General features: G+C 45.4%; 2 protein-coding genes across 3 annotated transcripts in view; both read right to left on the reverse strand.

The window, feature by feature from the left end:
• Positions 1 to 7969: 7969 nt before the first annotated feature.
• LOC142586891 (uncharacterized) lies at positions 7970 to 40099 on the reverse strand. The gene is made up of 5 exons (XM_075697772.1): positions 40049 to 40099; positions 28970 to 29115; positions 28810 to 28907; positions 9464 to 9544; positions 7970 to 8133 (listed from the first exon to the last, which is right to left on the reverse strand). The coding sequence occupies exons 1-5, from the start codon at positions 40097 to 40099 to the stop codon at positions 7982 to 7984; spliced, it is 528 nt and encodes a 175-aa protein (XP_075553887.1). The 3' UTR covers positions 7970 to 7981.
• Positions 40100 to 71339: 31240 nt separating this feature from the next.
• Positions 71340 to 72089, reverse strand: part of LOC142586892 (uncharacterized) — a 3269-nt gene continuing 2519 nt past the window's right edge. For both annotated transcript variants that reach the window (XM_075697775.1, XM_075697774.1), the window contains exon 2: positions 71340 to 72089. This exon is cut by the window's right edge. The gene's annotated coding sequence lies outside the window, so the exon portion shown is untranslated.

The raw sequence follows: 72089 nt of genomic DNA on the forward strand, positions 1-72089 counted from the left end.
AATTTTTTGACATGACGTCACAATACTGTAATTCGGTCTAACTTTATTCTCGATATGCAAATTTACAAGACGCTGATCGTGATTCTTCCTGCCACTTATTGCAGATAAAGGCGGCTTTTCTGATTTATGGGACAATGGTCGGCCGCCGCGAGCATCATGGGTAATGCAACGCTTGCTGTTCTAGCATAAAACTCCCTCGTTCTCATGTTATTCGTTCTCAAACTAACTCACTCGTTCTCATGTTACTTTTCAGCGGCGTGTACTGTTATACGATGGTGTCTTGTTCAAACAGGGACATGCGCTTTTCTCTTACAATCACTGAAAAAATAATTTTGCTCCTAACGGTGCTATCCCCTTATCAAAATATTGCGCAAATATGGAGTCTGATGTTTCGGATTGTCCGTTATAAAAGTTGGACTCTTTACTTGCCTAGCTTTTAAGCAACGATATTAAGGATAACGCTGCTGCCAAGCCAAAGCTGGCATAAACTTGTTTCGCTGCCTATTGTCAGCTGCAAAAGCTAACATTAACACTAAAAGAAGGACTGTTTCTTGTAGAAGCCGACAGACCGCGAAAAAAGTTTATCCTAGCGTCGTTTGGGTAGGGGGATTGCTTTCCCTATAAATAAGGCAACTTCGGGGCCTTAGTTTAAACCAAGTCAACTCTACAAATCATTACATTATATGATTTGCAATATAAAGCGTCATCTTCCCGCAAAAATTCATAAAAAAACAGAGAGCAGAAGGATCAAAATTATTTTTGTGCGATTTTGAGAAAAAAAAGTATCCTGAATCTATACGGCAGTTGTTTAAGCATAGGTAAGCATACCCTCAAAGGTTAGTTTCACGAAGTTTCGAATTAGCCCCAAATTTCATTTGGGTCTCCTCTAAATCTGAAGTTGCCTCCCCTCTAAACTTCTAGCTGGCCAACCCCCAAACTTGAAGTTGGCTCTCCCCCATATTTCATTTGGCCCAGCCCCAAAATTATACGGCACCCCCTAAAATGTCAAGTTTGATTTTTCAAGCATCATTACTTGAAGAACCGCACACTACTATAACGGCAAATTGAAACAAATATTCAAAGAATTAGCAAAGATTAAATACTTATTTTTGTCAATTAATTATCTTACGGCGCATATTGAAATCTACAAATTGTAGCCAGTGGGCTTGCAAGACGTATCCACTTGAAATTAGGTGCCAGAATATCAGGAAATTTGACATATATTTTTATCATGGTGTGGAACGAAATACATGGGTGTTTCAGAAGTTATTTTGTAGGTTAATTCAGAAAAAAACGTTTTGTTATAAAAGTAAGTGTAGTGGTGCCTTTTAGGGCAAGTTTGATGACGTATATACCCAAACTCGCGTCATTCTCGAAATTCATTACAAGTGGATACGTCTTGCAAACTCACCGATTAGAATTCGTAAATTTCAATATGTACTATAATATAATTATTCGAAAATAATTATCGGATTTTCGTTAATTAGTTGAATATGCGTTTTCATTTCTCGTGTTAATAATGCCTGGCTCTTAGAATAATCCAGCACGAGTAAAACGATTACGTAATTTGCAACAGTCTTGGTTAAAAAATTCCATATAACCTAAAAATGATGACCCAGATATATGTGTGTATCACTTACACCCTTGATAAGCATTAAGAAACATCCTTCGTTCTACTCCCTTATACAAAATTACACCCTTTGCGCCGCATCTTGCCACACAACAATAAGCGTCGTCTGTCTTGTCCGCATTTCCTTTCTTTAACGCTGCGAGCCTGGCAATTCCATGTCACGAACGGCATGCGCGTTATTAGCATGACAGAGCATTCTAGACAAAAAAGTAGCGAGCACAGCGTTTCAAAAAGGAAACACAAGCAAGACAGATGATTATTATTGTTGTGTCGTAAGATACGACCAAAAGGGTGTAAATTTGTTTCAGAGTATAATATGAGGCTGCTAACGAAATAAGCATCCTACCGTGATAGTGTAGTACTGCATTATAATACCGAAAGGGTATGAAAGCATGTAAAGAAGGGCGTAAAAATGCAAATACACCCTTATTACGCTTTTTGTGTGCAGAAACATTTGCTGTGTAGAGCATCAATTATTGAGGTACTGGGGTTGGACAATTAGTTACTCATTATCTCACGGAAGAAAAATCAACTTGAGATGCACGAGCTTCGCTGCAGTGCTTATTGTGGATATACCGCTGTCGAGGCCCTTTTATAATGCGCAGACATGATGGGCTCACTAGAAGGGACATACACAACGACAACTTGTTCTCTGCATTTCTTGTACTTCTGGTTAGGTCATTATCGTTAACTCCAGCCTTTCTTTTATTCAGAGTAAATATGCACAAATTATACATTCAAAGCATTAAAAATCCCTTACCGTGATATTAGTTGCAATCCCTATTGCGAATCCCAGTATACAGTGCACAATGTAAAGACGAGTTATGGGCCCAGTGTCGCACGCTTGATGGGGGTCTGGGGCACTTGGGCAGGCGCGGAATACTGAGAGGCACTGGGTTATTTGCGAATGAGTGAGTGAAAGAAAGAACTTTATTTAGGTGCAGAGAAGACGCGGGGAATACCCCGCGCGACGGGGTTAGTCCCACGTAGAGATCGCCAAGCCGAGCTTGGCGGCCCGATCGCAGGCCCTCTGGACGGCCACGTTTTGGTCGTTGAGTTCAGGGCTGCCCAAGAGCGCAACCCACCTATTCTCGCTGAAGGAGGGGCCGATGGCTTCACACTCCCACAACACATGAATCAATGTTGCCCTTAGTCCACACGCAGGGCAGTCCGCACTGGGATACCTTTCAGGGTATATAGCATGAAGAGCCACAAGGTTAGTATAGGCACGGGCTTGTAAAAGTCAAAGGGTCGCCGCCAGTGCCGCGCATAAGTCGGGGTGCGGGAAGGGGAATACCCGCCTTGATAGATAGAAGTGTTTGGTAACCTAATTTAACGTGAGCAAGGGTTTCCCGCAAGGCAGGGAGATTGCTGAGGCGGCTCGGTCAGTGAGTCATCGAGCGGCCTCGTGCGCGCCCTCGTTAGGGTTAGAAGGAGAGGTCTCAGTCGACCCCAAGTGAGCGGGAAACCAAGTGAGAGAATGCGGAGAGATACCTTTGGCGCTTTGGAGAATGCGGAGGGCCTGAGGGCAGACCATCCCGGTTAGGTAGGCCTTAATGGCTGCCTTGGTGTCGCTATATCTTGCCTCTATTCGACCATCTAGCATAGCCAGAGCGATTGCAACCTGTTCGGCTACCACGGGCCTCGGAGTCAGTACCGTAGCGCAGCAAGTGAGCATGGAATTGGAGTCGACGATGGAGACGGCGAATGCCTCTTGTTGGACATATGCCGCGGAATGCACGAAGCTTGCCTCAATGTGGTTATTGTGGACATGCTCAAGTGGAGCTGTGCCCCTGGCCCGACGTCTGCCGACATTGTTTGCGGGGTGCGTATTCGGGGAAGGGGCGCGATGTGGAGTTGAGACCTGATGTCGCTGGGAATCCGCATGGCGTCGGGGCACTGGTCGACAGGATTGAGGCCCATCTCGTCGAATATCTCGCGGCCTGCCGGAGTGTCGGATAGCCTGAGCCGCTGTGAGCACTCTTGTGCCTCGATAATTTCTCCGAGCGTGTTGTAGACTCTGAGCTTGAGCAGTGCTTGAGCAGGTTTTCGGTGTCTGCTTACCTGTAAGCACCCACACCGAAAACCTGCTCAAGCGCTGGGTACTGGTGCGAAAAGCAGCTCTATAGCGAGAAATACATGGTGCCTGGCTACCGTGCATATTTTTTTTAATACAGAGAGCAGCAGAGAGCGTTTTAGTGCAGTAAAAATAACGAGAAAAAGTACAAACAACACGACCAAGATTCAGTTGTCTGACCGAAAGATCCCGAGCCTGGTAATCCGCCAGTTAGACACACCAGCATACGCTGGCTTGTAAATACTTTGTCATATCAAGACGCAGGAGCTGTTATAGTTTCACACAGACATGGTAGAGGCCCTATAACCCCGCAAGTAAAGTTTTTGAAGAAGCTCTAGCTCGCACCAAACTCCGACGCGGCCAATTCAAATACACGTAAAACACAAAAACGTTTTTCTGAGGTAACTCCTGAGCAGATTTTAATGAAATTTGTTGCATTTGAGAGAGAAAGGTAAATTCTAGTAACTGCTGGTATCGCAATTTCGATTTAGGGCTGCAATTATGTTAAAGAGATTTTCGAAAATTCGAAAGATTGAAAATAATAGAAGTGCCAAATTTATAAATTAATAGCTCTGCATCAGGAACGGATATCGCGGTTCTGTAAATGGCATCCACTAGATCATTGAAAGCGGACAAAGTTGGTATGGCATTTAAAATCTTACAAGAATTTTTTGTTGTGTATAAGGGTTGCGCAAAAGCTGTATAAACATATTACAAATTTTTTTCAGGTTCATGTATAACATATCAATGTTGTTCGCTTTACGTTTACTATTATATACATTTCACATATTTGTTCCATCATTTCTCTTTGTTGAGTTACAGCGTTGTAAACTTGACAGTTCCTTTTTCTGAAAATTTTATATTTTTGCCATTTTTTAATAAAAAATTGTCCAACTAAATGAAAGATTCGGAACTAACAGTCACAATATTTTAGATGTTTCTTTTAAATGCAACAGACATCGCCAAACTAGGTGCAGTGGTTGCCCAGAAAAACGAATTCTCATTTTACGTATATTTAGATAGCAGCACCCGAGCAAAAGCTTCCTCTTATGCCTTAATCAGAAAGAAAAAATTGTTGCTCATATTCAATGCTAGATCTGGAAGTGTCACAACACTGATTTTCTTTTGCAATTGGTATTTTAACATGGTCCTAAAGGAACCGCCAATCCGGAACGCTGTATAGGCTGTTTCCGCCGACTTTGATAGCCCTTTCTTCTACTTCACCTAATGAATATACAATTTCTTAGTTCTCCGATGCGTCTCAATCGACAGGTTTATTTAGTCACATATCTCCGTCAGAGAGGTGTAGGCTAGTGCTGGCAGTATTCCGAGACAGCACATATGCGCATGCTTATAACGCGTCACGTCGGTGCTCGTCGCTTTTGCTGCTGACATTGCAGACACGCAAGAAGTGGTTTATTTAGGCACATCGACGCAAATGCTGAAGAGCGACTTATCCTTATTGCACTTGTTGATTTCTGGGCCCAAACGGGTCGATAGGTTGTAGACGGAAACGGCGCCTACGTTAGGCCTAAGCTTCGGTGGATGGGAGGGATAGCAGCGTGGGTCTCTGGCCTATGCTGAAGTATGTTTATAAACCTCAGCACCTTTTATCTATGATATTCTACTACACTAGGGAAAGTGGAAGTGCTCGAATCTGGCTTTGTTATCGCTGCGATAATATCAATCTGCGGCAATACGCAACCGATGACTGCGAGTTGTCGCCGTTGCTAACTACTCAAAACGAGGCGTTATCTCCGTTTGCGTAGTTTCATTGAAGAATATAGCTATCGGTCCCGTGAAAAGGGAAATGCAGAAACAAAAGTGATCTTCAGTGTCAGATATGCTTGGAAAAGGGGAGCAGCTCACTACTTTTACTCCATGCTCCGACATGAGATATATATTTATGACCCCAAGATATGGCCTTGTTAGGACAAGAGACTAATATCTCCCAATAAATTTGCATAAAACATTTAACATTCAACAATGCCTATACTCCTTGCATACTGTAATAAGTGCGGCCCCGGTGCAATCCGCGCAGTTTCCATTACGAAACAGCTAACTACAGCGAGAACCATCGCGTGTACAGCACAGACCTCTGCGCCCCAGCGTCATAGCAGTGAAAATAGCGCGTGTACAGTGCAGACCTCTGCGCCCCAGCGTCATAGCAGTGAAACCAGCGTCTTCTCCAGTCTAAACCAGCTTTATGCAGCGTCCTCACCGATGTCCCAGCGACTCCCAGCGAGCGCCATCATCCTAGGTGCCATCCAGTGTGAAAAAACATCCTAGTATTACACGGAAGGACACTGAAAGACACTGGTTTTCAAGCATGCAATGCTTTTAGGTGGCGTTGGCGCCGGCCTTTAAGTGACCTTGAGCCCAAAGCCAGAGCAGTTATCCAGGCACTAAAACGAGAAAATCCGGGCAAGCTGGGTGGAGAAAACGAAATTCCCCGAACAAAACGAGATCAAAGGCCATGGTCCCGGGTGCGAGTCACGGACCAGGACGAATTTTTCTTCAACTGTGAGGGTTTTCATCCTGGGAAACCGTATGGCATTCCTTTGTAGCGATTGCTATGATTGGGCGGATTTGTCATTTTTCCTTAATTAATCCGCGTAACGACGCAAAAGCGCATTACATACGTTATTTACTTCCCTGACAAGTTACAGAGAATATTGCTTCCGAGTTTTTCAAAATGTTTGCCGAAAATACCACTCAAGCTGCAACTTCTTGGACGCTGAAGTTTTACTCGTCCTTTCCACTAGCGACGTTCAAAAATCTGATACAGGCCACTATACACTTCACTCTCCTCTTTTGACACAGAGATAGAGTTGCCTGCGCTCTTTTGAATGCCTGTGGTCCGTGAGGAACAGATTGCGTCCGGCGAGTCGGCAGCACTGGTAGCGTCGGGCAGTGTCCAAGCCGGTAACGTCCAGCGCAGGGCGGATGGCTGTTTGACATAGACAAGACTTGCAATGAGGTTCTGTTTGTGACAGCAAACTATTTTGCCTCTGTTGACTGGTGCACAGTATGGCGTGGTGTGGTGTGCTCTGATTGGACGTGCCGTTGCGAACGTGTACTACACACATTTTAATATTGGCGGTATTATAAACCCCTACGGTAGCGTTTCATGCTAACATCTACTCTCGATTACTGGAGAGCTCGATATTTGCGCTCTAGGGAGAGGCTTATCACTAATAATAATCTTGGCGTTAAAGCATAACCTAGAGCGTTTAACCACTTAACTGAGCAAACTTAGCTCAACTGTCAAAGCTAAATGTTTCTACGTAGTTTCTCACCTCGCGTAATACTATAATAGGTGGCTGCGACAACTGTAAGACTACCTACAAATCCTGACAGATTCAGCAAATAAAAGCGAAACACAAAGTTCAAACAGCAGTGACATAAAAATATATTGGCAGCGACACATAAGGTGGCTTAATTGTGAGAATGTGAAAGGGTTATAGTGACTGGCGACATGTTTTTTTTTTTTTCGCGTGTTCCTTGTTCGTGCAATCTTTCGCCTGCCTTCTGACTGCGCCACAGCGTCTGAACGCACTCGCTTGTCTCTGAGGAGTTCAAAACACGAACGATCATTCAGGAGCGTTCAATTGGTGGATAATCTTTTTAAAATTTTATACACTCATTTTGCACACGCAGGATGTGGTGCCACCTGTTCACCACTTGCTTAGCCATCACGTCTCCAATGATGCGCCCACTAGGCCACACATGTAGGCAGCCAGACAGCTGCAACGTTACGTGGCAATCACACATACTGGGCGCACATTCAGCACCATGGAGCTCCCGTGGCCTCGAGGAAGTGTCTTTGTCTCGCATACCAGAGACCCAGGTTGGAATCCCATCTTGACCCAAATCAATCAAATTGTCCCTTTAAGGACACGTTCATTTGTATATTTAGCGTCTTATTACTCTTAGCGCCGTCAGCCATTTTTGGTACCATCGCTCGATATCGACGCCGCCGGATATTTGCTTACTCGGGGCATATAATGCTTTCTCATTACAATGAAACCATGATCAATAGGGTTCACATGTTTATAGTACACGTTTGGTTTGCCAAAGTGTTCCTTGATTGCGGAATTGACCCATGTACCACACAAAAATATTGTAAAGTGGAAAATATAGCAAGCGTTATTTGCGTTGAGAACCAAGACGCATGCGAGCGAGAGTCCATCAATGCGATTTCATGGAATAACATTAATGTTTTCTGCTAACCATTCAGCAACTCTGTGATAGTTCCATAATGACAGTAAACTTTATTGCGGTTGATTGAATATTTTTGGGCATTGTCCATTGTAATATGTCGTGATGTAGTTTCCATGCGGTATGCGGGAAACGTAGTGTCGAAGGCATTCACTGTAGGCGCTCACAGCAGAAGAATTCCAAAGACGGAGTTCATAGAATTTAACTAAAGGGGAAAAAAGATCATCCATTATTGTGGGCAGTTTCAAAAATACTTACATATGGCGCATCAGAAGCACGCCCATATGTTGATTTAGCAATACAAGGTCACCATTAGTTCTCCATAAAACATTCCGAAACTGAGAGTGCAATCGAAATGAAATCTATTATGCGAACTAAAGCGCCTCGTAACTCAAAAGAACTAGAGTTTGACTAAGCTTAAAGGTTATTTTCCGCGTTAAAATCAGTTACGTCGTAATCGCTAATAACAAAAAAAAATATTTTTTTTTCACAAGCAAATCGCGAAATTACCAACCGATAGACTTAATTGTGTCTTTCGCGAGGCAATACCATCTAACTAGAAGGCCAAAATGTTGACAACTGCAGCTTTTCCATTTCTGAGCACACATGCTTTAATATTTATGGTGCTTTAAATCCTGTCGGCTAAATATTTAGTCCATTATTATGAATATTCAATACATCGTGTCCCATAGCTATGTCACCGTGTCCTGTGCATTTGCAACCATAATGTACTTAAAATTAAATGGAAAAAGCTTTACCTAACTACCGTCGAGAGACCGCTCTAAAGGTGTGCTCATTTTAATATGCTCTTGATGTTTTTAAAACACCTTGATGTTCTTTTTGCCAAAATACACAGCACAGTTCTTAGAACTTCCTAGGATAAGAACGAATCATGACACTGTTTCAGTGCATAACGGCAGAGTATAGTAAAAAATTCAATAATAATAAAATTTCAACGCATTCACTGCTATTTTCTGAGGTGATAACTGAAAGATTCGTTTTTGCGAGTCTTCCAGACTGTGATGTTCAGAACAGTACATAATTTTCCCTTTGAGTTTACATTTATCATTGGATTTTCATTGTCAGGAATTTCTTGAAGTTTATTGCAGGCTTGTAAGCTAGCATTACTCTTATTCTGTCGCGTAGTAGGTTACAGAGGTGTAACAGCTTTCCTCCGAATTTATTCAGGTAACGGATGCGTAGAAACTCTTCAACCTATTGAAACTGCTGCATGCTGCCGTAAGACAGTAATTGCTGAAGAAATTTCCAAGAGCTAAAAAAGACAGAACCGAAATACCTATGTTTGATTCAGCAGTACCTAACGGTATCTAGTTTCTGCAATGGCCACTATGTGTGGCAGGAAGCGGCCTAGAGAACGCAAGCCCAATGCCATACACTATTATTCTAGTACTAAGGATATCTCTTGAGCTTACCGAATAGACTTTTGGCAACTCATTCGACCACGGTGGTAAATTATTTCCCTTCCACTAACGTAATTGAAAAAAACACAATTTTTTTGGTATCCTCATACGTACCATTTCCACTTGTAACAAGGAACACACCGCAGCTAGGATTAGAGGTCTCGTGCAGCAGGTACTCAAAGAACGGAGTTTCGCCTTTAATGAAAATATTAAAAAGACACAGTGACCGGTATTTCTGACAATGTTTGACATAGAGAGACTCCTTACCGCTTGATGCAAGGCTGCTAATAAATAAATTTTAATCGCAGCTGTCATTTACACTTTAAAATATATAATGTCTTAAAACGCTCAGTTTTGAAGGTAAACAAACGCTATGGCATGTTTACACGTGCTATCAGAAAAAGGCTTTTCTCACAGAATATTTGTACAACTACTATTTTAAGATACCTCAAATAATGCGAGCATGAATGTCGTTCATGTCTTGCACTTTATAGAAGCCATGATACAACAGCTGAAGTGGACGGTATAGAATCGAACATTCACTTTTTTCGGCATTAGCTGCCGATAAAATACTCTCTAGGACTCTCAACAACTGTCGTTAAAGTCCGTGAAATTTTTCAACAGTTAATGAACATTCAGCAGAAAGAAGAACATGATTATGATCTCGGCGAAGCTACCAACGTTGTATTGCGTTTGAGTAGACGTGTAGCATTTAAACACACATTTGCTGAAACACATACAGTAGAATCTTGTTGATACGTTCTTGAAGAATACAAAACACGAGAAAAACGTACTAACCAATGTCACTAGAAAATTTGCAGACTTAACGGTAGTTGACATCTTGGTTACACGTACTGTTGTGCGAATGGGTGCTGCTCGAAATAAAGTCGCACGCTTAGCTGAAGAAGATAGAGGGACCCGAAACGTACGTTGTTGTTAATGTGGCTTCGGCAAGCGAAGTTTGTGTTTCTCGAATTCGGCCTAGGTCAGCAGCTTCCTCGGGTATGACATTCTTGGCGGGAAGTTCTGACGTGCCCACTCAAGGTGAATTGTTGTAGCACTAGACGGCCGATGCGCGTAAAGCTGCCAATGACCGGGGCCTCCTAGACGGGCTTTGCTTTTTTTTCCCTTCTGCTTAGTGCTTCAGGACGACCAATAGAAAGAAAGGAAATCGAGCTGCTGCGTGAATCCAGAATGCGATGCCGCTATAGAAGCCTCGTATTCTAAGTTTGCCTCATATTTCGTCGGAGTGAAACGTGACGCTAACTTCGCGCCAACTGCATCCGGGTATGGCTGCCGGTTTCGGTTATCACCAAATGAAAGCGTAAAGTACGCTTACCAAGGCACTACACTACATGTGCTGTGCAGCTGATAGGTGGACTCGCCACACAACGCACATAACGAAGGTGCCCATTCTTACCACAATAGGAATGGCCATTACAATACGGTCATAATAATAATGGTCACATCAACAACAATAGTCAATAACACCTGTGCACGTGATGTGCGACATCTTGCGAGGCGATATGCATCTACCAGAAGAGAAAACTGAGTGTGTGCGGGTATTATCATATCTTAAAGCGGAAAATTAGTGTGAAGAAGCTGCCCTGGCGGTCACCTACGGCCTTTGATCACTCATGCCTCGCGTGTTTTATTACTCAAAAAAGAACTAGCGGGCGGAAAGCGTATCCTACGTTGGGAGTGGTGATGCTTTGAACATATGTGCTGCGAAAAATGTGTTTTCTGAGGTCGTAATAACAGGTAAAATGAAGCACAACTGTGTTGGCTCATTTTTTTGTTTGCTTCGCGAACGCTAGAACCGGGAAGTCGCATGAAACAGGATCGTATGAACAAGGTTTCAATTAGATATTTTTGGAAATGGCGTAAAATGCACCTATCATGCAGCAGAAAACCATCACACTTCGGAGCGCGCAGGTCTGCCGAATAAAAATGAATATGGCAGGTAGTAAAGTAATATTTTAGGTATGATGAATAACGCCTTCTATTGCCCTATTGCCTCATGGTTGTCTGAATTTTGTCTCTTTTTTCTCACAATGTTATCTCAAATTTCACAACATCTCTGTCACATATATGGACAATCAGGACAATGCGCCGGAGTTATCCGCAAAATAAAAGAGCACTGAAGCACGGTCGTACTTAGCATTCGCTTGAGAATGCAGCCGAGAAGTAACACTAGCAACCTGCTTTTAAGCTGATATTCACGATAAGTAGTAGTATAGGAGAGACACGAGAATGCGTTTCACAAGCGAACAAAGAACACTTGCATACTGTACAGCGCAGATGTCAGTCGTTCAACTAAGCTGAAGCAGGCAGGAAAAATGTCAACGGATGTGAACAACGAAGGGCAACCATAGCTGGCTGGCATTGCGCTGATACTGCACTTATGCAAGTCGCAAGGTTGAGCTGAGGGCAGCACAACTTGAGAAACGTTGGGCTTAGTGCTACGGTGAACGTTTTCTTATTCGATGGCAGTGAATGAGTGCACCTAGCTTCGGACATATGAGGTTGCGCAGTGTACGCTACAAGTAACACTCAGTCAATCACGCTGCAGAAACTTTTGCATGGTATATCCTGTGCATGGACTGGGGCACGGCACTGTGGTGCGGTTCAGAACGATACGACGTGATCCTTCCAATGAAATCGGCCTATATGAAGTGGGCAATGTATTAAGCATGTTAGATGTTAACACTTGACGGAAAACAGGTGGTGAAGGTTCCTATAGCTGAAGTTAAAGGATAAATGAGCTTTTGTATTCCAGATTTTGCCGTTGTGTAATATCGAGCTATATCTCAACCCGCCTTCGCTGAAAATCGAGTGGGCATAACCACAATTGCATTATTAGAAGAAGGAAAGTCAGTTAATGGGGAAAGGAATGGCGAGTTTCACAGATAGTCGCACTTGACCCTGTCATTCGACACAAGCTGTTCGCGTTTGTTGACGAAGAGCGAGAAAGAGAAGTTGATTGGCAGAGAACAGCAAGGACTGCTGACAGTACCACAACTGTCGAGTTTGCGGCTGACGCCTCACCATCGGTCAACAGTGCGGGGAAGGAGCACTGGAATGGACAGATGATATAGTTAGGAAGGGCGGCAGTGCTCAGATCTGATAGGTGTTCTGCTGTGCGAGCTCTAAACGTGCTTTCCAGGGACGTGGAAAGCGACCATCTTTGCCATGCCCGCTACATTGCAGAAGCGATTCCCGCTACTACACATGCATTACCAACTCCTTGACGGATACCAAAACACTGTTCTGTCGACTGCATGACTTTCAACAGGCCGTCATACGGTGGCATAATAATTGGTCCGACGCCATTGTGGCTGATGAAGACGTGGGTTGCTGTAGGCAGGTTTTCTGCGAAAAATATCACGCAATAAATGGAGCTTTGAAGGAACAGGACGCAGATGGGCCAACAGGAAATGCACTTGCTCGACAGAGCTGTCAGTATCTGGCCTGGCGCAACAAGGTCACGAGAACACTCTGTCCAGCAAGCGAAACTATGTGCCGTAGACGAGCTCCACAGCTGTAAATCCGAGTTCGTCCTTGAAGGAGCAGCACACGCCTAGGAGTACAACAGTAAGATCTTTGATACAAGACATGTAAGTATAGCCGGCTACTAGGATAGCTTTCAGTTGATGACGAAAGAGTTCGCCGATTCCATCGGTCAATAGATGCGCCGCGATCGTAAGACCGTGATGAACAGGAAGCAGGCACGTCGGTTCGGCGGAAAGCTCCCATTCCAACTCGCGGCAGCGATCTGTTGGGGCCACGCGTGGGCATCGCAATAGTTAGGTCCAGTCGCTCAAGAAAGCAAAGGCCACGGTGGAGGCCCCTAAGTTCAATAGCAGCAACGCCTCAGGAATATAAGAGAAAGAACGGGGTGCATCCCTGCGTGGCCGCCTTCTGTGTCACCGCTGCGTACATTTCTGTGTGCTTTACCTACGATAGATGCTCGAGTTGATGCGCTCGTCTACCTGCACGCTTTTATGCATGTCTGCATTGATGGCAGTTGGCACATGAAACCCTAAAAGTATGTTTAGTTATATACATGTGTGTGTGCTTGTCAGCGCTTGCTTTGGTCACATGGACACTCACGCACTTGCTTGAGAGGTTGTGACGTCGCTCAGTACACCGGCACCAAAAAAAAAAAAAAACGGGCGGTTGGTTTTAAGGAATAAATAACTCAGTTCAATGGTTGTAAGTAATTGTGACCCGATGTAGAGGAGTAGAAACAATTACGGGGGAAAACAATCACCGCAGAATCACCACAATCACCGGTTAGAATTGGTGCTCTCTCATTCTTTGTCAGCAAATGGGTCTCCTTTACAAGGCTGAGAGACGGCCACTATGTAATGTTGCACCCTTCTTAAAATGCTTCTTTCTAGTGCACTCCTTTTTAAGGCGAAAGCCTTAGGTGTGATGTTGCAATGGCTCATACACAAAAAAGCAGCGTCTTGTACAGTTAGAAAAAGCGTAGACGAGTGAAACACCAAATGCGTTTGCATAAATAGCTCATACCGGAAAAAAGCTGTGTCTCATCTTGTGATACAAAAAACATTGGAATATAATAATCAGAAATGATTGAATACATGAGCAACCAAAGATGCAATCGTTGAACGTGAATGAAGAAACAAAAGAAAGAACGAAGGAACGAAAGAAGGAACGGAAGAAAGAATGAAAGACCGAAAGAAAAAAAAATGTGCAAATTCTACCCTCTATGGAATCGATGTAAGCGAAGATGGCTGTGCTGTTTCCTTTCATTGACAATAATTACCCGTGACATCGACGGCGATTGTTTATCGACGTTTTGTCCAACACAAGTGCAGTGAGTTGATGTTCAACGTTACCTTGCTTGAACCACTGCGGTTTGTCTGCGTAGTACACAAAACACAAGGGGAGATGTGTTTGCTGGAAGCGTTGCTGCGCGCCATATTTCCTAACCTATGAGAGGATTGAGCACTCTCATTGCCTCACATGGCACATCGCATGGCGTCAGACGCAATAAACTTGAATTAGATTACGGGGCTGTGTGTGCCAAAACCCCAATCGCCGAGATCCTGCGGTGAGCTTTAATTATCGCGGCTCTGCCTCTGCACGCCTTGCGTAAGTTATTCGATAGACATATTTGAGTTGTTTTATTTTTCAGAAATAGCAGAAACACACCGTACCGTACCGTACCTTGAACATAAGTTTATCCAGTGTTTGCTTGCCTTCTGACGTATCCCCCCCCCCCTGTATTCGTATGGGAACTGGGAGCGAAGAGTGCCAAGGCTGTTATTCACTCGTTTCGCGACTGTATCAATTCAACGCATTCTCGGACAACTCTCCTCCCTCCTCTCTTCCATTCTATCTAGCTCCCCTCTGAACATACACGTTGCCACAAAGGTAAGCGCTTGCAGGGGTAACGGATAAGTACAGCTGTGAAGAGGGTAAGGTGGCGAAGATCTGGGAGCTCCAGAGGGCATTGTGCACATTCGACGCGGTGCGGTAGAAAACGAGTTCATCGCGCATCTTTTCTTTTCTTCCATGCTGTCATCCACCCGCCAGCGCGGTGTGCCGGACAGCAGCAGTCACAGCAGCCACAGCAGCAACAGCAGCAGCAGTGGGAAAGCCGAACGAAAAGGCAAAGACAGTTTCTCTTTAAAAAGGGAAGAACGAAAGAAAGACAAGAAAAAATAGAGAATGAAAGAAAGGCCAAGATAATTTTAGGTAGCGAATTTGTTGCTGGCATGTATTGTTGAGGATGTCGTCCGACAGCGCAATACGTTCACTTCACACTGCGGCTTGTTATGGCTTGCAAGAAGTCTGACCCTTCGGTCATCTAACTTAATCCACTACCAAGTGTGCGGCAGGCTTTCGCCTTCACGTATTACGGGAGTGTAAGATGCTGCCGATTCTTTTTATTTCAGGTCTTTTTGTGTGATGTGGAGAAAGAAACAATTGTGGATATACATGGACAGTTCTTAACTTCAAACTCAAAACATGAGAAAAGAAATGTTGCTGATAGAAAGAAGAAACCTTGATGGCTGCGACAGTTGAAGTTCATGTGGGAAGATATACCTGACGAATAGATATAAGTAGGACGAAGCGGGAAATAATTTTGAGGAAAATGTTTTATTCTGTACTCAGCTATTTTAGAAAACTATCCTCAGCATTTGCAACTTTCTTGCATGTAAATAAATGAATTCCACGGCACACTTTGTCGGTACAGGTGAGTCGCGTTGATTATGTGGGCGTCTACTTATCGGAAACAGATACCTCGGATTTTTGAGGAATTATGTTGTAAGTCACAAACTGTACATTATTGCAAAATGCGCGACATTTTTTTTACTAATAAGTACCATTATTATTCTCCTGTTTTTCTCCCAGATACTTTGCTCCGCTTTGCCTCTCAGGTGATATCGCATACCCTATGGATGATGAGGTATGGATGACACATATGTGCAAACCATGAAAGCTTTCAATTTTTGGTTAAATAAAAACACAAATTTAAATGCTACATTTGAAAAAAAACAGTTTACACGCTTTGCAGCATCATTGTCTCACAAAAGTAATCATCATGGGTCTTACTTGCGTTTCCGTTCTTGATAGCTTCACACTGGGTACTTTCTTCTCAGGAATGCTATGTCAAGCTCAAAACGCGCCTGCCATTTCTCACGAGGAGGTATCGGGGGCACGTAGCCTTTAACATTGAAAAGGCTCCCCAAGATACAAGATTATTCTTAAGGGACAAACATACGCTGCAAGCATTGTAAACTGTTTTTAAAGCATAAGGATAAAAAGATGATCTGTTGCGCAAACACGGGCTTTGTATTTTGCTCAGTTGCCCTTTCGGTTAATGTGTATTGATAAGGTTGTCTACCGAAAGACACCATGGTAACTAGAAATAATTGTGCATGCTACAATCATTTAGTTGTAAGCTATCTTATTATTTATTTAGCGATTTATTTCAAGGGAATTTTCCACGTCTCAATAATTTCTGTCATCGTATACGAGTGCTGATTGCCGTGTTATAGTTTGTTAACGAAGCTTCCCCTCAAGTCTAAATATTTTAAGGCAGTTTTCCTAGTCTATAAAGCCGCTCGAGTTCACGCTGCTCCTCTGGCGGCCATTTTTCTAAGAAATTATGCCTTCCAACCACTCAGAATGCCGGTGACAACTTCACGTTTGATCAATTCTGGATATTGTAAATAGTAAACAGCTACTTTTGCTTACATGATCGGCCATGACATTGAAATTGCTGATACAACGGAAGGCATTGCACCGGATGCACGTATATAGAGCTGTGTATGTTGAGTGAGATAAGAGCTGCACTATAGGCATCGCAGGCAGTTTTAATTGGAGGCAAACTTGGCAAGTGCGCCTCGAATGATAAATCGTTTTGTCTAAACCGAAACAGCGCGAATTGGTAGGCTGCATGAAAGAGAGACATTCTTATTGAATGACAGGAAGTTATTCGGCATATATCTGGCGATCACTCCGGAAATGGTTGTTGTGGAACGACGAGTCGGTTCTGATGTACGTCGCTATTAAAACGCGCGAGATGGTGTCGAGCAGCCTATATTGGCTTTTGTGTGTGTATATATATATATCAATTCTAAATATTGTAAGGCAGTTTGTCGTGTGCGTATCATGGACACGCATGCTTATATCGCCTTCCGTTTCCCTACCACGGTTGCGCTTTAAAACCAACAGCGCGCGCATGCGATCCCATAGATGAGATGAATACATATATATAGAAAAGTATCAGTCATAGCTCTCGTAGTATAGCCTTCTGAGCCGTTTCCCTTTTCTTTTTCTTCTCTTTTTTTTTCTTTGAAAGAAGTCCTATTAGGGTTATTATAATTACACGAAGGTATTTCGCCCTCGCCAGCAGCAGTACTTGAGATAGCTATTCCGGCGGCTAGCTTCCCACGCTATGCGTGCCGCCTCCGCACCTGTTTAAGCTCTTTCCTAGACGCTAGAGCTATACAATGTCCGCGCAACCTTGAGCGATCGGAAAGCGCGTTTTCCACCCTGGGCCGGCGGAGAGGGGAGACTTTGTTCCGGCCGCGAGGCTCTCTACATCTCAGTAAGGTGCCTGGCGGTGGTCTCGTGCTGACGATGCCCTCTCGGTGAGCGCATATTTCCCCCCCTCATCTTTTAAGAGATTAAATACATACAAGCATTTGTCTCGCAAACCAGATTTATTTCAAGGGAATTTTCCACGTCTGAATAATTTCTCTCGTCGTATACGAGTGCTGATTGCCGTGTTATAGTTTGTTAACGAAGCTTCCCCTCAAGTCTAAATATTTTAAGGCAGTTTTCCAAGTCTATAAAGCCGCTCGAGTTCACGCTGCTCCTCTGGCGGCCATTTTTCCAAGAAATTATGCCTTCCAACCACTCAGAATGCCGGTGACAACTTCACGTTTGATCAATTCTGGATATTGTAAATAGTAAACAGCTACTTTTGCTTACATGATCGGCCATGACATTGAAATTGCTGATACAACGGAAGGCATTGCACCGGATGCACGTATATAGAGCTGTGTATGTTGAGTGAGATAAGAGCTGCACTATAGGCATCGCAGGCAGTTTTAATTGGAGGCAAACTTGGCAAGTGCGCCTCGAATGATAAATCGTTTTGTCTAAACCGAAACAGCGCGAATTGGTAGGCTGCATGAAAGAGAGACATTCTTATTGAATGACAGGAAGTTATTCGGCATATATCTGGCGATCACTCAGGAAATGGTTGTTGTGGAACGACGAGTCGGTTCTGATGTACGTCGCTATAAAAACGCGCGAGATAGTGTCGAGCAGCCTATATTGGCTTTTGTGTGTGTATATATATATATCAATTCTAAATATTGTAAGGCAGTTTGTCGTGTGCGTATCATGGACACGCATGCTTATATCGCCTTCCTTTTCCCTACCACGGTTGCGCTTTAAAACCAACAGCGCGCGCATGCGATCCCATAGATGAGATGAATACATATATATAGAAAAGTATCAGTCATAGCTCTCGTAGTATAGCCTTCTGAGCCGTTTCCCTTTTCTTTTTCTTCTCTTTTTTTTCTTTGAAAGAAGTCCTATTAGGGTAATTATAATTACACGAAGGTATTTCGCCCTCGCCAGCAGCAGTACTTGAGATAGCTATTCCGGCGGCTAGCTTCCCACGCTATGCGTGCCGCCCCCGCACCTGTTTAAGCTCTTTCCTAGACGCTAGAGCTATACAATGTCCGCGCTACCTTGAGCGATCGGAAAGCGCGTTTTCCACCCTGGGCCGGCGGAGAGGGGAGACTTTGTTCTGGCCGCGAGGCTCTCTACATCTCAGTAAGGTGCCTGGCGGTGGTCTCGTGCTGACGATGCCCTCTCGGTGAGCGCATATTCCCCCCCCCCCTCATCTTTTAGGAGATTCAATACATACAAGCATTTGTCTCGCAAACCAGATTTATTTCAAGGGAATTTTCCACGTCTCAATAATTTCTCTCGTCGTATACGAGTGCTGATTGCCGTGTTATAGTTTGTTAACGAAGCTTCCCCTCAAGTCTAAATATTTTAAGGCAGTTTTCCTAGTCTATAAAGCCGCTCGAGTTCACGCTGCTCCTCTGGCGGCCATTTTTCCAAGAAATTATGCCTTCCAACCACTCAGAATGCCGGTGACAACTTCACGTTTGATCAATTCTGGATATTGTAAATAGTAAACAGCTACTTTTGCTTACATGATCGGCCATGACATTGAAATTGCTGATACAACGGAAAGCATTGCACCGGATGCACGTATATAGAGCTGTGTATGTTGAGTGAGATAAGAGCTGCACTATAGGCATCGCAGGCAGTTTTAATTGGAGGCAAACTTGGCAAGTGCGCCTCGAATGATAAATCGTTTTGTCTAAACCGAAACAGCGCGAATTGGTAGGCTGCATGAAAGAGAGACATTCTTATTGAATGACAGGAAGTTATTCGGCATATATCTGGCGATCACTCAGGAAATGGTTGTTGTGGAACGACGAGTCGGTTCTGATGTACGTCGCTATAAAAACGCGCGAGATAGTGTCGAGCAGCCTATATTGGCTTTTGTGTGTGTATATATATATCAATTCTAAATATTGTAAGGTAGTTTGTCGTGTGCGTATCATGGACACACATGCTTATATCGCCTTCCGTTTCCCTACCACGGTTGCGCTTTAAAACCAACAGCGCGCGCATGCGATCCCATAGATGAGATGAATACATATATATAGAAAAGTATCAGTCATAGCTCTCGTAGTATAGCCTTCTGAGCCGTTTCCCTTTTCTTTTTCTTCTCTTTTTTTTTCTTTGAAAGAAGTCCTATTAGGGTTATTATAATTACACGAAGGTATTTCGCCCTCGCCAGCAGCAGTACTTGAGATAGCTATTCCGGCGGCTAGCTTCCCACGCTATGCGTGCCGCCCCCGCACCTGTTTAAGCTCTTTCCTAGACGCTAGAGCTATACAATGTCCGCGCAACCTTGAGCGATCGGAAACGCGTTTTCCACCCTGGGCCGGCGGAGAGGGGAGACTTTGTTCCGGCCGCGAGGCTCTCTACATCTCAGTAAGGTGCCTGGCGGTGGTCTCGTGCTGACGATGCCCTCTCGGTGAGCGCATATTTCCCCCCCTCATCTTTTAAGAGATTCAATACATACAAGCATTTGTCTCGCAAACCAGATTTATTTCAAGGGGAATTTTCCACGTCTCAATAATTTCTCTCGTCGTATACGAGTGCTGATTGCCGTGTTATAGTTTGTTAACGAAGCTTCCCCTCAAGTCTAAATATTTTAAGGCAGTTTTCCTAGTCTATAAAGCCGCTCGAGTTCACGCTGCTCCTCTGGCGGCCATTTTTCTAAGAAATTATGCCTTCCAACCACTCAGAATGCCGGTGACAACTTCACGTTTGATCAATTCTGGATATTGTAAATAGTAAACAGCTACTTTTGCTTACATGATCGGCCATGACATTGAAATTGCTGATACAACGGAAGGCATTGCACCGGATGCACGTATATAGAGCTGTGTATGTTGAGTGAGATAAGAGCTGCACTATAGGCATCGCAGGCAGTTTTAATTGGAGGCAAACTTGGCAAGTGCGCCTCGAATGATAAATCGTTTTGTCTAAACCGAAACAGCGCGAATTGGTAGGCTGCATGAAAGAGAGACATTCTTATTGAATGACAGGAAGTTATTCGGCATATATCTGGCGATCACTCCGGAAATGGTTGTTGTGGAACGACGAGTCGGTTCTGATGTACGTCGCTATTAAAACGCGCGAGATGGTGTCGAGCAGCCTATATTGGCTTTTGTGTGTGTATATATATATATCAATTCTAAATATTGTAAGGCAGTTTGTCGTGTGCGTATCATGGACACGCATGCTTATATCGCCTTCCGTTTCCCTACCACGGTTGCGCTTTAAAACCAACAGCGCGCGCATGCGATCCCATAGATGAGATGAATACATATATATAGAAAAGTATCAGTCATAGCTCTCGTAGTATAGCCTTCTGAGCCGTTTCCCTTTTCTTTTTCTTCTCTTTTTTTTTCTTTGAAAGAAGTCCTATTAGGGTTATTATAATTACACGAAGGTATTTCGCCCTCGCCAGCAGCAGTACTTGAGATAGCTATTCCGGCGGCTAGCTTCCCACGCTATGCGTGCCGCCTCCGCACCTGTTTAAGCTCTTTCCTAGACGCTAGAGCTATACAATGTCCGCGCAACCTTGAGCGATCGGAAAGCGCGTTTTCCACCCTGGGCCGGCGGAGAGGGGAGACTTTGTTCCGGCCGCGAGGCTCTCTACATCTCAGTAAGGTGCCTGGCGGTGGTCTCGTGCTGACGATGCCCTCTCGGTGAGCGCATATTTCCCCCCCTCATCTTTTAAGAGATTAAATACATACAAGCATTTGTCTCGCAAACCAGATTTATTTCAAGGGAATTTTCCACGTCTGAATAATTTCTCTCGTCGTATACGAGTGCTGATTGCCGTGTTATAGTTTGTTAACGAAGCTTCCCCTCAAGTATAAATATTTTAAGGCAGTTTTCCAAGTCTATAAAGCCGCTCGAGTTCACGCTGCTCCTCTGGCGGCCATTTTTCCAAGAAATTATGCCTTCCAACCACTCAGAATGCCGGTGACAACTTCACGTTTGATCAATTCTGGATATTGTAAATAGTAAACAGCTACTTTTGCTTACATGATCGGCCATGACATTGAAATTGCTGATACAACGGAAGGCATTGCACCGGATGCACGTATATAGAGCTGTGTATGTTGAGTGAGATAAGAGCTGCACTATAGGCATCGCAGGCAGTTTTAATTGGAGGCAAACTTGGCAAGTGCGCCTCGAATGATAAATCGTTTTGTCTAAACCGAAACAGCGCGAATTGGTAGGCTGCATGAAAGAGAGACATTCTTATTGAATGACAGGAAGTTATTCGGCATATATCTGGCGATCACTCAGGAAATGGTTGTTGTGGAACGACGAGTCGGTTCTGATGTACGTCGCTATAAAAACGCGCGAGATAGTGTCGAGCAGCCTATATTGGCTTTTGTGTGTGTATATATATATATCAATTCTAAATATTGTAAGGCAGTTTGTCGTGTGCGTATCATGGACACGCATGCTTATATCGCCTTCCTTTTCCCTACCACGGTTGCGCTTTAAAACCAACAGCGCGCGCATGCGATCCCATAGATGAGATGAATACATATATATAGAAAAGTATCAGTCATAGCTCTCGTAGTATAGCCTTCTGAGCCGTTTCCCTTTTCTTTTTCTTCTCTTTTTTTTCATGAAAGAAGTCCTATTAGGGTAATTATAATTACACGAAGGTATTTCGCCCTCGCCAGCAGCAGTACTTGAGATAGCTATTCCGGCGGCTAGCTTCCCACGCTATGCGTGCCGCCCCCGCACCTGTTTAAGCTCTTTCCTAGACGCTAGAGCTATACAATGTCCGCGCTACCTTGAGCGATCGGAAAGCGCGTTTTCCACCCTGGGCCGGCGGAGAGGGGAGACTTTGTTCTGGCCGCGAGGCTCTCTACATCTCAGTAAGGTGCCTGGCGGTGGTCTCGTGCTGACGATGCCCTCTCGGTGAGCGCATATTCCCCCCCCCTCATCTTTTAGGAGATTCAATACATACAAGCATTTGTCTCGCAAACCAGATTTATTTCAAGGGAATTTTCCACGTCTCAATAATTTCTCTCGTCGTATACGAGTGCTGATTGCCGTGTTATAGTTTGTTAACGAAGCTTCCCCTCAAGTCTAAATATTTTAAGGCAGTTTTCCTAGTCTATAAAGCCGCTCGAGTTCACGCTGCTCCTCTGGCGGCCATTTTTCCAAGAAATTATGCCTTCCAACCACTCAGAATGCCGGTGACAACTTCACGTTTGATCAATTCTGGATATTGTAAATAGTAAACAGCTACTTTTGCTTACATGATCGGCCATGACATTGAAATTGCTGATACAACGGAAAGCATTGCACCGGATGCACGTATATAGAGCTGTGTATGTTGAGTGAGATAAGAGCTGCACTATAGGCATCGCAGGCAGTTTTAATTGGAGGCAAACTTGGCAAGTGCGCCTCGAATGATAAATCGTTTTGTCTAAACCGAAACAGCGCGAATTGGTAGGCTGCATGAAAGAGAGACATTCTTATTGAATGACAGGAAGTTATTCGGCATATATCTGGCGATCACTCAGGAAATGGTTGTTGTGGAACGGCAAAAATCGACTGCCGCGGACAGCACCAGTCCCTTTCCACATAAGTATGAGGCTCGGAGCAGGAGCTTTGGCGCTTGAAAGTAACCGTTGGCTTGACGAACCAACCGACTGAGCTACCTTTCCGGGCAACATTGAAGGATCACGAGTTCAAATCATATGTTATGTTCCTTTTTTTCCCTTTTTTTCTTTCTTTTAATGTATTTTCCTTCCTTTTATCACTGTACGGAAACCCTGCTAAAAAAAAATTATATATCCTCAATTATGTGTGGCCACACATGTGCAGGTCCTAAATACCAGGTTCACCAGCCGAGTGCCATCCATGCGGTATAACCGAGCTCAGATTGGTCCACCTTGACTGATCAAATAGGGCACCACTGTAGGTTAAATGAGGCGTACAACTCCTGCGGGACCCGCCGTGGTTGCTCAGTGGTCATGGTGTTAGACTGCTGAGCACGAGGTCGCGGGATCGGACCCCGGCCACGGCGGCCGCATTTCGGTGGGGGCGAAATGCGAAAACACCCGTGTACTTAGAATTAGGTGCACGTTAAAGAACCCCAGGTGGTCGAAATTTTCGGAGTCCTCCACTACGGCGTGCATAATCAGAAAGTGGTTTTTGTCAAGCAAAACACCATAATTCAATTTTTAATTTAACTCCTACGGGGACGGTAGAGTATCCATCTCCAGTGCAAGAAGACCGTGATTTACATCCCGGTGCCGCGCACTTCTCCACCGAAAAAAAAAAACCGTGTGTTGAGAAAATTGCACAAACTGGCCTGGAGTGCGGCCTGATCCCGGTGACCAGAACCGGTAACGCAGTCTCTCACCAGAGCAGGATTGGCCACCCTGGTGCAGTACTTGGCCACAACCTCCTATATGAATACAACAATCAAACCCCGGCCCTCAGTCCCCAGCAGCCGCGAAGCAACTGACCACGGCGGCGGTCAGATCTGTAACGCTGCAGAGGGTGCTAAGAATACCTGGCTCCGGACAGGCCGCCATTGGAATCTGAACCTGGCAACGTTTAACGTTAGAACGCTATCTAGTGAGGCGAGTCTAGCAGTGTTATTGGAGGAATTAGAGGGTAGTAAATGGGATATAATAGGGCTCAGTGAGGTTAGGAGGACAAAAGAAGCATATACAGTGCTAAAAAGCGGGCATGTACTGTGTTACCGGGGCTTAGCGGAGAGACGAGAACTAGGAGTCGGATTCCTGATTAATAAGAAAATAGCTGGTAACATACAGGAATTCTATAGCATTAACGAGAGGGTCTTGTTGTGAAACTTAATAAGAGGTACAAATTGAAGGTGGTACAAGTCTATGCCCCTACATGCAGTCATGATGACCAGGAAGTCGAAAGCTTATATGAAGACGTGGAATCGGCGATGGGTAAAGTCAAAACAAAATACACTATACTGATGGGCGACTTCAATGCCAGGGTAGGCAAGAAGCTGGCTGGAGACAAGTCAGTGGGGGAATATGGCATAGGCTCTAGGAATAGCAGAGGAGAATTATTAGTAGAGTTTGCAGAACAGAATAATATGCGGATAATGAACACCTTTTTCCGCAAGCGGGTTAGTCGAAAGTGGACATGGAGGAGCCCGAATGGTGAGACTAGAAATGAAATCGACTTCATACTCTGCGCGAACCCTGGCATCATACAAGATGTAGACGTGCTCGGCAAGGTACGCTGCAGTGACCATAGGATGGTAAGAACTCGAATTAGCCTAGACTTGAGGAGGGAACGGAAGAAACTGGTACACAAGAAGCCAATCAATGAGTTAGCGGTGAGAGCTAAACTAGAGGAATTCCGGATCAAGCTACAGAACAGGTATTCGGCTTTAACTCAGGAAGAGCACCTTAGTGTTGAAGCAATGAACGACTATCTCATGGGAACCATTAAGGAGTGCGCAATAGAAGTCGGTGGTAACTCCGTTAGACAGGAAACCAGTAAGCTATCGCAGGAGACGAAAGATCTGATCAAGAAACGCCAATGTATGAAAGCCTCTTACCCTACAGCTAGAATAGAACTGGCAGAACTTTCTAAGTTAATCAACAAGCGTAAGACAGCGGACATCAGGAACTATAATATGGATAGAATTGAACAGGCTCTCAGGAACGGAGGAAGCCTAAAAACACTGAAGAAGAAACTAGGAATAGGCAAGAATCAGATGTGTGCGTTAAGAGACAAAGCCGGCAATATCGTTACTAATATGGATGAGATAGTTCAAGTGGCTGAGGAGTTCTATAGAGATTTATACAGTACCAGTGGCACCCACGACGATAGTGGAAGAGAGAATAGCCTAGAGGAATTCGAAATCCCACAGGTAACGCCAGAAGAAGTAAAGAAAGCCATAGGAGCTATGCAAAGGGGGAAGGCAGCTGGGGAAGATCAGGTAACAGCAGATTTGTTGAAGGATGGTGGTCAGATTGTTCTAGAGAAACTGGCCACCCTGTATACGCAATGCCTCATAACCTCGAGCGTACCGGAATCTTGGAAGAACGCTAACATAATCCTAATCCATAAGAAAGGGGACGCCAAAGACTTGAAAAATTATAGACCGATCAGCTTACTGTCCGTTGCCTACAAAGTATTTACTAAGGTAATCGCAAATAGAATCAGGAACACCCTAGACGTCTGTCAACCAAAGGACCAGGCAGGATTCCGTAAAGGCTACACAACAATAGACCATATTCACACTGTCAATCAAGTGATAGAGAAATGTGCAGAATATAACCAACCCTTATATATAGCTTTCATTGATTACGAGAAAGCGTTTGATTCAGTCGAAACCTCAGCAGTCATGGAGGCATTACGGAATCAGGGTGTAGATGAGCCATATGTAAACATACTGGAAGATATCTATAGCGGCTCCACAGCCACCGTAGTCCTCCACAAAGAAAGTAACAAAATCCCTATAAAGAAAGGCGTCAGACAGGGAGATACGATATCTCCAATGCTATTCACAGCATGTTTACAGGAGGTATTCAGACGTCCGGAGTGGGAAGAATTGGGGATAAAAGTTGATGGAGAATACGTTAGCAACTTGCGATTCGCTGATGATATTGCCTTGCTTAGTAACTCAGGAGACCAATTGCAATGCATGCTCACTGACCTGGAGAGGCAAAGCAGAAGGGTGGGTCTGAAAATTAATCTGCAGAAAACTAAAGTAATGTTTAACAGGCTCGGAAGAGAACAGCAGTTTACGATAGGTAGCGAAGCACTGGAAGGGGTAAGGGAATACATCTACTTAGGGCAGGTAGTGACCACGGATCCGGATCATGAGACTGAAATAACCAGAAGAATAAGAATGGGCTGGGGTGCGTTTGGCAGGCATTCTCAAATCATGAACAGCAGGTTGCCACTATCCCTCAAAAGGAAAGTGTATAACAGCTGTGTGTTACCAGTACTCACATATGGGGCAGAAACCTGGAGGCTTACGAAAAGGGTTCTGCTGAAATTGAGGACGACGCAACGAGCTATGGAAAGGAGAATGATGGGTGTGACGTTAAGGGATAAGAAAAGAGCAGATTGGGTGAGGCAACAAACGCGGGTAAACGACATCTTAGTTGAAATCAAGAAAAAGAAATGGGCCTGGGCCGGACATGTAATGAGGAGGGAAGATAACCGATGGTCACTAAGGGTTACGGACTGGATTCCAAGGGAAGGGATGCGTAGCAGGGGGCGGCAGAAAGTTAGGTGGGCGGATGACATTAAGACGTTTGCAGGGACAACATGGCCACAATTAGTACATGACCGGGGTAGTTGGAGAAGTATGGGAGAGGCCTTTGCCCTGCAGTGGGCGTAACTAGGCTGATGATGATGATGATGATTTTATGCCTGGAATATTATTTCTAACAAAATAAAGTTACCAAGCTCTGCATTTTAATTAGGGCCCATGGAAGCTGTTACCGGTACAGTATGTTTCCTCGTCTGTACTTCCTCAGGGTCCGGAAGCTGCTTGCCTAACATCTTTACTATCGTTGCATTGCAGAAGAAAGGTGTAATTACTGTAGCATGGTCCTGGAAACTCTCGTCAGAAGTGAAACAGTACTTATTTCACTTAGAACAACCTAAAACTATTTTAATAAACGAAGCAACCTTTAGTCGAGTTCGAATGCCTATAAATGTCTTCAAAAAATAGATATTCACTTTAGGAGCGCATAATATTGCATGAAATGAAGTATTACTCTTTTATCTCAAATCTTTAAGGACTCTTGTGAGACAGGGAGTTAACTGAAATTCCGTTAAGATGGAACATAATGTACTGTCTCATTCAGGAATGTGGTACATGACGACATGCTTGCACTCATCTGAGCCTATTTCTATTTATTGTCGAGGTAGATTCCTAACTCATAGTTTTGTAATCGATTACCTTTAGAACGAAAGCTCTTAGGCGCTCGTTCCTATGTTTAGCGTCTCGCTCGGCGTCCCTCGGCGTAACCGAACGAACCAGCCCAGCAATGGTTAAAAGAGCGAATGCGGAGAACTGCGAAGCATGAAATACGGCGATAGCGAAGGGAGCGCGAGGAGGAATGCAGAAGAGGAGGGAGCAGTGGAGGCCCCAGAAGCAAAGCGGAGGAGGAGAGTATAAGACAAGGTTGAGGAGGACATGCTTCGTCTGCCGCTGCTGCTAGACGAGCTGCTCGGACAGAGTTCAGCGCCACCGCTGAGAGGACCCTGAAAAAATCTAAATACCTGAGCTCAAAATTCGCATTACGTAATATCTTAATCAACGGTGAATTTTTACCGCCACCACAGGAAGACTGTAGGAAACGTTCTTAAATTACGTGTGAGGAGGGCTGACTAGAGAAGTCTGGAAAGAAAACAATGCAAAGAATGAAAAGAAAGAGGAAGGATTTGGCCATCAGAGAATAATGGACACCATTAGAGATCAAAGTCCAGAAATTGAATAGGGCGAGCAAGTGAAAGTAAGTCACATTGTAAAATTTATTATAAAGAAGTCTTCACGTGGATGGCGATGGGTACCCCTACAAAATGCCACAGTTCTACAGTAGCACAGCTGCAGAGGTATGTCAGAAAAATCTGTGGGCAAATTTTTCTGGTTTTCGTCTTCTGTTAAATTCCTAGAAGCGGTTTATTTATAATGCATGACTTTAAATCAATATTCCAGTTTCTATAACTATATTAGCTCAATAGCCAAATAACCACTCTTGCCCGCTGTGGTAGCTCAGTGGCTATGGTGTTGGACTGTTGAGCACGAGGTCGCGGGATCGAATCACGGCCACGGTGACCGCACTCCGATGGGGGCGAGATGCGAAAACACCCGTGTACTTAGACTTAGGTGCACGGTAAAGAATCCCGGATGGTCGAAATTTTAAGAGTTCTCTACTACACGTGCCTTATAATCAGAAAGTAATTTTGGCACGTAAAACCCCATTATATAAAGAATAGGCACTTTTCAAGACAATTCTGAATATCAGAGAAGGCTATCAATTATGTCTTGCCCGCTTTATTTGCCTAAGATGAATCCATCTTCTATGGTTATGTTACGGTAAGCACGAAGCCTGTGAACATAGAGGGTGTTTTAAATAATTAGATAAAAGAATAAATGCAATATGTTTACGTGGTAATTGTTCATTGTAGAAGGAACAGTGTAATTGTCTATTTTCGACTAGGTTGCTCTTTACCTTTAAAATTTATCTCCTAAGAAACTAAACCTATTATGAATGATATATCACGTCTATAAATGAGGTGCTGCAACGACTTACCAGGAGTTTCTACCTTCATAAAAAACTTGTACTTCATCAGTTCTAATAAAACAGGATGTTCAAAGGGGTTGAGCCTTCCATGCAACAGCATCTCCTTCCTGTTTAAGATATATAAATGTAACCTGGTAAACAGCGTGTAGATAACATTTTAGAGTCTTACCTTTCACCATTCTTGTAAAATATTCTTTTAAATGTAACATTAGCATATGTCACTGCTGTTACATCGTACACCTTACAAGTGGTCATTTGTTGAGTACTGGTTGTTGCTGTTGATATAATCCATAATCGTCCGAGTTTTTCGAAGAACTGCAAAGAATAACAGAGGGCCTGAGAGGAAAAAGTCTATGAGGTGTCTTCTAAAAATTATCAGTAAATAAGCATGTGTTCTTGTGGGTCTTATTATGAGTAATAGAATATTATTGCTGCAAGGAAGTAATCGAGCCCATGTTTTGTATCTGTATCTGTATTGTATCTGTATTTGTATGTGTGTTTTGTATACCATTGTCAATATCAAAAAAGTGTAAAGAGAACAATTGAAACTTACAAATCCAGTAGAACGCGAATATTCAAGAAAACGACTTACTAATGCCGAACCGAATATGAGAGATTTTATCATCCCAAAGTTAGCATAAAGATAGAAAATTTACGTGTAGCTCGTTTGATAAAGATACGAGAGATTAAAATCCTATACGGGGTCGGTATTTCTAAGCTTTATGGATTTCTTAAAATCGCCGGTTGCAGACCATTCTAGTGGGTGAGCTGGCCTATTTAAAGACGTATATTAGTTGCCTATAAAAACATTTGATGAATTAATTTTAAAAATCACTCATTTGCATCATAACTAGTTGCTTTACGGCTCATATCAGGGTTTAGGAATTATGGGCGGTGAGTTCGCCAGGCGTATCGATGTGAAATGAAATTTCAGAATTACATCAGTTTGGAGATAAGCGTCGTATAACTCGCCTATAATTTCACTTTATTTAACACAACAAACTATCATGCATTGAAGGGCAGAAGTAAATACAATGCCCATATATTTCGCGCACACTTTGGGAAATAACTCGTCGAAACAGGTGTCCTAGAGATTCCTTTATTGTGGATATGCTCACAAACTCACCGGCTGCAATTCGTTAACTGCAATATGGGACGTAAAGCTATTACTTGACAAAAGTTTATTAGTGAATTTTCTTGATTAGTTGAATGCCTGTTTCATTTTCTGGTGCCAGTAATGTCTGTCCTTTCAAATGAAGCATCTGAAGGCCAAGAACTATGCTGTCTACCAAATGCCGAAAATTCTGTAAAACTCAAATGATCGCTCCGCATATATCACCACAAGCATGTAACACCATTCACAATTATACCCCTGGCCAACTGAGGACCTTGTACATTAAAATAAACTCCTTTCGTGTATCTAGGGCACGAGTGCATAAAATGTAGAAAAACTAGGCAACAGCATCTTTATTGATATGTTTGTTTAGCTTTCCTTTACCCGCGGCACAATACTCGGCATTATTGCGTGTGCACAAAGCACCATGGCATAAGCCACTAGTCCTGCGGTTCACCACATCCGCTGGGCACTTACATCATGGACCGCCTGAGGAATTGCTCAGTGATTGCGAACGTGTCTTCCTATCCTAGGTAGTTGAAGCCATTCTAAAGGAGTGCTACTCCGCGGGGCGGGTCAGTTCTCGCGCAGAGTGGTGTGCTACCTCGTTCAAATTAGGCCGGCCCTCATCGGTGGGGGTGGCGATGTGCCCTGGGAATCACATGACCGCGGTGCTATTGAAGTGCTGTCGACTAGGTTTCTTTAGGGTCTGGAGAGCTTCGGAGGAAATGCGCCTCCGTGCGTAGTTGCGAAATGCGGAATGTGAATCGCTAAGAACTTCCTCGCAGAAGGGGTCGCAGAAGGGCAGAAGGGTATACGCAAGTGCAACCGCAACTTCTTCCGCTGTTTCTGGGTGTTCCGTGCTTACACTACATGCGTGCGTAAACCAGTAGTAAACGTCTGCAAATACCACCGTGAACCGGTGTTCTTGCGTGTATTCTTCCGCGTCTACGAAGCATGTAGTCCTCTACCCACCAAGGAGCGCAGCACTGCCTTGGAACGGACCTGGAGTCAGCCCGCGTTATGTTCAGGGCGCATGTTTTGAGGGATAGGGGCGACGATCTACGTGTCGCTGATTTCGGGTGGATTGCCCTGATTCTGACCATGTTAGAAGTGGTAATTGAAATCGAGTTGCTACAGGATATACCGAGCCGTGAGCCTCAGGTGAGTGCTTTCGATTATCGAGGCTCTTTGGGAATCCAGAATTTCTTCAGACGCGTTGGATTCCCCCCCCCTCTTGTATAAGACGAGCAGTGCTCGTGGACTCGGGTAAGGGTGTTGAATTTATTCCTTTCAGCGACTTTACGGTTGAGGAAGGCAGGCACATAAATAATGAAACTGATTGCGAAGGAGTGTATGACGTGCATGACGCTGTCTTCCTTCAAGCCTGTGCACATGTTTGTTATTCGTTTGATCAGAAGGGTAGCCACTGTAACATTGTCTTCGATCTTGTAGATAGCTTCAGCGTTTCAGCTGTTGGCCGCTATGTGCCTGCCAAGGATGCGTATCTTTGGGACTAGTGGAATACAGGAGCCGTTTTGCGTATACGGGGTATTTCTTCACACTGGCGCGATTCGCCGGAAAGCTGGGGCCGGCCGTGTGGGCGGTAGAGGAACCGCTCCAATTTGAGTCGAAATAGTCTGAGTCCTGTGTCATGGAGGTAGGCTTCTAGTGCAGAGACCGCTGCTTGTAACGTGCATTCTATCTAACAATCACTGCCCCTGTCGACCCATAGGGTGATGCCGTCTGCATACAAGGCGTGATGGAGGCTGTGAATCTCGTCGAAGGAGGACGGCAGAACCAGCATCACGAGGTTGAAAAGGAGAGTGTATATGCCCAAACCTTGAGGACCAGCGGCGCCTCCTAGTGCATGGTCGTCTCACGGTGGCACCACCTCTGCAGCCACCTTTCTTCCTGGAGCGCTTGAGTGGCTTTCCGTTTCTTCCGCTGCACCTCGGTTCTCTTCAAAACTACTGTCTAAGTAAGAAGGGCCACACCGTATCGTCGAGCACGCATCCCCCGTTAGCTACGTGATTGAACCCATTGAACCGTGTTCGGACATGTGCCGTCGCGGACGGGACATTGTCAACGCCGAACGCCTCAAGCCGTATTATGATCCACTCATAGTGAGGAGCTGTTACCTGGCCGACCCGCTCCATTTGCATTCCAGGGGGTAACTGCAGTGAAGAAGAGGAACAATATATTGGGCTATCCTCTCCAGCGCTTTCTATTGGGCCAAGCTCCTAGATGCTGTTCTCGGGGAACCCCGCTCGTTCTGAGAGTCTGTGCCTTGCGCTGACGGCCGGCTCTACAACCAGTGACCAACAAACACCTTTACACACTCATTTATGGTCCTCGGGAAAATGAATAATAAAAATAATTGTCCTGTAGGTCTCACGCTTGATCTTACATTGGTTGTGCGCACGTGAAGACACCCTGGTGTTAACAGCGCAAAACGTAGACGTCTCGTGTCCTCTCTACGTTTTGCGCTATTAACACCAGGATGGAACACCAATAAGCCCATGCTGCTATGCGACACGCCGTGAATACACTCCGTGCGATGACTCGATATAATTCGAAGCATTCTTTCCGGTTACTTCTTCACCAAATCAATGAAACCGTTTAGGTCCGACATTCTTCTTTCGTTCGCTCAGCGAGCACCATTTAATGTATCGCTTCATTTAACCGTCAAATTTGTCATACGACCACAGAAGAAATCTTGCTGTAAGACACTGAATACACTCATGTGCACCGAATAGTACTATGCGAAACAGGTTTCCTACTGGGCAGGTATATTTGCGTATGTGCATCAATATGTTAGGTAAAATGACATCCTCTATAGTGTCTTTTGACTTTGCAATGGAAGCCGCGAATAATTTTTCCGCCGTCTTAACGACACCGTTTACCTGTGTGGCCTATGTACCACCTTCGGAAAGTATTACGCCGAATGCATCAAAGTGTGTTCTATTCCAAAACACATAATATTTAGGATGTACTCAAAGGCTATATATTGGACCCTTTATGTGATACCAAAGCTCGCCTTTTATTGTTTACAGCAATGTTAATATTTTTACACAATAGGTCTACGCTCCAATGTCATCCTCAAGCGTTGCACAAGACGTTTTTCCTTGCACAGTAGCACAGAGAACACGGTGATTGCCAAACATTTTGTTCTAAGTTATAACTAAATTGACACGTCATCTATAGAAACAAGAAAATGAGAGGTCCAGGTAGAGATCCTTGGGAGCCCGAGTATAAACAGACACTAAACATGGAAAGGGTGCATTTAAGATAACCTCCGGTGTTAATTTTGTGACAATATCTGTAATCGAATTGGGCAGACAGTTTTGTTGATATTCTTACTTTTCACCTTGAGCCCCCTTCATACGGCTTGGCAAGGGAATGCAATTTCAGTGCGTTCTGCTTAATGCCGCATGCGATCGTCACAAGCTTCCCCGTTTGTGGATACGTTAAGGCTGCAAATATGTGTCTAAGCTAACGCAGTGCTTTTCAGGTCTGTGCTGTTGCTGTTTCTTTCCTCGTTGAATTTTCGTTCCGTCTGCTGCCGTTGCTGAAGTGTTTCGCCAGGCCTGCAGCCGAAATGGTAAACCACTTCAGAGTTGAAACAAGAATTTCGTTATATGCGGGCTGTCCTCGAGGGACAGCGAGCAGCTGAAAGAAATTCGTGAGGTGTAAATAAGTATTCAATTTTTTGATAATAATTTTAAACAAATGTGGGCCCAGTGCACCCGGCGAGAAATAAAACAATGCCGAGCTAATAGCTCAAATTGTCACGCTCACAACTGAATGCAACCAACTGAAGAATCCCGTTCTCATTAATTACCGTAGAACTCCCGCCCTTAAGCAATATTGCCGAAAGCGAAATGTGGAACTGAAAAGGGTTCCTTCCGTGGAGGTGGACAGGGACGCTTGTTGTGTCATTCCATAATATTACACAAGGTGGGACGGCACGCAGCCGTTGTCTAGGTAGGGGTACAAGGTAGATATAGAAGATTTGAGGAAGAAATAGCATTTTAAGCAGATACGTACATTAATGGTTGAACGAAAAACCTGTACAGTAAAGGTAATTATATCAAGCTGGCAGGGGGACTATTCGTCCCCGCAGCGTTTCAAAAGACCTGCATATAAATCGTAATCAGTATCATTAACATCGTATCAAGGCGCTTGTCACATAAAGTCAGATGCGCGTCGTGTAGTATTTATGCATGTGCACTTTGCATAGGATTTGCATAATGAACGGTGTGCCACACCAGGTGGCACTCTGCTCAGCAGTTGCATAGGTAGCGGTACAAAGGAGATAGAAAAGTCTTGAGGAAGAAAAAGAATATTAGGAGCTCTAAAAATCCTAGAATGAAAAAACGCATATGGCATACAAAAATAAATCAAGCAAACCAGGTAACTGTTTGTAACCGCAGCGTTACAAAAGGATTGCCAATAAATAATCGTCGTCACTAGCATCATATTCAGCCACCTGTCATTATTTGACATATCGCCCGCGTACGTTGATGAATGCAAATTTTGCATTGCACTTGCATTGTATCCTACTAAGTGTCCCGACATGTAGCAGTTGCATGCTGCATGTAGCTCAACCTGGTCCACTCAAGCAGAGTAGGTGACTATGTGTCACCGCCTCAGTTCAAAGGGTACGCAAATAAACGATAATCATGAGCAAAAGCATCTTATCGGGCCACAGGTCAAGAGATGTGACATGTGCACCGCGTTGTCTCGATGCCTGTATTTACTGTTCGGGACACGTTATGTAAAGTCCTTGCAAGATAGAAACCCTGTCGTACATGCTGGAGCCCCCATGGAGTGGTTCCTCCTGCTTACACTGCGAGAGTGCTACGTGTACTGCACAGGTCTGTGACTTTTTTATGGGAACGTGTGCACTTGATGACCAAATGATTACGTAAGACCCGGTGCACTCTTCTAGACGCCGCATCAATACAACAGTGATTCTTTACCCGCGCAACAAGACCGTAACGTTGCCGAAACACAGTTTTTTTGTTCAACCACAGATAAGATTGCCTGATTCACAGGTACCTCACACAGGTACACAGGTACCTCGTTCCGTAATTTTCAGAAAAGTTTAACATCATGTGAATGTGAGTAGAGCAGTTTTAGGCACTACCCTCCCTTTTTTCTTGGCACTGGCGTAGTGCTAATATCCGCTATATAAGGCCTAAGGCCCGATGGCATCAACGAAAGCTTTGTCGGCTGCTTGTAGGTTATAGTGCATTTTTAATGAAGCAGGCACCCGTCGTGTTTTCGGTGGCAGTTCGAAGACGACGACCCGTGCAGCGAATGCAAGGTAGCTCGTGCTGTTCGCTGCTGCTAGGCTGCAACTTGAGTGGTTATCCCCTGTGTAAGTAAATATCATTACATCACTTGAAGGTTGCTGGAATTATTCAAGTCAGCCTAAAGCTCCGCATTTCTACGTTGCCCACCAACACCATGACTGAACCGACTAACGCAGTCACTGCGCCAATTGCTGCCCCTGTCACATGCGCCAGCGTTCTCCGTGATCACGACCCGGTCATCTTTAGTGGGAGTGGTACACATGACCTATGGACGTGTAAGCGCTCACAATAAGTGGGACGACCAGACAAAGTTTACCAGCGTCATATTTTACTTTGGTAACAACGCAAGCCTGTGGCTTAAGAATCATAATTCTGAAATCTCGAGTTGGTCCGCATTCAAGAAATATTTCGCTGAAGTGTTTGGCCGCCCCACTGACGGCAAGGTACTCGGCGAGCAGTGTTTACGCCATCGAGCACAGCAGACGGACGAGACCTTTGCCAGCTACATTGACAATGTATTAAAACTCTGCAAGCGTGTTAATCCAACCATGACGGATGATGAGAAGATCAAGCATATTTTGAAAGCTATTGAGGACGACCCGTTTCGAATACTACTTGCGAAGAGTCCAACCATTCCCTCCAACCTATGTCAGAGTTTCGACGGATTGCGGTCCAACGTCACATCGCACGGCAAAACGTCGTACTGGCTATCTCCGTCTCGGCCATTGCAGTTGCCGCTTGCCATACGGATGTTTCTCCTCTTATGCTTTATTTGAAGGATTTCACTCGAGAGGAAGGGGCCTGCTAGTTATCGCTGCTCGCTCATAAACAGGAACCTGCCCAAACACTGACTCCGGCTGTGCAGAAAGGCATCCGTGCCCAGGTATCTGAAGCACTTCCCTGGGTCGGCCCACTAGCTGCTGTGACGCCACCAGCGGAGAAGAGACTCACCTCCACCGGGATCGTGAGGCTGTCGCCCCCATCAAATTCCGTTTCCCAGCCAATCCCCAGGTGGCCCTTGCTTCCGTCTCAGGGCAGTCATCCAAACTTCTTCTTTGAGCCGACGCGTGCTGCCCACTTGACAACAAGCCTATTTGCTTTGCCTGTAGAAACGCTGGTCGCGTGCGCTTCTGTCGTCGTAACATGTTGGCTAGCTATGGCGCCTGCGACCAGTTTCGCTACGAGCCGCAATATGTAACGGAGATTCGTTTCCAAGATGCTGCTGACTAGCCGATCGCTGTCAGCAATGCGCTGTCGGTGACCTACTGCTGAGAGAAACTGATTATCGCGGTTCCAGAGTCTGGAGCTACAAACTAATCGAACTTTCTGAGACCACTGTTTTCACCTCAGAACCTCATTGATGTCCATGTTAATGGAGCAGCAGCCCAAGGGCTTGTCAATACCGAGGCCACCGTTTCTACCATCTATGAAAATATTTTTCTTAAGCTAAAAAAAGTTACCACATATGTCTTTGGCATAGTACTCTGCATTGTTATCGCCAAGCACGTTTATCATACAGATGATGCGGCGCCCGTGTAGTCATTCGAGACGTTTAATTAATCATCCTGTGTTTAAATGCGAAGCATTTCTTGGCGAACATTCACCAAGAATATTCGCCCTTTGCCACGGTCCCCCTCGACTACTACTTAGCGATAATGGTCGTGTCTCCTTGTATGCAGCGATACAATCCTTCCTTCCCGAGTGCAAGATCATTCGCCGAAAATATACCGCGTATGACCCGCAAATGAATGATCTCACGGAACGGTCAACAGAACACCCGGCGACATGTTCAATTTATGCATCTCGTCCAACCACACCAATTTTGACACCTTGCTCCCGTTTCTTATGTACTCATGCAACACCGCGACACAAGCGACTACCGGTTTTTCAACTTTTCTTCTCTTGTATGGGCGTGAGCCTTTGTTCCCAGTGGATACTATCATGCCGTAACGACTTGAAGCCTCTGAGGGACCTGAAATTTTAAAAGTCTCCCGATACACTGAAGATTGCCGATAGCTGGCTCGTTCGCCGGCCAGCGAGGATCTGGGGCGTCAGAAAACACGAGGTGACCGTCATTAAGTGACGTCCATTCTTTCTGCCGGTTTCCTTGCTTGGCTAGGGGGACCGCTTCACACCACCCGCCTTTCTTATAAACTACTTGTGTGGTACCATGGTCCGTACTGTATCAACAAATATATTTCAATTGTGAACTGTATCACGGAACACGCAACACCATCCCTGAACCTTCGTTGTCGTGGTCGTGAGAAAGTATATGTTGCTGTGGGAAGTCATATTACGACCACCCACCGTTCTGAGTCGCTAGGATTGCTCCATTTCACACCCGGGAACAATGTAATCAAGAACACTCGCTTCGCACCTGAGATGACGACCCGTGTGGTGTTTTCCAGATAGCTCGTGCTGTTCCGAGCTGCTAGGCGACTTCTAGACTACTTATCCTCACTGTAAAAAAAAATAAAAAGTCTCAGTACACGGTTATTGTGTATTTTTATGTGTTTTGCGCTTTATGCTTTTTTTCGTTGGGCGACATTGCTTGCCTCTATTGAAGATACTCAGATTGCTTTTGAAATCTGCCTAGTTACTTCATTCTTAATTATTCAACGTCTGAAATATTGTAATAAAATGAAAAGTATCAATCAGAAAATTGTACAGTAACATGAAAAACTCGTGATACAGCTTTCTGTCTCTCAATACGCCCTAAATGAAAGTATCTTGAGAGTGGGAAAGAATCTCGCGAAATCACGCAGACAGCATCAATAGGCCGCTAGCGCGGCATATTTAGCGTTCACCACCGAAAAGGTTCGCAGAACATGGGTGCTGATGCATTATCACAAACATCACTGCCTGATATTCTAGTCGGAGAGAGTACCCCTTTGGTTGAAGTTGTGGAAGCCGGCTTCGTGCGTAAAATGCTATTCAGTGGGTACGATCTCAAAATGACAACACGCGAGGACAAACTTTGCCGACGTCTTACTGAATTTAGTGAAGCTGGTGCCGCTTGGAGGCGCAGGAGGCGACTGACAATTTGATTCCTAGGTTCTAGCAGAGCATGGTTTCTTCATTTGAAAGCTACCTCAGGACAACGAAGACAATGATCGTCCGCACTTATTAGTTTCGTGTTTTCGTGCCTCACTGAGTAAGCAAAACATTTATCCAAATTTTCATGACACTGCATTGGCTGGACACAGCTCTTTCAGTGAAACTTGTGAGAAGTTATGACATATGGTTATTTGGCCAGAAATGAGGCAAGATGTGCTTAGCTACGCTAGAAGCTATCATGTGTGGGAGGCAGCATAACCTGGCGCTTCGTTCCAACGAGGTCTATTAAACTGGAGGGAAAGTTACACTTCTTGGCTAGTGGTAGCATGTTACGTATAGTGACCCCACCCACGAACACCGCGCGAAAATTAGCTACCTGTTTCTCCACACATCATTTTATGAAGTGAGCTATTTGTTTCAGATGGGTAGGGTGAGTGCATACTATATCGGGAAGTGCCTATTAGAGTTAACTGCAATGATTGGCTTTGCTTCGCAGTTGAAGAGGATGCAATGAATTTTACGAGAAATTTGGTGTAGAAAAACTGTGTCGCCTTCGGTGTGAAGGATAAGTTGAATGCAGATTACCACCCGAAAGTAAATGATGCGTAACGGGTCAAATTCAGTCTGACAGTAATGCTGATTGCAGATACAGAGGGCAACAGAAACAGGGATGCCAAGACGCCCCATATCGCGTTTGCCGCGGAAAGGACAGGTGATCTTTCCACTGGCATCATGCCCCAAATGCCTAATTTTGGATATGAGTTGGCTTTTCCTTGTATAGCTCAGCTTTTACTCAAGTGGTTTTTCTAGCATCAGATGTAGCTTCGCAGATGCGTCGCCTTCCTCTGCGTGATGCTTTACGTCGTGCACGCGAAGACTGAGATGTTGCCCGTATGACAAGAGGCTAAAGACTACCAGTCAACGTCGCCGGGTCAGGTAATTTCATTTAGGTGGTTTTGATGTACGCCATACGCACCGAATCAGTTACGCTTCGGGTGCGTTCACCGACTCACTAGCTCCAAAGTGGCATGTACATTACACCGTAGCCGAGAAGATGCATAGGATATCTTACTAGCGGTGTCAATACGAGAAGAATGGAAGCGAGCCCTGTACATACGTTGAACCTGGAAGCTCATTCGCCACTTGACGATTATATGCCTCACGCTTTGCACAGGAATGTGCTCCATATTTATTGGAAATCCGCAGGTATACATGAAAGACTGAAGTGGGCCGCTCAGAGTTTCTCCCGAGGATGTCTACGAGCCTGGACTGGAGGAGGAGGAGAAGATTTTAATTAAACACAAAGGAGAGGTCTACCTAGAGAGCGCGTCTCTAGCCTGCTACTCCACACTGGGGAACGGGGTAGGGAGAGATACAGGGAAAGGTAGGTGGCAGGTGATGATGTTATGGTACAATGAGGTCGTATATACATGTTGTCCAAAACTCGGATGCGCTGTTGTAGGCACAATACACACAGGAGTAATCTTGTTCACACAAAACGTGGACTAATTGCGTGGGGGAGAAGTATGCGGCGCCTCTCGCAGGTTGTGAGAGCAACTGGCTGTGGTTCGTCACATCGAAGAGCACTAAACATGACATGGTGAGGTCTCGCTTTTCTAGAAGATGTGGCTGAGGCAGATTCATATTCATTCATAGAGAAGTTGTCAGCTAACATATCTGGCAAAGGTCAGCACAAGGAACGGTGGTAATTGTTGAAACACTTGATGTTGCATAAAAATAAATACAGAAAGGTTACCTTTTGAATGTCCAAATATGGAGGGGGCCTGGCAGTCTTTTCGTCACACATGGTGTTCGTTATTGCAGTCCAACAAACGAGAGCTGCGATAATGTATTTCTCCTTCATACTGTATGTTGTCGCTGCCGTTTTGGTACAGGAAAATGAAGTATAAAAGAAACTACATTAAAACAGTGATTCGCAAAGCCATAGCCGATTATCTTACTGTATTTTATCGCAGAGCAGCCACGTTTGACGCACACAAATATTTTAGAATATTATTATTTCTTGTGGCATTACTATATTATACATTCTAAATGCAATAAAGCCCTTAGTTCTGTCTCAAATCTACACATAATATCGTAGTCGTATAAAAGCGAAATAAATTACGGCATTATCACTCGCACATACCCTTGTAAGACTCAACCATCTCAGAGATTTAAAAACAATGCACGCTACACCAAAAGCTAATTGTGAAATAAAGAAGTAAGACGAAACTTTAAAACAAAGTTGAATGGGTCGAATACTAAGGTTTAAGTGCTACAAAATGAAAGCTTTATTCGCGTTCATAGACAATACAATACAATATTTATTCGCGTTCAACACAATACAATACAATACAATAAGTTTTATTTGTTTTTTCAAACACGTCAAAGTTTCTGCTCAATTCACACGCTCAATCTTTGCTACGTGAACAAGCAATGACGGAGAATCTTGATTCCATACACGAAATGGATATTGCTGTGGCCTTGTTAGGCTTTTTAAGACGAGAAAACAGTACTTGATATCGTGTAGCCTATCATAACGCTTCGACAACACATCCGAATTTTATAGTAATCAAACAAGTGGACAATTCGAAAGCACTGTGCATTGATAATTGACTTGACCTACATGCAATTTCCGTATATCTTTCTTCAATTTTCGTTTCGTGCTTGCGTTACTTAGGTCAGTGGTAAGGTCAATGATATTTTTCGCATGGAATTTACGAGTTTTGCTGCGCTAGCCATTCTGTCGAAACTTCACGCATGGTTCAGTATTATGTCGGTTTCTAATATTTTTCGCGCCGATTCTTCATAGGCCAGTGGTTATATACCACTGCGTATAAGCAACTGGGTATGTGTCATTAATTCAACAAAGTAATAGAGAACTTCGGCCACTGGGTAAGTGAAGCTGGCCATCTGCAACTGGGTATTAGCCCGAATCAACGACTTCGGCCAACGAGCATGTTGAACCGGGCCTGCACAGCAGCCGGGTGTGCAGAAAGGAGTGAAATGTTCAAAATTATACCAGAGGGTATATAGATCGAGGAGCATTCAGCTACAGAAGCTGTAGATGTTCATTGCAGAAAATTGAAAATTTTGTGGCCAAATCGGTGCAATGCTAATCGTATAACCTCGACAGTCAGCAATATATGAGCTGAGCCAGGATGTTTTTACGAGGGATGGTAAAAAACATGGCTTGAAACATCGTTAAAGTTTTCTTTGTATAAATCTCTTACTGCACCCATCCTCTTGTCATGAGCAAGTATGTGTTTCGAGGCTAAGCTATAATTGAAAATCACATTCATTTGAATTAATGCGAGCACTTCAGAATACTTACCAATAGTCGTTTCGTCTAGTGTTGTGCGGTAATATATCATTCTTCTTATGCTTTAAAATACTTGATTCACTTTTTTTTCAAAATAGGTGCCGTACAGAGTAATAGCATCAATATTGAAACCACACTGCTTCATTATTGAATGTTCCACATTCTCTGGAGCATTACCTCTCACTTTCTACAAGAGTGGCTACAGCTTTGCCTGTTTGCATTGAAAGAACCCTAGATTTAGCTGTGTAGAGGTACTACCATAACGAAGTTAGTGCCACGCAGCAATCTTGACCCGAAAGTCGTGTTCTTGAAATAAAAATGCACTGGCCTCAATTTTGCGGCGATATCAGTTACGTGTTTGAAGCTGTGTTTGTCGTTCTGTCCATCATGTCCGTTCATCCGATCTATTAGGTAGATGACGACGGTTGTCATCATTAATGGCACACAGTGTTGTTTTAATTTCGTTGTCAGACCACCTCGTCATATGCAGCAGCAGCATTGTGGAAATAAAACAAAGCATCTTATTACACTGTGATTTGAGGCCATGCCAGCAAAGTAGTGTGTTATTGAAATTCAAGCACTTTAAGCATTGAGATATCACAAGTACCACATAAGCTGTCATTCGGCGAACGAAAGTACCTTGTGAGAGCATATTTTACCAAGGAATTAAGAGCTTTTGCGCGGAATTGCTGGTTGAAAGCGTTAAGGGGAAAGTAGACACTGTCGCGGGACACGCTAGTTGTCTGAGTAACAAGGACGCTCGTGCGTTGGCTTGCAACTACGAGGATGTCCACTGCAATCAGCGGAGCTATGCTCATATCGCAACAATTGAATCTCACCCAGTAGAAATGAAGGCTGCCGCTTTACTTGGCCGTGGCGGCAGTTCGCGTTTTATGTTCCTTGATTGTATGTTTAGTGACTCTTGGTGTCTTTAACACACCGTGATCGGCCGAAACGATGAATGTGTGTTAAAGTACTTTTTGAAGCCGACTCTATCCCATCCCACGTCAAGGTGGGCTATGGGCGGTATCCTGTCCGTCTCTATGTTCCCAAGCCTGACCAATGCCACAAATGCAAGAGGATTGGCCATGTGAGTGCTGTTTGCAGAAGCGAAACATCCTGCCGTTGATGCGGCGGCTCACACCAGCATGATACATGCAAGACGGAGATTGTCAAGTGTACCAACTGCTTAGGCGCTCATGAGGCTACGGCTAAAGACTGTCCTAGGATGAAGAACGAGAGACTCATCCTGAAGAAGATGGTAAAAGACAACTCAAGTCACCAAGAAGCGGCCGCGTCTATTCGTCGCCGCGAAAGTCGTTTCCGATGCCGACGCCCAGAGTCACACGCCACTAGTCTGTCTCAGCCACCGTCACAGCAACTCGAAGATCCGTTACCTCAACGTCTTGAGCCACAGAATGATAAGACGCCGCCTGATGCAGCGCCCCATGTTACCACGGTAGTTCACAAAGATGCGGCTATATCATCCACCTTCCCTGATGTGGAATGGCCTGCTCTGTCACCGAAGGTCGTCGAAACAACGCGTCCAACATTCCATGCCGTTCCAGCGGACAATATGGACAAGCCGGAAGGCCAGCAGGTGAACGTTCCTCTAAAACAACTGGCACACTCCATGCGCACGTTGCTTTCAGGTCTCAATGCGTCAACAACAAGGATTGTTCAGTTTTTGGACGCAATTGAGCCGCTCTTCGCGGCGCTGCAGTAATTCATTACGGCGCTACCACACAGCCCCTTCTCTGTGTCGATGCACATGTGTCGCAGTGTAATGATGCAGTGGAACGCTCGAGGCTTGCGTGGTCACCTAAGTGACTTCCGACAGCGCGTCCAGAAATACTGTTTCCCTGTGATTGTTATATGTGATGCCAACATGCCTTCTGCTTTCCGATTTTCTGGATATGTATTGCTGCGGTCTCGAGAAGCTGATGAAAGCAGCAAGGTGTTAGTGTGAATACGCCGATACATTCCACACTACCGCCTTGTCCTCCAGCCCTATAACACAAACCACTACATTTCCTTGACGTTAACGCTTAAATGACGGGTATTCTCGATACTCGGTGGCTACATTGCACCCAGAGATTACAGTGATTTCTCGTGCCTGTCCTCAGCAATCCAGAGTTGTTCAGCTCCTCATGTTATTGTGGGCGACTTCAATGCTCATCAACTCCAATGGGGAAGTGGAGTAATGAATAACCAAGGTAAAGCCCTGTCCGACTTTATGCACTCAGAGGATTTCGTCAATATTAACGATAGCTATCCTACGTTTCTGCGTGGCACGTATAATAGTAGCTGCTTGGACCTGCCGTTTGTTTCCTCACGACTACAGTCGTCTATGAGCTGGTTCAGGGATGTGGAAACACATGGCAGTGACCACATACCAACGTATATCTGCGTGAACTGGTTCGCACCTACCACTTTTTCTCATGTGGGGTGCGCAGACTGGCCCACTTTTAAGACTTTCGTGAAGTATTCCTGTGCGGATCTAGAGTCCCCAACCCTAATAGAAGACTTCATCACGTCCGCCCTCGGTGAGGCCACACGGAGCATATATGCACCTACACCGCGGTGTCCTATCGACGTGGAATTCGAGTGGTTACGCGCAGTCTGACGGCGCGCTGAAAGGAAATATAAAAGGATGAAATCCACGTACGATCTCGCCCTTTGTCGCCGAGCTCAACGACAAATAAAGCGTCATCTCGAGAAATGAGTAAGGAAGCGCTGGAGAAAGTTCTGCTCATCACTGGATCCTCGCAAGCCGCTGTCACGTATTTGGCATGTAGTCAGGAGCCTACGTTTTCCCCCACAAGAAAGGTACCCTTTCAGTGCTCTGGCCCTTTACCAACGCCGCAATGATGTAGAGGTAGCGGACGAATTCTGCAAAATCATTGTGGGCACAACTCAACCAACCTCTATCCAATTCGAACTTGTTGCGCCACCTTCCGCAAGTGACCACTACGACTTGCTCTTTACGATGCGCGAATTAGAGGCTGCTCTTGCGTCGTGTCGGCATTCATCTGTCTCTGGCCCTGACGGGATCTCGTAGTCGTCTCTTTCACCTTGGCAGGGCTGGTCTCACTGCGATGCTCAATTATTACAACGACACATGGGTGTCCGGTATTGTTCCGGGGTAGTGGAAGATCAGCCGCCTGGTTGATCTCTTGAAGCCTGGAATGACTGCTTATGAGCTTACCTCATACCGGCGAGTTGCATTAGCCAGCTTTGTTGGAAAAGTTATGGAACGAATGGCCCTGGCGAGGCTCGAATGGCTTCTGGAAAAAAATGATCTTTATTCGAACATGATGACCGGTTTTCGGCGGGGTCGTTCTTCGATTGACAGCGTCATTGACCTCGTTAGGACAGTGGAACATGAAAAACGTCAACGCTGACTTGTCGCCGCTTTTTTCTTAGGCCTTAAAGTTGCCTACGACAACATCCTTCATGAAGCCATTCTCGATGCCCTAGATGACTTGGGTATTGGCGGCCGGCCCTACTTGTGGACTGTGAGCTACCTCAGCGGCCGTTTCGCTTACATGTCCGCGCCTGACGTGGACACTAATCGTCATCAGGTATGCCGTGGAATTCCATAGGGACGAGTTCTCAGCCCAACATTATTTATTGTGGCACTGATTGGCCTGGTGAGCAAAATTCCACCTCAAATCCACATCGGTGCATATGCAGATGACATCTGCATCTGGGCTTCTGGTACAACACGCCCACAACTACTTGCGAAATTACAACGTGCTGTGCCATCTACTTCACGTTACATACGGCGTCAGGGTTTGCTCTTAGCTACTGAAAAATGTGCTGTGGTGGCATACACGCGCAAATCCATCTCCCGCTACCCAATCTCCATTAATGGTGTTGTAATACCTTATGTCTCCCACCACAGGTTCTTGGGCATTATCATTGACCGCGGTTTCTCATGGTTGAGGCATGCTAATATGTCGAAGCGAAAACCTAATCTGTTTTGCCATGTTCTTAGCTTCGTAGCAGGCATTAATTGGAGCCAACGGAAGGCTCATTACTACGACTTCATCAGTCTATTTTCGTAGGCTGCATTCGATACAGCCTTCCGATACATTCAAACTTGGGCATTTCCTGCTTACGGACTTTGGATTACGTTCAAGCGCAGGCACTCAAAATATGCCTCGGCTTGCCACGGCGTGCCTCCAAAAAAGGCACTATTGAGGAAGCCCGCGTATGCCCATTATCCATATACATGTCCCACGAACCACTTCGTGTGTATTCACGCTTACTGACACGAAACCATTGCCATCTATTGGCGTAGGTTTCACATGAGCGACTGGACAGCAGTTTCACAAGTGCAGTCCGCTGCCATCTACCCCACATAACATCAGACTATGCCCTTCCATATCACTCCGTCAAACCACCATGGGTGATGGTTCAACCTTCCGTATGCGCGCATGTCCCCGACATACAAAAGAAGTCATTGGTTTCCGTTAGCGGGCTACAACAACTTGCTCTTGCATACATCTGATCAGAATACCATACATATGTTCATGTTTACACAGACGGCACAGCGTCACCAAAGGCATCGACAGCAGCCGTGGTGATACCAGCCCAACAGATGACTCGAGCATTCCTACTAGATCATAATTCTACATCAACCGGTGCAGAGCTTGCGGCTATTCGGCAAGCGATTAACCACACTTGCGGAGAAAGACATCAAGAGTGGTGCATTTTCACGAACTCCAAAGCCGCGCTGCAAATTTTGGAATGCTTCCAGTGCCACACAGCATATCAGGCTCTGGCACTGCAGATCACCGAGCTATTTTCATGCGCTCAAGAAAAACACCACCGCATAGTGTTCCAATGTATTCCGGGCTGCAGCGGTGGCGTAGAGGTAGAACACCCGCCTCGCGTGCAATAGGTCCGTGGTTCGAATCCCGGTACCGGCAAATTTCCACCGGATAAAAAAAATCCGCGTGTTGATAGAATTGTCCAAACAGGCGTGGAGTGGGGCGTCATCCCGGTGACCAGAACCGGTAATGCACTCCCTCACCAGAGCAGGATTGGCCACCCTGGTGCAGTACTTGGCCACAACCTCCTATATGAACACAACAATCAAACCCTGGCCCTCAGTCCCCAGCAGCTGCGAAGCAACTGACCACGGCGGCGGTCAGACCTGCGACGCAGCGAAGGGTGCTAAGAATCGCTGGCCCCGGACAGGCCGCCATTGGAATATGAACCTGGCAACGTTTAACGCTAGAACATTATCTAGTGAGGCGAGTCTAGCAGTGCTATTGGAGGAATTAGAGGGCAGTAAATGGGATATAAGAGGGCTCAGTGAAGTTAGGAGGCCGAAAGGAGCCTCTGCAGTGCTAAAAAGCGGGCACGTCCTGTGCTACCGGGGCTTAGAGGAGAGAAGAGAACTAGGAGTCGGATTCCTGATTAATAAGAATATAGCTGGTAACATACAGGAACTCTATAGCATTAACGAGAGGTTGGCAGGACTTGTTGTGAAACTTAATAAGAAGTACAAAATGAAGATTGTGCAGGTCTACGCCCCTACATCCAGTCATGATGACTAGGAAGTCGAAAGCTTCTATGAAGACGTGGAATCCCGCGATGGGTAGAGTGAAAACTAAATACACTATACTAATGGGCGACTTTAATGCCAAGGTAGTCAAGAAGCAGGCTGGAGACAAGTCAGTGGGGGAATATAGCATAGGCTCTAGGAATAGCAGGGGAGAATTATTAGTACAGTTTGCAGAACAGAATAATATGCGGATAATGAATACCTTCTTCCGCAAGCGGGACAGCCGAAAGTGGACCTGGAGGAGCCCGAACGGCGAGACTAGAAATGAAATTGACTTCATACTCTGCGCTAACCCTGGCATCATACAAGATGTGGACGTGCTCGGCAAGGTGCGCTGCAGTGGCCACAGGATGGTAAGAACTCGAATTAGCCTAGACCTGAGGAGGTAACGGAAGAATCTGGTACATAAAAGCCGATTAATGAGTTAGCGGTAAGAGGGAAAATAGAGGAATTCCAGGACAAGCTACAGAACAGGTATTCGGCTTTAACTCCGGAAGAGGAACTTAGTGTTGAAGCAATGAACGACAATCTTGTGGGCATCATTAAGGAGTGTGCAATGGAAGTCGGTGGTAACTCCGTTAGGCAGGATACCAGCAAACTATCGCAGCAGACGAAAGATCTGATCAAGAAACGCCATTGTATGAAAGCATTTAACCCTGCAGCTAGAATAGACCTGGCAGAACTTTCGAAGTTAATCAACAAGCGTAAGACAGCTGACATAAGGAAGTATAATATGGATAGAATTGAACATGCTCTCAGGAACGGAGGAAGCCTAAAAACAGTGATGAAGAAACTAGGAATTGGCAAGACTCAGATGTATGCGTTAAGAGACAAAGCCGGCAATATCATTACTAATATGGATGAGATAGTTAAAGTGGCTGAGGATTTCTATAGAGATTTATACAGTACCAGTGGCACCCTCGACGATAATGAAAGAGAAATTAGTCCAGAGGAATTCGAAATCCCACAGGTAACGCAGGAAGAAGTAAAGAAAGCCTTGGGAGATATGCAAAGCGGGATGGCAGCTGGGGAGAATCAGGTAACAACAGATTTGTTGAAGGATGGTAGACAGGTTGTTCTAGAGAAACTGGCCACCCTGTATACGCAATGCCTCATGACCTCGAGCGTACCGAAATCTTGGAAGAACGCTAACATAATCCTAATCCATAAGAAAGGGGACGCCAAACACTTGAAAAATTATAGACCGATCAGCTTACTGTCCGTTGCCTACAAACTCTTTACTAAGGTAATCGCAAATAGAATCAGGAATACCTTAGACTTCTGTCAAGCAAAGGACCAGGCAGGATTCCGTAAAGGCTACTCAACAATAGATCATATTCACACTATCAATCAGGTGATAGAGAAATGTGCTGAATATAACCAACCCTTATATATAGCTTTCATTTATTACGAGAAAGCGTTTGATTCTGTCGAAACCTCAGCAGTCATAGAGGCATTACGGAATCAGGGTGTAGACGAGCCGTATGTAAAAATACTGCAAGATATCTATAGCGGCTCCACAGCCACCTAGTCCTCCATAAAGAAAGCAACGAAATCCCAATAAAGAAAGGCGTAAGGCAGGGAGATACGATATCTCCAATCCTATTCAGAGCGTGCTTACAGGAGGTATTCAGAGACCAGGATTGGGAAGAATTGGGGATAAAAGTTAATGGAGAATACCTTAGTGACATGCGATTCGCTGATGATATTGCCTTGCTTAGTAACTCAGGGCACCAATTGCAATGCATGCTCACTGACCTGGAGAGGCAAAGAAGAAGAGTGGGCCTAAAAACTAATCTGCAGAAAACTAAAGTAATGCTTAACAGTCTCGGAAGAGAACAGCAATTTACAACAGGAAGCGAGGCACTGGAAGTCGTAAGGGAATACATCTACTTAAGGCAGGTAGTGACGGCGGATCCGGATCATGAGACGGAAATAATCAGAAGAATAAGAATGGGCTGGGGTGCGTTTGGCAGGCATCCTCAGATCATGAACAGCAGGTTGCCATTATCCTTAAAGAGAAAAGTATATATTAGCTGTGTCTTACTAGTACTCACCTACGGGGCAGAAACCTGGAGGCTTACGAAAAGGGTTCTACTCCAATTGAGGACGACGCAACGAGCTATGGAAAGAAGAATGATAGGTGCGACGTTAAGGGATAAGAAAAGCACAGATTATGTGAGGGAACAAACGAGTAAATGACATCAAAGTTGAAATCAAGAAAAGGAAAGGGGAATGGGCAGTACATGTAATGAGGAGGGAAGATAACCGATGGTCATTAAGGGTTACGGACTGGATCCCAATGGAAGGGAAGCGTAGCAGGGGGCGGCAGAAAGTTAGGTGGGTGGATGAGATTAAGAAGTTTGCAGGCATGGCATGGCCACAATTAGTACATGACCGGGGTTGTTGGAGAAGTATGGCAGAGGCCTTTGCCCTGCAGTGGACGTAACCAGGCTGATGATGATGATGATGATGATGATGATGATGATGATGATGATGATGATGATGTGTTCTGGGATACTGTAGGCTCACTGGTAATGAGATGGCCGATACTGCAGCGAGGCGCGTCCTCAGCAATGGCCTGCGAACTGTAGTGCCATTCTCCAGACCGGACATCACATGCCTCTGGTCGGAATTAATGAGGAGAGCGACGAGAAGATACTGGGCCCAGCCAGACGCTCGTCACGCCCACCTTAAAACGCTGGATTCCGACTTGTAATTTCCATTTATGCGTGGGATTCTACGCCCTCATACTTGCCTGCTACACAGACTGCGATTAGACGCCGCCTTCATGCGCAAATACTTGCACATCATTGGACGGACAGATTCCCCGCACTGTTCAGTGTGTGGCACTTTAGAGACTATAGACTATTTGCTCGTGGTGTGCCCTGAACATCCGCGTGAAAGACTGACAATTGCACATACCTTGAGACATTTACACAATAGACCAATGTGGCAGAACCTCTTGCCAGGCGCATGGCCACAGAGTTGGCAGACGATAGAGAAAATGGGTGTTCTTTCACATTTCTTAGGCGAGATAGGCCTTGACTAACGCTTGTGATACCAGTTATGCAATGTGTCCTTTACCTCGTTCCTCCCATTATCATCCCCCATTGTAACGCTCTTTCTTCCCTTCTTCCCCATCCCTTACGTAGAGCAGCAGGCCAGATGTTTCATTTTCCGGCCGACCTCTCTACAATTTCCGGTCATTAAACTACTTCTTCTTGGTGTGTTCAGCAGTTTATGGGAATGTCTCCTCTGCCGTCAGAAGTGGGCAACTCTTAGTGCGTCAATTTTTGTGTATGAATAGTGCCTTTACAACTGACCAAGTTATCCTTGTGCACGTGTTTTGAAGCCAGCCCTGAATCCTTCTTGCCGAGGCAGCACTTCGTATCTGTCTAAGTGAATTATTTGGCGAACCCGCCATCACCGTGACGCCCGGCTCAGCGGATCGTCTACAGAAAAGGACACATTCGGAAAGAAATGTAAACAACCGTTCCTCTCCTAGGAGTCCTAGCGTGGAGTGACGGCAAGCCCTCCCTAATCTATCTCTCTCCTTCATGCCGCTCAAAAAATTACGTACGGGACATAGTGCTGAATTCCCAAAGAAATGAAATTCGCCAACACTAGAGCCACACTCCGCAGACAAATCGAATGGTACGTGCGTTCGCAGAAAAAGCATTAGTGTGTAATCGACACCAGCAATGTGGTGCGTAAAGCGGCGAAACAAACAGCAAAGTCGCAAGATTTTCAGAGCTCATTCGCTACCCGTGGGGTCTTCTAACTCGCTTAATAATAACAGTAACTGGTTGCTATTCGAGCTCTACGCTGTTTTGAACTGCTAGGCGAAATACCAGCGTGACATCGCCGAGCACAGTAAAATGGACAGGAGCTGCTACTAGATTGATGTAACCTAGGTATGCACGATACACGGCTTCGAACGCGCAGATGGCACTAGTGTGACACTAGTCGCACAGCGCACGTGCGCAACAGCCGTAAGAAATAAAAGAAGACGTTTTACTCACTTCGGCAATGAGCACATGATTTCATCTTAAGGATATCGTAAATTACGCTTGGTTTTGTAATAACCGTGAAGAAAAGCGGTTAACCGAGGGGCCCAATTTTTATTAATCATATCATAAGAAGCCAACAAACACTGACACGAAGGACAACATAGGGGGAATAACTTGGGCGCAATAAATGAAATATAAAAAATATAAATTATTGGAAATTAAAGTGGATGAAAAAACAAGATGCCGCCGGTGGGAACCGAACCCACATCCTTCGCATCTCGCGTGCGATGCTCTACCAATCGAGATACCACGGCGCCATTTCTCCATCCACATTCTTGGGTATTTATGTGCCCTAGTATAACCCTGGGAGTGTTAGCCAGTGCCACCACTCACAGACCGCGGCGGCGGACGGGGAACGTCCTTTTCTGCCGCAGGCGTCACGAAAGTGTGATCTTTAATCGGTGAAGGCAACTGGTCAATACACCCACCCGTGCTACCTGAAGGCATCAAAGTTGCCGGATTCGAGACCCTCATTATGTAATAAACGAGAAGAAAGGGGGTTAGCCGCGGGGCCCAATTTTATTAGTAATATCATAAGAAGCTAAAAAACACTGACACCAAGGACAACATTCAGTCATTCGATCAAGCGAACATGCGCTAGGCACAGGAGTGCTTAGAAATTGGCTAGTTGCCATTTCCACCTAACATTGCTGCATGAATTAAGTGTGAAATTCCCCAAATATTTTCATCGTTCCTTCAGTATCATTCATTTCATCGCTAACCATACCCGTTTAATAAGTATATTCAATAGCCAAAACCATGAAGAAACTTACAGAGTCTGCAGGTTAGCGATAACACAGAAAGTTCGCACTGTTGTGTTGATCGATCCAGCAGTGCGGAGAAATGAATGCTGCGGCAATGGCTGCTGTATTTAACGTGAAGACCAACAGGCTGCGTGTTTCTTTTGCATATGTCGGTAAACCTACGCATATGCGTTGTTACGCAAAGAAAGTAATAAAAAAACTGAAACTACTTTAGAGAAGCAGCTGTTTGTAAAGAAGGATGAAATTCATGAACTGCGAAATACCCGACGCTTTAGGCGACTGTATATCATTCTTGCTTCTAGGAAAATCACAAAAGATGACAACCACAATATTATGTATGTTGTAGGTCTAAACGCTCCTGAGCCCACAAGTCGGCTTCAAGCACACAGAAAGGGAAAATAGGTCAGCCTCGTACAATCTTGCGCATTTATTTAAAAGCTCCAGCGACGCAGCTGATTTCAAATGCTTTCAGGTCATCCAAGGAAAATCGCAGTTTCGCCCGAAAGGCGAAGCACCGACTACGATAGAAAATTTGAAAGCGATAGAAAGCGTTTGATTCAGTCGAAACCTCAGCAGTCATGGAGGCATTACGGAAGCAGGGTGTAGATGAGCCATATGTAAAAATACTGGAAGATATATATAGCGGCTCCACAGCCACCGTAGTCCTCCACAAAGAAAGCAACAAAGTCCCAATAAAGAAAGGCGTCAGACAGGGAGATACGATCTCTCCAATGCTATTCACAGCATGTTTGCAGGAGGTATTCCGAGACCTGGAGTGGGAAGAATTGGGGATAAAAGTTGATGGAGAATACCTTAGCAACTTGAGATTCGCTGATGATATTGCCTTGCTTAGTAACTCAGGAGACCAATCGCAATGCATGCTCACTGACCTGGAGAGGCAAAGCAGAAGGGTGGGTCTGAAAATTAATCTGCACAAAACTAAAGTAATGTTTAACAGTCTCGGAAGAGAACAGCAGTTTACGATAGGTAGCGAGGCACTGGAAGTCGTAAGGGAATACATCTACTTAGGGCAGGTAGTGACGGCGGATCCGGATCATGAGACGGAAATAATCAGAAGAATAAGAATGGGCTGGGGTGCGTTTGGCAGGTATTCTGAGATCATGAACAGCAGGTTGCCATTATCCTTAAAGAGAAAAGTATATAATACCTGTGTCTTACTAGTACTCACCTACGGGGCAGAAACCTGGAGGCTTACGAAAAGGGTTCTGCTCAAATTGAGGACGACGCAACGAGCTGTGGAAAGAAGAATGATAGGTGCAACGTTAAGGGATAAGAAAAGCACAGATTGTGTGAGGGAACAAACGAGTAAATGACATCAAAGTTGAAATCAAGAAAAGGAAAGGGGTATGGGCAGTACATGTAATGAGGAGGGAAGATAACCGATGGTCATTAAGGGTTACGGACTGGATCCCAATGGAAGGGAAGCGTAGCAGGGGGCGGCAGAAAGTTAGGTGGGTGGATGAGATTAAGAAGTTTGCAGGCATGGCATGGCCACAATTAGTACATGACCGGGGTTGTTGGAGAAGTATGGCAGAGGCCTTTGCCCTGCAGTGGGCGTAACCAAGCTGATGGTGATGGTGATGATGATGATTATGATGTATTCTGGGATACTGTAGGCTCACTGGTAATGAGATGGCCGATACTGCAGCAAGGCGCGTCCTCAGCAATGGCCTGCGATCTGTAGTGCCATTCTCCAGACCGGACATCACACGCCTCTGGTCGGAATTAATGAGGAAAGCGACGAGAAGATACTGGGCCCAGCCAGACGCTCGTCACGCCCACCTTAAAACGCTGGATTCCGACTTGCAATTTCCATTTATGCGTGGAATTCTACGCCCTCATACTTGCCTGCTACACAGACTGCGATTAGACGCCGCCTTCATGCGCAAATACTTGCACATCATTGGACGGACAGATTCCCCGCACTGTTCAGTGTGTGGCACTTTAGAGACTATAGACTATTTGCTCGTGGTGTGCCCTGAACATCCGCGTGAAAGACTGACAATTGCACATACCTTGAGACATTTACACAATAGACCAATGTGGCAGAACCTCTTGCCAGGCGCGTGGCCACAGAGTTGGCAGACGATAGAGAAAATGGGTGTTCTTTCACATTTCTTAGGCGAGATAGGCCTTGACTAACGCTTGTGATACCAGTTATGCAATGTGTCCTTTACCTCGTTCCTCCCATTATCATCCCCCATTGTAACGCTCTTTCTTCCCTTCTTCCCCATCCCTTACGTAGAGCAGCAGGCCAGATGTTTCATTTTCCGGCCGACCTCTCTACAATTTCCGGTCATTAAACTACTTCTTCTTGGTGTGTTCAGCAGTTTATGGGAATGTCTCCTCTGCCGTCAGAAGTGGGCAACTCTTAGTGCGTCAATTTTTGTGTATGAATAGTGCCTTTACAACTGACCAAGTTATCCTTGTGCACGTGTTTTGAAGCCAGCCCTGAATCCTTCTTGCCGAGGCAGCACTTCGTATCTGTCTAAGTGAATTATTTGGCGAACCCGCCATCACCGTGACGCCCGGCTCAGCGGATCGTGTACAGAAAAGGACACATTCGGAAAGAAATGTAAACAACCGTTCCTCTCCTAGGAGTCCTAGCGTGGAGTGACGGCAAGCCCTCCCTAATCTTTCTCTCTCCTTCATGCCGCTCAAAAAATTACGTACGGGACATAGTGCTGAATTCCCAAAGAAATGAAATTCGCCAACACTAGAGCCACACTCCGCAGACAAATCGAATGGTACATGCGTTCGCAGAAAAAGCATTAGTGTGTAATCGACACCAGCAATGTGGTGCGTAAAGCGGCGAAACAAACAGCAAAGTCGCAAGATTTTCAGAGCTCATTCGCTACCCGTGGGGTCTTCTAACTCGCTTAATAATAACAGTAACTGGTTGCTATTCGAGCTCTACGCTGTTTTGAACTGCTAGGCGAAATACCAGCGTGACATCGCCGAGCACAGTAAAATGGACAGGAGCTGCTACTAGATTGATGTAACCTAGGTATGCACGATACACGGCTTCGAACGCGCAGATGGCACTAGTGTGACACTAGTCACACGGCGCACGTGCGCAACAGCCGTAAGAAATAAAAGAAGACGTTTTACTCACTTCGGCAATGAGCACATGATTTCATCTTAAGGATATCGTAAATTACGCTTGGTTTTGTAATAACCGTGAAGAAAAGCGGTTAACCGAGGGGCCCAATTTTTATTAATCATATCATAAGAAGCCAACAAACACTGACACGAAGGGCAACATAGGGGGAATAACTAGGGCGCAATAAATGAAATATAAAAAATATAAATTATTGGAAATTAAAGTGGATGAAAAAACAAGTTGCCGCCGGTGGGAACCGAACCCACATCCTTCGCATCTCGCGTGCGATGCTCTACCAATCGAGATACCACGGCGCCATTTCTCCATCCACATTCTTGGGTATTTATGTGCCCTAGTATAACCCTGGGAGTGTTAGCCAGTGCCACCACTCACAGACCGCGGCGGCGGACGGGGAACGTCCTTTTCTGCCGCAGGCGTCACGAAAGTGTGATCTTTAATCGGTGAAGGCAACTGGTCAATACACCCACACGTGCTACCTGAAGGCATCAAAGTTGCCGGATTCGAGACCCTCATTATGTAATAAACGAGAAGAAAGGGGGTTAGCCGCGGGGCCCAATTTTATTAGTAATATCATAAGAAGCTAAAAAACACTGACACCAAGGACAACATTCAGTCATTCGATCAAGCGAACATGCGCTAGGCACAGGAGTGCTTAGAAATTGGCTAGTTGCCATTTCCACCTAACATTGCTGCATGAATTAAGTGTGAAATTCCCCAAATATTTTCATCGTTCCTTCAGTATCATTCATTTCATCGCTAACCATACCCGTTTAATAAGTATATTCAATAGCCAAAACCATGAAGAAACTTACAGAGTCTGCAGGTTAGCGATAACACAGAAAGTTCGCACTGTTGTGTTGATCGATCCAGCAGTGCGGAGAAATGAATGCTGCGGCAATGGCTGCTGTATTTAACGTGAAGACCAACAGGCTGCGTGTTTCTTTTGCATATGTCGGTAAACCTACGCATATGCGTTGTTACGCAAAGAAAGTAATAAAAAAACTGAAACTACTTTAGAGAAGCAGCTGTTTGTAAAGAAGGATGAAATTCATGAACTGCGAAATACCCGACGCTTTAGGCGACTGTATATCATTCTTGCTTCTAGGAAAATCACAAAAGATGACAACCACAATATTATGTATGTTGTAGGTCTAAACGCTCCTGAGCCCACAAGTCGGCTTCAAGCACACAGAAAGGGAAAATAGGTCAGCCTCGTACAATCTTGCGCATTTATTTAAAAGCTCCAGCGACGCAGCTGATTTCAAATGCTTTCAGGTCATCCAAGGAAAATCGCAGTTTCGCCCGAAAGGCGAAGCACCGACTACGATAGAAAATTTGAAAGCGATAGAAAGCGTTTGATTCAGTCGAAACCTCAGCAGTCATGGAGGCATTACGGAAGCAGGGTGTAGATGAGCCATATGTAAAAATACTGGAAGATATATATAGCGGCTCCACAGCCACCGTAGTCCTCCACAAAGAAAGCAACAAAGTCCCAATAAAGAAAGGCGTCAGACAGGGAGATACGATCTCTCCAATGCTATTCACAGCATGTTTGCAGGAGGTATTCCGAGACCTGGAGTGGGAAGAATTGGGGATAAAAGTTGATGGAGAATACCTTAGCAACTTGAGATTCGCTGATGATATTGCCTTGCTTAGTAACTCAGGAGACCAATCGCAATGCATGCTCACTGACCTGGAGAGGCAAAGCAGAAGGGTGGGTCTGAAAATTAATCTGCACAAAACTAAAGTAATGTTTAACAGTCTCGGAAGAGAACAGCAGTTTACGATAGGTAGCGAGGCACTGGAAGTGGTAAGGGAATACATCTACTTAGGGCAGGTAGTGACCACGGATCCGGATCATCAGACTGAAATAACCAGAAGAATAAGAATGGGCTGGGGTGCGTTTGGCAGGCATTCTCAAATCATGAACAGCAGGTTGCCACTATCCCTCAAAAGGAAAGTGTATAACAGCTGTGTGTTACCAGTACTAACATATGGGGCAGAAACCTGGAGGCTTACGAAAAGGGTTCTACTTAAATTGAGGACGACGCAACGAGCTATGGAAAGAAGAATGATAGGTGTAACGTTAAGGGATAAGAAAAGAGCAGATTGGGTGAGGGAACAAACGCGAGTTAATGACATCTTAGTTGAAATCAAGAAAAAGAAATGGGCATGGTCAGGACATGTAATGCGGAGGGAAGATAACCGATGGTCATTAAGGGTTACGGACTGGATTCCAAGGGAAGGAAAGCGTAGCAGGGTTCGGCAGAAAGTTAGGTGGGCGGATGAGATTAAGAAGTTTGCAGGGACGGCATGGCCACAATTACTACATTACCGGGGTTGTTGGCGAGATATGGGAGAGGCCTTTGCCCTGCAGTGGGCGCAACTAGGCTGATGATGATGATGATGATGATGATGATGATGATGATGATGATGATGATGATGATGATGCAAAGAAACGGTAATGGTTTGAAGTTATTAGACTTTACGTGCCGAAACCACGGTGTGATTATGAGGCACGTTGTCAAAGAGGATTGCGGAATAATTTTGACCACGTTGAGTTCTTCAACGTGTACGTAAATCTAAATACACGGGTGTTTTCACAATTCGCCCCCATCGAAATGCGGCCGCCGTGGCCGGGATTAGATCGCGTGACCTAGCGCTCAGCAGCCCAACACCACAGGCACTGAGCAACCATGGTGGCTAACGGTTGTAGTTTTACCGACAGATTAAATCTGAAAACATGCGATCACCAACTAAATTAACAAGCATGTTGTCAGGCACGCACAATCAAACATAAACACATCTGACTATGACGGCGCATAGTGGCTGTGAAAACGCGGGTGTGACAAATTGCGGCAGCAATGGAGATGGAATTGACCTTCGTGCTGCTTCTCGCTTTAACCGGAATTACGTGGCGAAAACGCAGCCTAATGAAGCTCTAAACACTCGGAGCAGGCTGCCCGTACCACAAATCACTTTCCAGAGTGTTACCACGGGGTCGCACGCTGCCTCTGCAGTAGAACGACCCACTCCCCCTCCGTTCCCTTGCCATGGTGTCTTGCGCGCTGTGAAAGACGGCGAAATTCATCTCCCCCCCCCCATCCTGCTTGCGGCACGGCACTGAACGACCATCGTCGGCTCACCTTCACACATTTTCACTCGCACATACAGCATATGGCACGCGCCTACGAGAGCGACGCGCTTTTTCTGCAACTCGAATGGAGACCTTGACTACAATCTCCAGCACTATTCGCGCGTGCCTCGCTGTAGTCGCAGTAGTCAGAAATTTGACAGCCTGGCCTTTTTTGTGCTTTGTGGTTGAGGTATCGCATTAACTTTATGAGATGGGAGAGAAATTATCGTTGTGTTGTGCAGGTTAGCTTACGGCACATAACGTATATGAAACATTTAGGTAAGTTGAGCTGCAATGTGGTATTTGCTAGAAACACAATTCAGGGCCTTTGAAGCATTGAGAAATAATTCCCAGCATTTACAATACCTCTCATAACTAAGAATGGTTCGTGAGAGAAAAAGCCCGCCCATTCCTATGATAGACATACTATTCGGGAACCCAACCAGCCAATGGCAAATAAAAATTCAGAATGAAAAAAACTTCGTGAATTCTCCCTCATGAGTACCAATTTGGCCGCTGATGCAACGTCAGATGTGGCTTACAATCAATATTTCCGACCCTGTCATTACCAGTGCAGGCCTCAGCATTTCGTCCCATTCATAGGGAAGCGCTCCTCCTATGAAACCTGCTGAACCTGCAATGATCATCGTCATCATCATCATCTTCTTCTTCTTCAGCCGCCTGACACCCTTCTTTATGGGGATTGTGTTGCTTTCTTTAAGGAGAAATATCGTGGCTGTGGAGCCGCTGTAGATATCTTTCAGTATTTTTACATACGTCTCGTCTACACCCTGATTCCGTTGTGCCTGCATGACTGCTGAGTTTTCCACTGAATCAAACGCTTTCTCGTAATCAATAAAAGCTATAGATATATATAAGGGTTGGTTATATTCCGTACATTTCTCTATCAGCTGATTGATAGGGAGAATACGGTCTATTGTTGAGTAGCCTTTAACAAATCCTGCCTGGTCCCTTAGTTGACGGATGTATAAAGTGTTCCTGATTCTATTTGCGTTTTCATAAGTAAATACTTTCTAGGCAACGGACAGTAAGCTGATCGGTCTATTATGTTTCAAGTCTTTCGCGTCCCCTTTCTATGCATTAAGATTATGTTGGCGTTCTTCCAAGATTCCTGTACGCTCTAGGTAATGAGGCACTGTGTAGACAGGGTGGCCAGTTTCTCTAGAACAATCTATCCACCATCCTTCAACCAATCTGCTGTAACCTGTTCCTCCGCAGCTGCCTTCCCGCTTTGCATAGCTCCCAAGGCCTTCTTTACCTCTTCCTGCGTTACTTTCTGGTCGTAAAATTCCTTAGCGTATTCTCTCTTCCATTATCGTCGTGGGTGCCACTGGTACTGTATAAATCTCTATAGAACTCCTCAGCCACTTCAACTATCTCATCCATATTAGCAGCGATATTGCCGGCGTTGTCTCTTAACACGTACATCTGATTCTTGCCTATTACTAGTTTCTTCTTTACTGCTTTTAGGCTTCCTCTGTTCATGAGAGCATATTAAATTCTATTCATATTTTACTTCCTTATGTCAGCTGTTTTACGCTTCTTGATTAACTTGGAAAGTCCTGCCAGTTCTAATCTAGCTGTAAGGTTAAAGGCTTTCGTACATTGGCGTTTCTTAATCTGATCTTTCTTCTCCTGCGATTGCTTACTGGTATCCTGTCTAACGAAGTTACCACTGACGTCTATTGCTCACTCCTTAATGATGTCCATAAGATTGTCGTTCATTGCTTCAACCCTAAGGTCCTCTTCCGGAGTTAAAGCCGTATGCCTGTTCAGTAGCTTTATCCAGAATTCCTCTATTTTCCCTCTTACTGCTAACTCATTGATCGGCTTCCTATGTACCACTTTCTTCCGTTCCCTCATCAAGCCTAGGCTAATTCGAGTTCTTACTATCCTATGGTCACCGCATCGCAACTTACCGAGCACGTCCACATCTTGTATGATGCCAGGCTTAGTGCAGAGTATGAAGTCTAATTCATTTCTAGTCTCGCCATTCGGGCTCTTCGACGTCCACTTTCAGTTTTCCGTTTGCGGAAGGAGGTATTCATTATCCGCATATTATTCTGTTCTGCAAACTTCAATAATAATTCCGCCCTGCTATTCCTAGAGCCTATGCTATATTCCCCCCCTGACTTGTCTCCAGCTTCCTTCTTGCCTACCTTGGCATTGAAGTCGTCCATCAGAACAGCGTATTTTGTTTTGACTTTACCCATCGCCGATTCCACGTCTTCATAGAAGCTTTCGACTTCCTGGTCATCATGGCTGGATGTAGGGGCGTAGACCTGTATGACCTTCAATTTGTACGTCTTATTAAGTTTCACAACAAGACATGCCACCTTCTCGTAAATGCTATAGAATTCCTGTATGTTACCAGCTATATCTTTACTAATCAGGAATTCGACTCCTAGTTCTCGTCTCTCCGCTGAGCCCCGGTAGCACAGGACGGGCCCGCTTTTTAGCACTGTATATGTTTATTTTGTCCTCCTAACCTGACTGCGCCCTATTATATCCCATTTACTGCTCGCTAATCCCTCCAATATCACTTCTAGACTCGCCTCACTAGATAACGTTCTGGCGTTAAACGTTGACAGGTTCACATTCCAATGGCGGCCTGCCCGGACCCCGAGATTCTTAGCACCCTCTGTTGCGTCACAGGTGCTGCCATATAAGCATATTATGCCGGGTTATACCAACTGACTGTCTAGTGAATGCAAATCTCTTCTCTATGAACTGCGAAGCACTCTAGCGACATTGGTATATTTATGCATGGACTGATGTGGAGATCCGAATGGAAAATATTCGCGTACTGAGACACCGTCGTCAGATACTGCGCGAAAACACGAGGGTTGTTCAAAAAGTAAGGGACGTTTGATTACATTTAATTATTTATACGTCAGAATAAAGTTTTATTTGTGCAGCGTCATCTCATAATTCTTCGCGTTGGAAATGAAATTATTGTTTTGGCCCAGTAGTGGCCAACTGCTCGGGGAATGCAGATGACAGTGTCCGCGAAGATCGTCGCTGCCGCCTGTTGTGAAGTGCGTGCTGTAATTCGTTATTTCTAGGCAACGGGATCATCAGCTTCTAAAGTTCGTGGCGTATTGAGCTGACTTTATGGACCTACAATGATGGGTAAAGGAAAGATCAGAAAACGGGATAGCGACTTCAAAAATGGCCGCACGAACGCACACTGTGAATAGCTGAGTGGCAGAACCAGCTTTCAGACCAGTGAAAGTATACATCAAGTGCACCGGAAATTGCGATTATATCGACAACTGACAGCTGCTGGCCTCGTTGATAAATGTCCTTTTGTTGTATGCACAGCAATATACAACATTTTAATTCAAATTCTCGGATATTATACAGTGTGTACTAGGTGGGTACCAAAAAGTGTTGTCCTGACCAATTCAGACAGCAAAGATTGTCAAGACGACGAGCGTTTTTCGACCGTTACCTACAAGACAGAGGTGAGTTGTTTTTGCTCGTCGTTACAGGTGACGAGACGTGGATATCTTAGGCCACGGTAGAAAGGAAACAAGAATCAGTGCAGTGGCGCCACTTTTCACCAAAGAAGAAAAAATACAAGCAGTCTCCTTACTTGAGTCTCAAAATGCTGGCTACCATTTTCTGGGACGAAAATGGTGTTCTGGCTGATTCCATGGTGAGTGGTTGCACAGTTACAAATGACGCCTGCTGTGAAACACTCACCAAACTGAGACCTGCTATCAAATAACGAAGGCCGGGGAACTGCCATCTGAAATTGTGCTCCTTCCTGTTAACGCGCGTTCTCACACTGCTGCCCGAACCAAGCAGAAGAATCAAGATTTGTTTGGTGGCTTCTTGATTATTCACCCTAAAGTCGCGACTTTGCACCAAGTGACTGTTTCCTCTTCTAATACTTTCCTCTTCTTCTTCCTCTTCCTCTTTCCTCTTCTTCTACAACGCGGAACTCAAGACCGCCGTTGTAAACTGGTTCAATTCCCAAGCGCCGAACTTGTATGCAGAAGGATTAAAGAAACTGGTGCAACGGTACGAAAATTGCTCACAAGTTAACAGTGATAACGTAGAAAAGATAAGTAATTTTTTACTAAACTAAACCCGTCAATACAATCTTTTACTTACGAATATATATTTCTTCGAACAAAGCGGCCCTTAGTTTTTTAATAACCGTCGTATTTGAGCGAAATCTGCGACTCTCGGTGTTTTTTGGCAGGAAAATGGTAGGTATGCATAGACTGATATGGACTTTGACCATATACGTTTTAGTTGCCTTAGGCTGGGAGAGCGTAGGCCTGGGTATGCTGTACGCACTTAGAGGATTGGCTGATTTCATTCGTCAGGTGTTTTAATGGCTCCTATCTCCGCCACTAGGCTCTATAAATGAGACTGAAAGAAGTACAATCAAGGGAAATACTCATTCACAAGATTATTTTCTGTCTAATTTGCAGAGGTTAACAATACAGAAAATTCAACAACTGTAGCACAAATCATTTAACATTTACTTTACAAGTAAATATTATATAGGTATTACGATCAGAAAAAGTATTTCAGAAAATCGCCAGAATGCTTTTCCACGGAAGCTTGTGTTACTGCTCGATGACTGGGAGTTAAGAGCGTCCCCTTGTATGAGCCTCTGCTAGAGAGTCAAAGTTGCTTACTTTATCGTTTTTAGTAACGCTCTTCTAAAACAAAACTTCCGGAATTCGTTACGTTGTAGAAATCTGCATTTTCAGCTTTATGTGGTAAAGAATGCGCGCTTTCACGTACGAAAGCGGCACAGCGACACATGGTAGGCCGGGTTGGGCGCGGAAACTCCAGTGCTTGATACGGAGACTCATGAAGTTCTGTATGAAGCATCTAAGATCTAAGCACATAATCGTTTTTCCAGGTCTTCCCGCATGAGAATTGGAAAAGTTCCTTGTAGAACGTTTTTGCGACATGCTTATTTCAAACTTTTGCTCTTTATGATAGCTCTGCATCACAGTACAATCCTGTATTGCCGAACATTGTGTGCATGGAATGTTTTTCCTCATTTTCTAAACTGCAATGCATGCAATATTTTCATTGTATTGGAAATTCTATATGCAAAAACATCCTACTCGCGTTAAGGACAACAGGGACAATACGTATGTCGGCAACTCTGAAGTTAAAGGTAGACAAGTGCTTTCGTAAAATAACGAAACATTTCTAGGAAGCCTATTCAAGGACGACCTAGTGTGGTGGTTCGCACGAGGCATTTTACGAAACTTTCCATACGCAGCACACGAAACAGGAAGGGAACAGGAAGAAAACGCACGAAGAAACACTGTTCAACAAGTGCCTTAGTATCTAGTCTTTGTCCTCATTTTTTCGTGACCTCCCTCCACAATGTCATTCAAGGGCTTTTCTTTAACACTTTGCAAGTAATGGATACAATAAAATGGAATTTGAGTGTATGACTTCGGCGCGGTATAAATAATTTTTTTGCTTTGCCAATAATAGCCGTAATGCTCATCGATTTTGCCAGAGAGATAATACAGAGAATATTGTTCGTAAGCCACCATGCCCCATTTTGTGGCATTGGGCAAATAAGCTGTACCCACGGTTGTGGCACGCATAAAAAATACATTTCATATTGCCAACTCAATTCTTATTGCACACAGCATGTGGAATATAAATTTGGTTACCTTTGCTTACTCGACTTAAATACCAAGCACACATACGCGTCGTTTGCTTTCGTTAACGATATATAGCAATACTGAGGAAAAAATTTAGAGGCATGTAAATACGTTTATAGAAAGGTGACCAAAACTATAACAATGTGAAAGCAGGAGCGAACGCGTCTTCAAGCATAATTACCGTTTTGAAGGCATGTTCATGTGTTTATCATGTGTTTAGAAGTTGTTCAGTGTCAATTTACTTTGATAGAAATACTCGCCGTGGTTGCTCAGTGGCTATGGTGTTAGGCTGCTGAGCACAAGGTCGCGGGATCGAATCCCGGCCATGGCGGCCGCATTTCGATGGGGGCTAAATGCGAAAACACCCGTGTACTGAGATTTAGGTGCACGTGAAGGAACCCCGAGTGGTCAAAATTTCCGGAGTCCTCCACTACGGCGGGCCTGATAATCAGGAAGTGGTTTCGGGACGCAATGCCCTACAAAAAAATTTGATAGAAATACCATATCAGAGAGAGAGAGAGAAACTTTATTTTGGTACCTTCAAGGATTTAGCGTCTCGAGGTCTCGGTCGTCTTGGGCGCCGGCGACTTGGAGCCTCTTCCAGCAAGGGTGGGCCCCTATTCCAGGGCTCCACTGAGCCTAGCTACCTGACTAGCGTGCTGCACTAAGGCCCTTTGGGCCGTGAGCTCGCAGCTGGTAAGCCGACTCTCCCATTGCTCCGCACTCGGGTTATTGTGTTGGTGGAATGATTTATTGTGTTTACATTCCCATGTGACATGGTATAGTGTGGGTGTGGCCCCGCACCATGGGCAGGTGTCTCTGTATTGTGTTGGGTACATTTTGTTTAGGATGTATAAATTTGGGAAGGAGTTTGTCTGCAATCTGCGCCAACTCGTGGCTTCCTCCTGCGTTAGAGCTTTGTGGGGTGGGGGATATTTGGCTCTCGTCCCTCTGTATAAGTTTAAGATTTCTGTGTATCCTCCCTCACAAGCGTGTGGGTGATACTCCGGGGCGCGCGACTGCTCTGCTCGGCACATGGTCTCTCGAGCTAGGCTGTCTGCCCTTTCGTTACCCTGTATGCCTGCGTGGGCCGGAATCCAAATTAACTTCTGCGTAACGTTCCTCTCGGCGAAGTTGGCTCCGCCAAGAATTCTGAGGGCGGCTTTGCTAATTCTGCCCCTCGTGTAATTTCTGCACGCTTCCTTTGAGTCTGTTAAGATGTTTAGAGGCCTGCCTGTCCTATATCCTTCTACTGTCGCCAGCGCCACGGCAATTTCTTCGGCCTCCGCTGTGTCGGCTGCCTTTGCCGTCACACATGTGATCAGATTCCCGTCGCCGTCCACCACCACCGCCGTGGCCGTGCGCTTCCCTTCTCGCGGGTACGTGGCAGCATCCGTGTACACCGTGTTCTCTAGTAGCGCGAGTGTCTTTTCCACGTATTCGGCTCGCGCCTGCCTTCTGCTCTCGTGGAGGTTGGGGTCCATGTTCTTAGGTACTGGCCTAACGCTTATTGTTTTTCTTAAGCAGTCGGGCACGTCTGCGTATCTATCTACGTGTCCACTCGTGTCCCGTCCCAGCCTAGTCAGGAGCGCTCTCCCTGCAGGGGTGCTTTTGAGTCTGGCTTTTTGCGTTTCAAGCAGGGCTTCCGCCAGTTCGCTGAAAGTGTTGCTGATGCCCAGTTGGAGCAGTTTTTCGTTTGAAGTGTTTTTTGGCAGATGGAGAGCCGTCTTGTATGCTTTCCTGATTATCGTGTCCGCCTGTTCCCTCTCTCCTTTGGTCATCGCGTGGTACGGTAGCGAGTAGATGACTCGGCTGACGACCAGGCTGCCGACAAGTTTGAGTGTGTCTTCCTCTTTCATGCCGTATCTTTTTTGGGAGACCCTGTTGATCATCCGGCCCACCTGCTCCGTCACTTTGCTCAGCAGGTTGATGGTGTGGCTGCATTTTCTGCTGCCCTGTAGCCACATGCCCAGGATTTTGATCATATTCTTTTCCGGGATGTTTTGACCATCAAGCGTTACTTCCAGCGTTGCTTGGGTGGGGTGTCTACCTACTCTCAGTAATTCGGATTTTTCTGTGGAGCATACCAGTCCCCTCTCTCTGGTGTACTTTTCGACACAGCGCGCAGCCTCTTGTAGCTTCTCTTGTTTTTCTCCCAGTGAACCTTGCGTGACCCAAACCGTGACGTTGTCGGCGTACATCGCGTGTTGGATGCCCTGAATCTCGCCGAGTCGTTTTGCCAGGCCGATCATCGCCACATTAAATAGCACGGGCGATATCACGGAGCCTTGGGGTGTGCCTTTACACGGTGTGGAGAAGGTGTCGCTCCTCAACTCCCCCAGTCCTACCGTTGCCGTTCTGTCGGTTAGGAAGTCCTTGACGTAGTCGTGTACTTTCCTTCCGCAGTTGGTGTTGTTGAGGCCCTCCATTATGGCCGCGTGGCTGACGTTGTCGAAGGCGCCTTTGATGTCGAGCGCCATCACAACGTTTTCACCCGCCTTGGGCATTGTGTCGAGTACCTCCTCTTTGAGTTGCAGGAGGACGTCCTGCGTCGATAGGTTGGCCCTGAAGCCATACATGCTGTCAGAAGAAACTACGTAACAGGGCACGTGAGCTGTCCTTACATGCAGCATTATAATCTGTTTGTCTACAATATACACATCTCCATCACTTGCTGCTGATACAACTAGACTGCTATGGGCTGGACCAGCCAGCCTTAACATATGCCATGCAGTCGAGGACCAGCCTAGCGCCTGACGCATCGACTGCGCAGATTCGAATCGACACCAAGGGAAATTGGAATATGCCACCTACATCTTCGACAATTAGAGCGGTGCACAACCATTGCAGTGGATCATTGGTGCGCTGCAGGAAACCATTCTTTGGGACTTGAAAGCGGATGCAACTTCCACAGAATACTGGACTTCCACGGCAGCTGTACTGACATATAGCATACAAATCCGTTTGTCTACATCGTGCACTTAAGCAAACTCTACGATACATGTATCCTCTCGAATAACCCTTGCTTGATCCTGCTGCTGTGGCCATGGCTACGGAGGTAAATGACCTGCGAAGTATGGAGTTACCCGTCTAAGCTGTTATTGCTTTGTGGGTATGTAGAAACTAACTGTTGCCCGGATATATCCCAGCTTTTTAAACACATACAAAAACTCGTGGACAATGCCAAAGAAATAAAATATTCGACTTGCTTTCATCCAAACTAAACTACACCAAATGACAACCTTTCATGAAAAAAATTCCCTCTTGAAAGAAAGAGTATTTTCGGTAAATTGCACGAGTCCGTTACAGTTCTGGCACGAAAGTTAGGTGAATTAGACAACCGTTCTAGGCGCTCTAACCTAATCGTCAACGTATTTCCAGAGGACGACAGGGAAAATGAAAAAGATATTTACATTGAAATTAACAAAAAATAATATGTGATGTGTTTATACTTGAGCCGGTAGCCATAGAGGGAATTCATAGATTAGGTAAAGCGACCACAAACAAGGCACGGCCTGTCGTATTGCAACCCCTAGATTTCGGTAACAAAAATAACATGCTCAAACAGCGCTCCAATTAAGAGGACATCCTTCGCAATTGGAGAAGACTTTTCACCTCGGTTTCCTGAAATCAAAAGGTACCTGTGGAGAACAGCCAAAGTAAGAAGAAAGCATCCGGTTACAATTTCTCTGGTTTACGACAAAATAAATATTAACAATGCTTCATTCAACTGCATTCGACTGATCTTCTGCGGTTCCCACCAAAAAAAAAAGAAAACGTCGAAGCAGAAACGCGGACCTTGCGTCCACGCAACAAGGCATTATGTAGGAAATAAAATTTGCTAACCTAAGTGCTCGCTGCATCCAACAAAAACTAAACTGGATGCAATTTGTTATAGCCAGCTTTGAACCAGACCTTATCGCCCTAACAGAAACGTGGTTAACGAGTTATGTTAAGGACTTGGAGAAAGCATCTCCAAACTCCCCAAACTTACGTAAAGATAGGAAAACGTGAAGAGCCGGCGTAGCTATCTTAATAAGTGAAGGCGTTTCATTGACGCTTCTTCCTGGTGTTGAAGGGGTTGAAACTGTCTTCTGCAAATTCGATTTTTCACCGCGACACCATGTCTCAACAAAAGCTTCCGCCGCAGTTTCCCCCATGATGTCTTGTAGAGGCGTCATCTCGGGCCACCTTAAGTGGCGCTCGACAGGCGTGTGGAGGTACCTGAAACATTGGCAGAGTGAGAGAGAAGCCATGAAATCTAAATGCACGTAATCGAAACGGCTGCACCACTGAACAGGAGCGCACGGTCAGTTTCATGGCTTCACAAGCTTGGCAGTTTCTTGTTCAGCTTCGAACATATTGGTTGATTCCTTGCCAAATGAATTGCTCTGTGATAAGCCTTTGTGTCGCTCTGATGCCGGGATGGCTTAGTCCGTGCATTGAGTCGAATACTGGTGCCCGAAACTGATGGGGTGCGAAACAAACGGGCGAGGAGCTACTTGCGGTGTGTCACACATGACAATTGTTTTTGTGTGGGGAAGTGGCAACTCCGCAAGCTGGAGCAATGAGCCTTTTTGCGCAATTGGCGCAGCTCGTGGTCATTTTGCTGGGCGGAGGCAATGGATTGGAAATCCATAGTGCCAGCAGGCACATCGCCAATGCAGGGAAATGCGTCAGCTGCCTCATTTTCTTTCAAGTAATATAGTGGATGTCCGTAGAAATTTTGAAGATAAAGGAAAGTTGCCGAAACTCACATTCTGAGTACGAGGACGTGTTGTTCTTGAAAACGAAGATAAACGGCTCCTGGTCGGTCAGAATTTAAAAGCTATTGCCTAAAAAAATGACGGGAATGTTTGAGAGTGCAACAGATGGCCAATATCTCCCTCCGGAAGGTGCTGTAGCAAGCTTCTGTGAGTTTGAGGCGCTTTGAGAAGAAGCCAAGCGGCATCCAGTCTCTGTCATTGTGCTACTGCAGTACTGGTCCCACTACCGTGGTCAACGCGTCTACCATCGAGTGAGTCGGCACGTCGGGCAGCCGATGAATCAACCACGTTTTGTTTTCATGCGAGTAGTGTCCATGCTTCGAGGACCACTGGAAAGTAGGCGGTTTTCGGAGTCAGGACGCAGCTGGTCGGTAAGCGGCTGAAGAACTTGTGCACAGGGTGGTATGAAGTGCATTTGAAAATTGATGAGCCCAAGCAACTCGCACAACTATGGGAAGGAGGTTGGACACGGGAAGTCCTCCATTGCCCCCATCCGTGATTACAATGTCTTCATGCCTTGGGGTGGAATGCGATGGCCGAGATAGTCCATGGCTTCCATTCCTACAATGCATTACTAGGCCTTTAGGACCAGGCGGTGCTCGTGCAGTCGCTCAAATAGAAGGCGAAGGTGTTCTTTGTGCTCTTCCTCTGTGCCACTAGCATCGAGAACATCATCAAGGGAGACGAAAATAAACGGGATTCCGCACATATCCTCTTCCATGACCTTTTGAAAAGTTTGCGCCTGATTCTTCAAACCACACGGACAAACTCCAATGAGCCAATAGAGTAGTGGTTGGTGCCGTCGAAATGTTATAATGTGATAATAATTTGGTGGTACGCACCAATCACACAGATCTTGCATATATTCTCCTGCGAGGAAGGCACTGAAGTCATGCATGTGGTCAAGGGAATAGTGATCCGGAGTCATGACGGAATTCAATGTTCGGTAATCGCCGCATGGCCACCAGTCACCACTCTCCTGCTTTTGAAGCTAATGAAGAAGTGAAGACCAATTGTTGGAAGAAGTAAGAATAGCGCCAAGCTTAACCATGTGCTCGAACTCAGAGCAGGCGACTTCTAACCTTCGTCCAGCGAGCCTGCGCGAACGTGCGGCAGCAGGCGGGCCAGTGGTGGTGATATGATGCTTCACCTTGTGTTTCACGGGCAGCTCGTAGTTTCGGTGATTATGAGCTGAGGGCATTCAGGAAGAATGTTCTCGTACGTTGAGACCGGCCGAAAGGTACGGACGTCTGACGAGGTGACGTTGGACAGCTGGCCAAGTACATTGAGCGATGTGGCGTTATTCTTTAAGCATCGATCGCGAACACTGACATCTATGTTGAAATGGCAGCGCACATCCGCTCCCAGTTTCGCAACGCTGACACTGGCGATCGGACACACGCATCCGTGCAAGCGCTGTAGTCTGATGTCTAGCGTTATTGACTGGAGCCCATGCGACGTGATTGGCAATGTTATTCCTTACGTCGCAAGGCCGTCAAGGAGGCGCTGTGGGTCCAGCTGAAGGCGCTGCTGGATGCCGAAGGCCCTGCACGCAAGACCGTGCAGCAGTGGGAGGCCCTCTGGCGCAAGCAGTGGTTCTACGCGGACCAGGCGCAGGCCCTTGTCACGCAGCAGCAAAGGTGAGCGTGCGCGGATTCATTTCAGCCGGTCGTCTCGTACGCTCGGTTTGTTATATACAGGGGAACCGGAGGCGGTCAGCTCGCTGGATTCTTCGGCCGCATCCTGCAGCTAACCGGAACAGTGCAGGTGGATGGTGGGCGAGCCGCTGTGTATGGGCGGTCGGAAGCGGTAAGCACTGGCTTAGAATACTATTATCGCCTAAGTGTTGTGAACTAGCACTTTGTGACCGTCAGATATTCGGCAAGTGAGGTTCAACGCGAGGCGGCCTACGGTGACAAAAAGCGTATTACGGTGTATCGTTTGTATTGACACGGTGTGTGGCTCACGTTAAGCGTCGAAAATGTCCGCTTGCGTGTCGCATCGAGACGGTGAAAAGTGGGTTCATTTGCCTACAAACGTTTAGGAGAAGGTCACGCTAGGGCGGTGTTGCTTAGAACTTTGTCGGAGACGGTCGAAGCTGCAGTGGTGAAAGGACACCCGTGAACTTAATTTTGAGGCATATTATAGGAACCTACGTGCTCGAAACTGTTTGAGACTATCGACTGAGGGGCATAGCTCGTGGCTGGCGCACCAAACACGCCCCCCCCCCTTCCTCGAAGGTCTTTGTGTGGATAGCATGCTATGTTTTCACACACCCCTCGAAAAAAAACAAAAGATCTAGCTGCGCACTGCCCTCATTACGTGCAGACTCCCTACATTAAATCGTATCAGTTATGATTAGTAGCTGTTGGTACAAACATCGCTATGCGTGCACAGAAGTTTTGTGACACATTATCAACACATGCTTACAGTTGGTCCCCCCAGATGACAGCCTGCAGGGGCGAGCTCTCACTGGGGACTTCCGGCGCCCTCAGCCCATGCAGCCATTGCCCGCCCAGCCTACCGTTTCGGTTGGCGAGACGCCCGGCACCAGTGGCTTGCAGGTGCATTTGCACATATCGCATTCCTTTTTTTTATTGCACTCGGCGTCCATAAAGCAGTGTCTTACTTTAACGGGCTTTTCAGAGTCTTGCACGCGGTGCGGGTGGTGTGGCTTGAACGGGACGCGGCCCAGGAGTGCCTGAGTGCTTCAGCTCGTAAGTTGGAGTCGCCTTGTCCTGTTAGCTGTACCAATATTAAGTTTGATGGAATCACTCATTGGCATGTGATGCTTCTTACCAGGTCAGTCCTTTTAAACATGAGTTGCATAGGCTTCTGCAGGAAAAAATAGCATAACTTGTATGCTTTTAGCACCACAACGCCAAAGGCGCCACCGAGTGCCGCCGGCGGGTGCCAGTGAGGCCCTCCCACGCCTAGTGGAACTGCACACCCGGAGCAGTGAGCAGCAGCAGCAAACCAACACGGTTCGTGGGTACTATTTCGGTGCACTGCGGATATATCTCGAAAAGAGATAGCATGCAAATGGATGTAGCCGAGAAATGTTTTTCAATAACTTTGAAGTGCAATAAACAGCCATTCTGCCTTGAAATTAAACAAAAAACTTGATGGCGAATGTGGGCAAATGGAAAGTAAGGAAATTTATGGAAGAATATTTGCTATTTTACAATATTCAATGGAGTGTCTTTCTATCGGGTATTTTCTTCAAAATTAATTCGTACCAAACATTTACTATTTGCACACTCCTACAGAAAAACAAACCTAAGTATGTAAGGACTAAATCCTCTGCATAGCCATTAAGTACAAATGTACATTTC

Source organism: Dermacentor variabilis, chromosome 7 (genome assembly GCF_050947875.1).
Source record: "Dermacentor variabilis isolate Ectoservices chromosome 7, ASM5094787v1, whole genome shotgun sequence".
Taxonomy (NCBI): Eukaryota; Metazoa; Arthropoda; class Arachnida; order Ixodida; family Ixodidae; genus Dermacentor; species Dermacentor variabilis.

Excerpts from the sequence above, each read along its gene's own strand:
- LOC142586891 (XM_075697772.1), bottom strand. The coding sequence starts at position 40,099 with ATGTGTGACGAAAAGACTGCCAGGCCCCCTCCATATTTGGACATTCAA. Across the intron at positions 28,908-28,969 it reads TTTTACAAGAATGGTGAAAG|GAAGGAGATGCTGTTGCATG; the intron begins GTAAGACTCTAA and ends TATCTTAAACAG. Across the intron at positions 9,545-28,809 it reads TATGAAGGTAGAAACTCCTG|GCGAAACTCCGTTCTTTGAG; the intron begins GTAAGTCGTTGC and ends TTTTCATTAAAG.